Consider the following 72089-nt stretch of genomic DNA (forward strand, 5'->3'; position numbering starts at 1 on the left):
TTTCCGTGATGGAAAACATCACTTCAAATTTGCACTTGGAACCTGAGATGAATTTGGGTATCTGGCTTCAGAACCTTGGTGGGTGGTCCTTAATAACATAAAATATGTTTTTGAAGCTACATTGTAACTTGGTAAGTTATAAAATATTTTGAGTATACTAAAAATACTATAATCTCAAAAATGTTGATGTGTTCACTATCTGTATTTTGTGCTCTTGCCGTATTTTCTCCGTACCTCTCTGTGAAGAAGTAACGGTTACAGAAAGAGCTAAAGCAATCACATCCCCACTCCTTTCTCCTCCTCCCTCTGTTCTCAGAGATAATCCCTGTATCTAAAGAACTTGAGGACTCCTAGAAGGCACCATTATATGGTTGCTCAAGTGTTTGTTCCTTGGCTGCTTTCTTTAGGGTCTGGATGCAGGGTACAATAAATGCTTTCAGAAAATTGAATTAATGAAAGTCATTTATAGACCATTCTAAATAGTCTCTTGAGGGATCTTTAACTTTGAACATGGGTTATTTGGGAGAAGTCATCACCTCTGCTCAGTAGAATTAAGGTCACCTAACGGAGTGAGTAAACTTAGGTAATTAGATAACTTACTAGACTTTCTTTTTTAAAAGCTACTTCTTCACATTGACAAATGTATATAGATCGTCCTATAGGAAACTTCTCAGAGTCATGGTTATATAGTTTTATTATCAAAATAATAGTATTGGGGAGATGCCCATGTTGCATGTACAGCAGCAATAGCTTCATTCCCCTCTCTCTGATAGGTGTGGATTAGAACATATCCCCAGGGGGCTCTTCTTGCCCCAACCTTGAAGGTAAGGGAGAGGTGGGTTTTACAAACACCTTCACGTTTTTGACACTGGACAAGCTCATCAACACTAGAAATACCCAAAGCAAATATTTGCTCCATTGCTTCTGAGGATGTATTTGGTAGGGTTACAGAAGAAAAGGAAGAGCTTGACGTTACAGTGAGAAACACATAACAATAGAGTGCCTCCTTCACCCTGAGCGAGCTGCTTAGTCATCTTTGTTTCCTCATCTGTAAAATGGAGATGCAAATTGGACTCTGTCAAGTGGTGTGAGCAGTAAATGAGATAGCATATGTGAAGGACTTGGTGGATGGTAGGTGCTAAAACATATGCTTGTGTCCTCTAAGCACTTGTTAAGGTTGCTAGGTTCTGTGAACAGACTTATAGTTGACCACTGTCAGCTGGGTAATCAGCATGTATCATGTGGTAGATTAAAGCCGTGGCTGCAGTGGTGCCTGGGTGTCTTAGTAGGTTAAGCGTCTGCCTTCGACTCACGTCATGATCCCAGAGTCCTGGGATCGAATACAGCATCCCACTCCCTGCATAGTGTGAAGTCTGCTTCTCCCTCTTGGAGAAGTAGTGTAGTTAGATGTAACTCTTCCCCACTCATGCACCCATTCTCTCTCTCTTTATCTGATGAAGAAATAAATAAAGCGGTGGCTCTTTCCTTTAGGGATGAAATATCTTTCTGTATTTGTTTTAATGTGGACTACTTCAGGAAAAATTTTTTGTTAGGGCTTTTCTTTTTGGAGTTTTATTTTCTGATTCCTCAAGTAATGAATGCCTACTAGAAATAATTTAGCAGAAACAGAAAATTTGAAAGAAGAAAATAGAAATCACTTTTGATTCTAACATTCTTTTAAGTTTTCTTAAAGCCTTTTTCTGTACGACTAGTATTAAAACTGTGGAGAAGGCTTGTATATCTGTTTTTCAGGTCAAGTATGAAGGACACTTCTGTTTTATTTGGGAATCTATGTAAATGTGTGAAGGATTCTAGTATCTCTTAGGATAAGACTCTGATTATAAATAATCTTGGACTTAATATCTGTACGTATTTCAGTTCGCTGTTTCTAGAACAGGATATTGGCATGTGATGCTTTTAAGACTTCCCACTATTCCCCAGATAGCCCTTGAAGAACAGATACAATAGATAGATTTCAAGAGTATTCTGGAGCTTTTCCTCAGAACAAGTGATTTCTTGGTAGTTATAATTCTGAATAATCTTATATTATTGCATCAAAATTTATAAAAGATCTTGGCATTATGTATAGAATAAGATAATAGCTATTGGACAGCATATTTTAGGATTGACTTTGTAAGGTGGTGTGATGTTTCATAGGTCAAATTAAAAAGAAATTTATAGTTGAATGGCTCACTCAACAGTAATTTTTCATCCTTCTGGATCTCTATACTCCTAGGATTTTTGTAGTAGTATATATCTAGCCACAGTTTAAAATACTTGCTTTAGGGGCATCTAGGTGGCCCAGCTGGTTGCGTGTCTGCCTTTGGCTAAGGTCATGATCTCAGGGTCCTGGGATCAAGCACCACATTGTGTTCCCTGCTCTATGTGGAGCCTGCTTCTCTTTCCCTCTGCCCCTCCCCTTCTGCTCATGCTGTCTCTCTCTCTCTCTCTCTCTCTCACTTTCTCTCTCTCAAATAAATAAATAAAATCTTAAGAAAAATAAGATACTGCTTTATTTTTGAAGCTATATTTTTATGCATATTTTCAAACGTTATCACTATAAAAGAGATATCCTAGAAAATGAAAATTCTCGTGATTTTACTAGACTCTTTCAGATACTTCTCCATCTTCAAATCAAATCCAATAAGCTTCTGAAATACCTTTAAATATCTCAGAAAGGGTATGTTGAAAGAAAAATTTGTTGCCTTTAGTTGTGGATATTGGATTCTTAACATTGAAATGAAGCTGCCCTGCAAAATCCTGCAGGAAACTTGTCTTCATTATTTGAGGGAAAGGTAGCATTTCTAGACAGAGTTGTGGGTGTGTGGTTCAGGCAGTGTCAGAGCTGGCTAGAGTGGGGGAAGTGACTATCTGTTCAAATGAGATGACCTAAGAGGATCATCAAGACCCCATTTGGCCCCCAAATAACCTCATTAGCTGTCAGGGTTCCTTCTGTTTTTTCTCTGTGCCTGAAATTTTCTTTGAGCAATTCATATAGGTTAGCTAGCAAAAACAGGTGAATACATGGGATGTTATTCTAGATGTGAAGAATCTACTCCCATATTCCAGACTGGAAAACCAGTCTTGCTATGTTATAGCAACACTGTTTGAGATAGGAAAAATTCAGGGAGCCATTTCTGTGCTGTTGGCTAATTACCATTTGGGGAGATAAGGGCTTGGGACTGAGGAAAGGCTCAGAGCCTGTCCTGGGATCTCAATGTGGGGGTAATTTAAAGGAGGGAGTTAAAGGGAGGTGCTCTTACAGTCAGAGGCTCTTGGGTGGGCAGGGCTGGGTAGGAACTCTTTGCAGTCCCTGGTCCACTTGTAGGAGGTCATATGGTATTACTGCACTGGGAAGGACTAAAGCAGACATGTCTTTTTGTTTTAGTTCAGTTTAGCTCAGGCAAGTGGCACTCCTAACCAGCTTGCTGTTGACTTTCAGTCGGCCAGAGATACAGCAAAAGTTTTTCTGGTGTAAGAAATCTTGGATACAAGGGATTTTAAATGAGAATATTTACATACTTACTTTCCTGGTCCTTCCCTTTAAAAAAAATTCCTTGGAATTTTTGAACATTTCTAATCTCTAATTTAAAGTGCTCAATTTAGAGACATAGTTCTTTATGGTTGACACACACGACTTTTGAACTTTGGATCACACACAACATTTCTTAGAGGTCAGTGTTATCTGCTAGAGGTAGAATATGGGAGTGTCTTGTGGAACTATCTATGGATTGAATGATATACATCCAGCAAGATAACTTCACTCAGGTAATTCTGGTTGAGTTAGCTCTCGAATTCCCAACATGGATATAAATTTAAATAACACAGGAAAAGATAATTTAACTAAATTACATCTGTTTTTTTCTGTTGTGATCAGTACTGCTTGAGAATTCATGGGAGGTTTTTTTTTTTTTTTCATTTAAGTGTCTGTGTATCTATTTAAATGTACTAAATTTTGTCAATTTGTTTGACAAAGTGTAGCAGCTGCACTGCTACCATCTAGTGGACAATTAATGCAATTAATCATTCTTTGGCTTGACAGCTTCTGAACTACTGTGGCTTCAAAGGATTCTTCTTTTGTTGTTGTTGTTGTTGTGTTTCATTTCATTTTATTTTTTCTTCACAAAGTATTCTTCTTTTGAATAGGACACAATCATAGATATTTTAACATGTTTTGCTCGATATGGAATCCTGTTTTCCTTGGATCCACATAGAAAACAACGAGTTCGTATTTTAAAGTAAATAGAATAGTAAAGTAGATTTTAAGTTAAGAGATGCTCCTGAACTGCAACTAAATACCTATTATTATATTTTAAAATTTGAACTTTGCATAATACTCTCTGACATTAGCATGTTCAATTCTAATTCTGGGAAACTTCAAGTCATGGAGTAATTTTTGCCTCTTTTGTTTAAGACCAAACACCCTCTTGTTTTACCTCCCATCTGCTTCGTATCACTCTCCTTAACAAATCTCCTTGTTAACACCCTTCTGACACCCTCTTGTTTTACTTCAGTCTGCTTTCCACCTTAGCTGGTTGACGTTTTAAAAACTCTGATCATGTCATTTGCAACTGAATGTTTTCCCTGGCTTCCCATTATTCTTAGACCAATGTTCCAAACCCTTAAGCTCTAAGCTCTATTTAATAATCCCTCCTTCCCTCCTCAGCCCCAGTACATGCCCTTCTTCCCTCTGGCTTTCTTCCTAAGGTTTCTGCATCTTCACAGGGCTTGGAAGGGGCACTCTCTTCATCCAGATCATTGTGATTCTTTCTTCAGGTTCCAGCATTCTCTGAGAGAGCCTTCTCTTCCACATCAGGGAGGTAGACTGAGTATATGTTCTTTTTACGTAATTTGTCTAGCACTTACTTGCTTAATGTAAATTAAATCAAGAATTACTAAATAATTTGTGAAATATCTAATTATTTATTTCATGTCTGTCTTCCCAAATGTTCATTGAAGGCAAGAATGGTCTTTCTTTTTCATTGTTCTGTCTCTCATTGCTTAACAAAGTGTTTGACGTGTAGTCGACAGTTCATAAAATAAATGAGCTGAGAAGAGAGCTAAAGCAAGATGGGAAGATGCGGTCTTTCCCCCTGAATTTCCCTGTATATATCTTCTTCCTCATAAGCCCCCATTATAACCGTACATCTCTAGACTCTGCCAGTGTTGGCAAATACCCTGAGGACTTTAACTCCTATATAGTTGATCCGCATCATTACCTGTGGATGGTTTGCTTAGTCACTGGTTCACATCATTTTTTTCCCCCAAAGAAGTAGACAGTCTGTCAGGTTTCTAATTATAATGAATCCTTTTTTATTATGATCAGTATTAAAAGATCCGAGTAGTTTAATAGACTAGAGGCTTAAAAGAAAGATTGGGATCTAGAAAATATCCAGGCAGACAAAAATAAGAATTCAGGATAGGAAAGAGACAAAGAGTGAGCACTTTGAGATAAGGCTGTCAGCATTCTCTGCTAGTACAGATGTCCCAGGACATATCTGGCAAGATACTTGATGGCCAGCATCGTCTCCTCACAGGTTGGCCGAATCTGGGATTCAGGGAGGGCAAAGCCGTATCTGCCTTTGTCCCGGAGTTCAAAGGTAAAGGAATATTTGATACCTTGGTCATAAGCCCAGTCATCAGAGCCCCCAGCAGCAGGATCTGAAATATGCAAAGAGCAGAAAAAAACAAACAAACCCCCCAAAACTTTAAATCCAGGAAGGAAACTTAAAAAAAAAAAAAAAAAGAAGAAGAAAACCAGCTTTCTTTTATAGTTACAACTGTTTCACTGGGCAAAATATTATAGGTAGGCCAATTTTCTGGAAAACTGGATTATAAAAGATACGGGGGCTGTTTTAAAAAATCAGTCCAATCTTAACCTCTAAGCCTCATTAGTGGGAATGATGTATTTCATACCCAGGAAGTATGTAATTTATAATAAAATATAAACTGCTCACTGTGCTTGTATGCTGTGGTAAACTATATCATATGTAATTTGTTTACAAAATAGAGATAATTTCTTAGGAAAGAATGTTTGTTTCCTAGGAAAATATGGAGAGCCACATGATGGCTGATGATAGGAGAGAGCTCCAAACCCCAAGGAAACACTGCTGACTGATGAAATCAGAGCATCTTGAGGGCAAGGCTGGGCCTTTGTTTGTGTTTCCTCAGGGCCTAGCAGATGGTCTGGCCGAGGTTAGGCATTTGTTCAGTTCTTCATTTGGTAGCAGTTACCAAGTCACTGCCTTGTAGATTTTGTATCTCTTCAGTCACTAGGTCATTTGTTTGTTCATTCATTAATTCATTCTTTCATCTCTTTGTTCAGCCAACAGCCGTACAGCCCTCACTGAGCAGTAGGCCATGGGCTCTCCTCTGGAGATGCCAGAATAAAGGAAAGATGTGACTTAATGCCCTTCAAGGGTTTACAGTATGAGAAAAGAACCCTCACTGAACTACTCTGCATAAAACATATAAGAAGTTCACAGTATATGAATAGATGGGCTACTTCTGTTAGAACCCCCTTTGGAAAACACTGTACCCCGTATGACTCAGAGCAGGTTAAAAAAGGATAAGACTATAGAAAACTGTATTTTACATAAAACAAAACAAAACAGAACTCAGGACTGGAGCCTCTCCAGCTGCATGGAGGGCCCTGTGATGACAGGACTGGGTCTTTTCCCTTGTATTTCTAGTCCTTTCAGATCTGGGGCAAAAAGAAATCATGCAAAGGCAAAGGAAAATATAAGTAGGAATTTAAAATGGGGCCTGCAGGATGTGCCTTCCCAGTGAAATTTAAACTCCGCAGCATCTAAGTGAAATCTGGGGTCTAGCCCCTATCTAACTCTCTTGCCACTTGCTCCAGCACACTGGCTGACATCTACCACAGAAAGTGGCTTGAGCCTGAATCAGCCCTTGCTTGCGTCTGCAATCTGTTTAGTTAGGAAAACACTCCTTCTTATACTTTCTTCCGCGATTGTCCTTCCAGGTAAAGCGGCTATGTCATTATCCTGGGCAGCCATCCCTGATGCTGTGGGATGGGCTGTGTTGGTGCTGGAGTATGTTCTTTTCTTGTGCATCTTTTGTCATAACATCCAGCACCCTATATTTAGTTTTCCTCTGCCCTTTGTGAAGACTGTACTAGTTCCCCAACGTCCCTTTCTCCTTTTCTCTTGCCTTCCCTCCATCCTCCTTTCCTTTCTTTCCTAGCACCTACTGAGGACCTGGAACATAGCAGTGGCTGCTCAATGGATATTTACCAGGCGTAAGTGTTTTCTTGGTTTGGAGGGGATACTTTTTCTGAACAGAAAACTGATGACATATATAAAAAATTCACTGTGGCAAAAATTCATGTGGCAAAAGCCACATGCTTTAAATGATCTGAAAGGAAAGGGTCTGGGAACCATTTGTTGCCTTTTTAGGCATGTGGTCTCTTTGCACAGTTCTGAAGCCAAGACTCACAGATTGTTGTAGCTCCTGGGCCATATGTGTACTTGGTGCCATGCAGGGTGGCAAGTTCTTTTATGGTGGCTTTAGCCAGGGCATTCTGCAAAAGAACCAGCAACAGTTCGTGAGTAAATAAATAAAAGCACACACGGACAAACAGACAAACAACTGTACATTATTTTTAAGACATTGAAGAGGTATAAGACACAATTTGAGTTAGTTTTACTCCTGCTCAGTGTCCATCCAATTTTTCTTGCTAACCTGATTATATGATCCAAGTAATTCTTGTGAAAATATGTCTTCCCTAATGCCCTCTCCAGGCACTCACTCTGAGCTTCCCTCTGAATGTGTGTCATATTGTGGCAATACCATTTACTGGCCTCTGAGTTTTCAGTGACTTTTTCTGTCTTTTATCTCCATGTCTTCAGGGCCCTGGTCAAGGCTTACCACTTGGTGGTTGTCCAGGAACTATTTGTTGGAACTCTGAAGATCATTAGCATATTACCCTCTTATTTGAGCATTAGGTCTTTAAATTCATTGTAAATAATTGTTGCAGTAAAGTATGGGTCCTAGCAGTAACTTCTGTTTTAGTCAGAGGACAGTCTTTTACTTTCTTTCTTTTTTTTTTTTTTTAAGATTTTATTTATTTATTTGACAGACATCCCAAGCAGGCAGAGAGGCAGGCAGAGAGAGAGGAAGGGAAGCAGGCTCCCTGCTGAGCCAAGAGCCCAGTGCGGGGGGGGGGGGGGGGGAGTGGGGGGCGGGGGCTGGATCCCAGAACCCTGGCATTATGACCTGAGCTGAAGGCAGAGGCTTTAACCCACTGAGCCACCCGGGTGCCCCGACTTTCTTTTCTTTTTTATTTACATAGAACTTAGTGTGTCTTTTTTTCCCAGGTATTCTTCCTTAGGCTTGTTAAACATTTTTTTTTTTTTAAACCTTAGTTTAGGCTAGAGAAATGAGACTATAGCAATCTGTAATTGTCCCAGATATCACATTCATTGATTTAGTAAAATGTCAGTGTTTATTAAGAATTAGTTTATGTGTAAGGATTAGTTTGGCAAATCTATATTGTCTCTGGAGCTTGTAAGAGAAAAGCAGGAGACAAGAAGGTCTTTGTGTTTGTACAAAGAGGTTGTCTACCTAATACAGGTAAACAAAAATCAAACGCATACAAAGTAAACCCCAACAAAACAAAACATAAACTACCTGGAAATGTGGCAAATTATAAAGCCAGGACAGGATAGAATTATATGAGCTGGGGCAAGAGCATTAAAAATTACACATATGAATGATGGGATACTTAATACAGTGTTCACTGCCAACATAGAAATACTTAGGAATTGGCAGTTCCAGGAATCAGGGTGGTTCCATCTTGGAAGATTTTTAGACTGAAGAATTAGACAACATTTACTCTTTTCAAAATGAAGAACATTTGAATTCCAGAATTTAAAAAAAAAAGCAGCAAGTATTAGCTTATGAGTATATATATATTTTTTTTAAAGAAGTGGCTTCATTTTCTCAAAAGACCCATTGCTTTTTTGCCTCAATGCCCCCCAACTCTTCAAGGGCAAGGGCTCTGTGGCCCCAGCCTCCCTATGCTGTAAACTTCCCAGCATCCACTGACATATTGCATATTTAAATGAAATCACTCAAAAAGTAAGGCCTGACTTGGCTGTCTTGGGAATACAGATTTGAAAATCTGATTGTTTACTACAGGAGAATTAGCCATAATTCATTCTGGTTATGAAACTAGCTATATTTCATATTTTGGCATCATAATTATGTCTTGTACATATGCTTGGAAAGCAGTGAGATTGGTGATGAAATCAAAATACTCCTTGTTTTACAAAGTAGCAGCTTCCCTTAGTCCTTGTTATAATATGAAAACCAGTTTAGTAGTGTCCTATGTCAGATTGACAAGGGCATGTCTATAAAATTTCAGAGTTCCACCTCCCTAATTGTTAGTGCTGCACCAACTGAGTGATAAATTAGAAAATTTAAAAAGAATTATAAAACATAATTCATGATTTTCTGGTCTGGTCCGCTGAAGTGGTATAATCTGTTTCTTGCAACTAATTTATTCTCAGAGCTGTGAAACACTAACTTGAAAATTTTAGGGTTTTACTTCCCTTTTTTCCAATCTGGTAAACTAATACATGCTTTCTATTACTGCATAGGATCTTTACTATTGTGATCTAAATGTATAGTTCCTGTTGTTTAATCTTGTTCTAACTAACACACTAGAGCTAAGTCTTTCTTTACCCTTTAGTATAGGGCCTATTGCAGATTGAAATGAGAATAATTAACAGTTGCACAGTGCTCAGAATAGATATAAAATCATCATGTGGAAATGTGAAATGTGGTGAGGTGCTAATATTTTTGGTAAGTAAATAGTACGTTTTCTACTGTTCTACAATTTATTTAACTTGCCATTCATCTGAGGACACCTGTAGTTATTTTTCTGTAAGGCAGAACCTCTAATTCTAAAGAACTCTGATTCCTTTGCTAGTTACCATTCTGAGGCTTTTCCTCTGTTCTGGTTTCCCCCCTCCCCATTTAAGTCTTGAATTATTACTTCTAGTTAGAAATACAATTCTATTAAGTTCTGGGGACCTAAGGTAAAGCGTTATGACTATGATTAGCAGTACTGTACTATATACTTAAAGGTTGCTTTGAGAGTAGAGCTTTAATGTTGTCACCATTACAAAACAACAAAATAGCAACAACAACAAAATGATAGTTATGTGAGATAAAGGACATGTTACTAATGTGGTGAACATTTCCCTTTATCTATGTGCATCAAATCATCACATTGTACCTCTTAAACTCACACAGTGTTATAAGTCAATTATAGCTCAATAAAGCTGAGAAAAAAGTAGTGTGATTCTGGATTAGTTCTAAATATGAAGTAACGAAGACTAGAGAAGACTTAAAATAAGAAGATCATTGAAGTTATCCATTAACTTCAAGTTTCAACTTCAAAAACTTCAAGTCTCTTAATATGTTTATTGATATGATGTAATATATGCGTTATCTGACAAAACTGAAGGGGTCTACTTGTGATCTGTTACCTCATTTGACTTACCAATTTATCATTTTAGTCATAACTACTGTTAGGACCACACAAAAATGTTCAGTTTGCCTTTCCTCAAAGTGAGAATTACGTGTTTTCTAAGACTTCCTTAGGCATCTTCTGAAGAAGTTGTTCTGCCTTTGGTGCTGACCAAAATATTTAAGATTGATATCAGTTTAAAAAGGATGTTAACATGTTGCTGTCATGGTGCACATTGCAGGAACATTTAGTTTGTGTCTGCCTTTGCTTTCCTTGTTCTCAGTTGCTCTGTCCTCTTGATGTCTACCTCATCACTCATCTTCTGAGTGTCATTTCATCACCACATCTTTCAGTGGCTTTCTCACCTTCTCTTGAAGTCCCAACTTCCTTCCTTAGCCTAAAGGGTGTGAGGTAGCCCCTTCTTTCTCTTTCAGTCTGCGTCACTTGCTGTGCACTCCGTGTTCCTTTGGAGCTAGGTTTCCCTGAACTTCTTCCCCATACACCTCTTCCTGACTCTCCTTACCTCCTCACTTTGGATATCCTTCTCCCTTTGTTGGAATCCTCTTCTCATCTTTGTTCACTTGGAGAACTACTGTTGTTTGTCCACATTCAGCTTTAGTGTCATCTTGTTAGTGAAGCTGCCCCTGAATCTCTTAGGGAGCAACGATTCCCCCTCCTTTTTGAAGGCTAATACCACTATCAGAGTTCCTGTCACTGTGTTGTATAATGAGTTGTTTTTGCATCTGTTTTGCATCACCTCCCAGGTAAGCTCCTTATGGGAAGGGGTTCTTGGCTATTTATTTTATATTCTCAACAGACTGTATAGCATCTAGCACATGGTTGGGTGATTGAGTCTTATCCTAGGGCTGGGGCATTACAGATGAGCCCGGTTTGGGTGTGTGTGTGTGCAGGACATCGGGCCCTGTAAAGGCTGTGACATAATGTGAGTGGAGATAGGGGATGTTTGTGGGGAGGGCATAGTACCATGTAGTGATGGTTGATGGGTTGCCACATTTACACAAAAACTTCTGCTATGCATTTTGCTTATTTCCATTAATTTTTTAAAAAAACGAAGTCTGTGGACCCTTTCTCTCTGCCCCTCTGGGGCCAAGAGACAAAAAAAAAAAAAAAAAAAATCAGAACAGACATTAATTGACCAAAATATATTTTAAATTCCAATGATCTTAACAAAAATCTCTGGAATCAGTGTGGGTCTTTTCTTTTGAAGAGTTCAAATACTTTCACAAATGTTACTCATTTATCTTTCTAACACTATCTGTCCACATTTCATCAGCATAGAATTTTCTTGCAGAATGGAATGCCACGTGGGGCAGCATGCTCAGTGGGAATGTTCCAACCAAGCTGGGTGACTGACCCCAGCCAGGAATGGTAAAAGAGAGATAATTCCTGTATTTGCTAAAACGTTAGAGTGGTAACTCCTTTCCCTTGTGCATTTCTGTAAAAAGGGACTAAGACAGCTGACGAAAGATCCGCAGAAGCAATAGCACATCAGAAAGTGTGATCCACATCTTGAAACTCCAATTAAAGACACTTTCTTTCCAACCTGTCATTTGAGGGACATCTTACATCCTTGCTCAATGGGTTCAAAATAAGAACTAACATTTACATAAAACCTTAGACTTTACAAAGAGCTCTTGATAAGAGCTAGATATTTTTATCCCCATTTTACGGATAAAAGAACTGAAACTCAGAGAGGATAAAAGAACTTTCCCAAGGGCATGCAGCCCCATAAGTGGCTGACTTGAGCTAGGTTCTTCTTGCTTTAAATTCTGTGCTCTTTTTCACTTCTCCTTGTGGCCTTGGAATACTTCAAAAGAAGTGTTGCTGGAGCTGGTTTTACCAATTGTAAAGAACAGAAGGAAGCTAAATATAAATCAGCCTCAGAGAAAACTTTGCTTTCAGTCAAGGCCAAACATGGCCAGCCTTTATTAATCCTTAGATATGAGTTTCCTACCATGTCTTATGCATGTTCTCTTTTGTCACCTGTTTTCTTAAAAAGAGGCCTTGGTCATAGAGCAAAAGACAGAGAGAGTCTAAAATGTCACATCTAACTCAAAGCCCAAGAGACAAAAGACCAACTAGTGTAATGTTTCCCAGGCTCTGAGCTCCAGGAGGCTGGTAAGATGAATAAGGCGAAGGTGTTCTTTTCCACTGACCTGCCTTCCCAGGTAACATGTGATCAGGAAGCCCCTGTCTCATGGCTGTGCTCATGGGCCTCATTGCAAGCCAGTGTCATGGGAGGTGGGGGCTGCCTCTTCTAATCTTCCACTGGTCCGTTATTACAGTACAAGAAAACAAAAGTTCCAAACTGACTATGGGTATAAACCAGTTTGAAGGAAATTTTCCCCAGAACTTTGTTTCTAACTTGAAGTTCTGAGTTTAATTATTCCTCTGGGCGAATACATGTGAAGATGAAAGCATCAAAATAATCTTTAACTGCGGTTTCCTTCCTTCTGTCCTATGATAATGGGTAACGTATACCAAGGGACCAATGAGGAATTTAACTTTTATAATTTTGATGCTAGAGGAGAAACCCGCAAGGCCTACAAGGAAGCGCTGAGGAGAAAGCCTTCGGGATTTGAAAAAACAAATATGTTTCTGAGAAAAACAGGAGGGTAAACAAGCGCAGGCTCTGGTTGCAAAGCCTGAGATTAGAGAAAGGCAAGGAGTTAGCGAAAGGTTTGGCTTGGGAGAGCAGGGCCTGCCCATCTTGGCAGAGCCCCTGGCGGGTGTGGGAATGCTTTCACTGATGTAAAGCAATTTTTTTCTTTGGCTGATCTGCCTGCATATTTTTAAGCTCTTTAAAATTCAAGGAAAATGTGAAACGTGAGTCAGCTGAAGTTGCAAAGTCTAGAGCATGTTTGTGTGTGTGTGTGTGTGTGTGTAGGTGAGCTGTGTAGGTGAGCACCGACCACTGTAAGTGGTACTTCTTCCAAATAAATATTAAAAAGTACATGTTGTATAATGGGAATGTACTGGGTCTCTGGCACCTCAGATTTGCAGAACACTGTAAGCTGTTTGCGAGGAGGGTGAAAGCCAGGGGACTTTAGCCAGGAATGTGACTCTGTTCTTATCTTAGCATAAAGCAGGGTTTCTCAACCTCGGCGTTCCTGACATGTGTGCTGGAGAATTCTTTGTTGTGGGGGCTGTCCTGTGCATTGTAGAATGTTTATCAGCATCCTCTGGCTTCTACCCACTAGATGCCTATAGTACTCCCACAGTTACAACCACCAAAAATGTCTCCCCAACATTGCCAAATATCTCCTAGGAGGTAGGGGAGGGGACAGAATTAGCTTGAAAGAAATCAGATAAAAGACATAATTCTGGTAAACATGAATGTATTTTGGAGAAAGAATTAAAAAGAAAGACAACTTGTTTTGAAGGTGCTCTGAATGCCTGTCTTTTTTGCTGATGATAGTACAAGTGTCTCTTAAATACTGCTGCTAGGGGACGCCTGGGTGGCTCAGTTGGTTAAGCAGCTGCCTTCGGCTCAGGTCATGATCCCAGCGTCCTGGGATCGAGTCCTGCATCGGGCTCCTTGCTCGACAGGGAGCCTGCTTCTCCCTCTGCCTCTGCCTGCCATTCTGTCTGCCTGTGCTTGCTCTCTCACCCTCTCTCTCTGATAAATAAATAAAATCTTAAAAAAAAAAAATAAATACTGCTGCTAGCTCAGTGCTGCTAAAATATCCCTCTACTAGCAGGGTTGCCAATCTTTGTCAAAAATACAGCATACCCAGTTAATGTAAATTTCAGATCGACAGTGAATACTTTTTCAGTATAAATCTGTAATATTTGGACAATACTTACACTATTATTATATTGTTTATCTGAAATTCCCATCTAACTGGGAGCCCTGTATTTGACTCGGCAATCCTATTGACCAAGTTACTGGCTCTAGGGCCTGTAGACACAGGACTCATTACGACATTTAAGTCTCCTGGGTAATGTCATTATCTCACTTTCCTCTTCCTTCACAAGAACACTGGAAACAGGTTGATCTTTCTTCTCTCCCCATTTTTCAAACGTATTGCTGGCCATTTGTTGGCTCTTTTCTCTGCCTAAAATGCACTCTTCTGTCCTTTGTTGCCCAAATCCTGCCCATCCTTCAAGGCCCAGAATAAATGGGGTTTTTCTCCTCTCCATAACCTTCACTGACCAGCCTCATTACATATTACCATTTTCCTGCCCTAAATTCCTATTACCGTGCTTAGTTTGAAACTCCAAATTTTGTACGTCTCTTGTATGGTTTTTGATATATGAGTCTTACAATTTCAGTAAGATCCTACATTCTTAATAGCAAAAACCATGTTTTATGCTGAATACTTAATAGGTACTCAGTGAAATTTCTGATAGTTGTCTGATGAACTCTGTTCGGACCAGGCCTCTGTAGGAATATCTTAATAAGCCAAGAAGTCTTTTAAAATGTATAGTGATAAATCAACAACAGTTTCTCTAATTAAATAAATTCTGCAGTTGTCATTTGATTTTTTTTAATATTATAAGTGAAATTTAAAAATTCTGAGAAGATAACAGATGTGGATATTTTGTGCCTCAGGTCCTGTCTTCCTTAGGTTCTGGTAGCTTGCTTGACGGAGGGGTTATGGACTTATTGTTATTAGGCAGGGCCAAGGGGACAGCTGTGATAGGGTGTGCACATGGCCCTGCAATTATCCACCTTCTAATCACAACATTTGTTCTCTCTGATTTTTATGTTTATCTCTAATCATAGTCTTGCTTTATGCTCAGTACTTGGGTGGAACAGTAGATTTCTATCTTGGTGGCTCATTAACTCACATTTTAATTAAGAGGGAGGTGCCACTGTACTGGAAGGTGTTAGAGTTTAGAAGTGGATTCTTATATTTTGGTCAAGTTTAATAATTTTTCAGAACGATTGTCATTTTTCTCCTGGTTAGTGAATATATGGCCTTGAAAGCATAGGACCAAAATCATAAAGACTGGGTCCTGGGAATTTAGGTGTCCCAGCTGACCACTGCAAATCCTTAGCAATGTCCAGGGACAGAGGTAATAAGGTATTTGTGGGATGAAAGACTATTTGATGGATGTTCTGTAAAACAGCTACATGGGGTACCCATGGCCATACAAATATGTGTGGGTATCTTTGGAAATTGGGTCAGTCTAGGAAATTCCTCAGGATCCAAAAAGTCTAGGCCCAAGGATGCCTATTTTACTGTATTGGCTTTGCCAAGCCTTCATTGCTTCAGCTGGAAAATGAGAAAGCAGAACCAGAGAAATTCAAAGATTTCCAGCTGTAAAGTTCTGTGCTTTTAATGAAGAAATGTGGTGTCAGCTGTATGCCCTGGATCAGCACCTTTGTGGAGTGCATATCAACTTCCAGTTTGGTCAGTCTGGGGAATGGGTCAAGATACTTGGTTGACCAGTTATTATTTTACATTCCTGCTTTTGGACTTAGAAATGGTATTATGATAAATAGTAATAATAAGTAACAGTGACACATGTGCCTTTTTGGGGTGGGTAGGCAGACCAAAGATTTGGAGCTTCTTCTATGCTCAATAAATGCAAAGATATGGATAAGTTTGGGAACATTTTCAGTTAAGTCTTCTTAATAAAAAGAGAACTACTCTCACAATAAAGAGGTCATACAATTCAATATTTCATTATCCTTCAGAATTTTGAAAATGTAAAGTATATTATTCTCGTGGATCTTAAAGCTTCCTTTAAAGATAGTGATAGCTTCCTATTGAAGAAGTTAACACTGAGGAACTGGAAGGTGTATGAAGCCATTGGAAACTCAGAGTATACTTTGTATTTTTTCTTTAAATAATATAGTATGTGTAAAAGCAGTTAGCAAACTGAAAAGCATTATATATGTAAGGTATTTTTATGATCTCTCATTCTTTTTACTGATCTGCTGTAAAGATATTTTTGGTAGCTTGCTTTTTTTTTTTTTTTTTAAAGATTTTATTTATTTATTTGACAGAGAGAAATCACAAGTAGATGGAGAGGCAGGCAGAGAGAGAGAGAGAGAGAGGGAAGCAGGCTCCCTGCTGAGCAGAGAGCCCAATGTGGGACTCGATCCCAGGACCCCGAGATCATGACCTGAGCCGAAGGCAGTGGCTTAACCCACTGAGCCACCCAGGCGCCCGGTAGCTTTCTTTGTAATTCATGCTGTCACTTCTATTCTTTTACCTCATTGGTCTTTTGCATTCTCATCTCTGCCTTTCTTCCCTCTGAAGGTTGTCTCATGATGTGAATAATCAGGCAATCTACATATAAGATCTTTCAGAAATGAAGCCACATACATTTTTATCATGATTCAGATATCAGAGATTTCTGTGTATATCCTAAATTTGGGCTGAGAATGTTACTAGAAGTAAAGAATTATTTCCTTTTGTTGGGAGTCATAGTCTCCTTGAAGCATTTTTTTTTTTTTTGCTACAGATATAATCTTACAAATTTTGTAAGTGTAAAGATAAATAAGAATCATATCTATATCTATACACTGAATTCTAGGTAAGACAATACCTTAAGAAATTCTAAGTTATCCATAATGTGATGTGCCAAGAAGGCATCTTATAAATCTTTTCCTACTTTTAGTTTTCTACAGCAGGGTCACATTTTTTTAGCTGAAAATTCATATAGAAGCATTAGATTTGGATGGAACATTTATCATGCCTAGATCAAGACTTTTACCTTTTTTCTTAATATTCTCATTGCAAATAAAAACCATGAAAAAGCCAATATTTTTCCTTATGAGAGATTCAGATTCTCATTTGGCTATATATATATATTATATACATATAATATATATATATACACATACACATATATTTATACTCATTAACACTACAGTTATGAGTTCTGCCATATGTGCTTAGGAAGTAAGTGAATTGGAATTATGCAAAATAAGAAAAAGATTGAAAGGATCTCTAGTTTTTCAAAAGATTTAAGTTGCTTTGGGGGTGCTGAACTAAATTCAGATTCCCAATGAATTTACTAATCAAATTAACATTCATTTAAATATTTCTTCTAAGATGCTAGGCAAAAGATTAATCATAGAAAAAAATTATTAGAAATTAAAATAACTTTGGAGGGGGAGGAGTCAAGATGGCGGAGAAGTAGCAGGCTGAGACTACTTCAGCTAGCTGGAGATCAGCTAGATAGCTTATCTAAAGATTGCAAACACCTGAAAATCCATCGGCAGATCGAAGAGAAGAAGAACAGCAATTCTGGAAACAGAAAAACAACCACTTTCTGAAAGGTAGGACCGGCGGAGAAGTGAATCCAAAGCGACGGGAAGATAGACCCCGGGGGGAGGGGCCGGCTCCCGGCAAGCGGCGGAGCAACGGTGCACAAAATCAGGACTTTTAAAAGTCTGTTCCGCTGAGGGACATCGCTCCAGAGGCTAAACCGGGGCGAAGCCCACGCGGGGTCAGCGTGGCCTCAGGTCCCGCAGGGTCACAGAAGGATCGGGAGTGTCTGAGTGTCGCAGAGCTTGCGGGTATTGGAACGGGAAAGCCGGCTACAGAGACAGAGCCGACAGTAAGCTCACAGCTCGGTGTTACCTTGAACCGGTCGCAGGCTCGGTGAGCTCGGAGCGCGGCCGGAGGACAGGCAGACGGGAGTAACTGGGCGCTGTTCTCTGAGGGTGCACTGAGGAGTGGGGCCCTGGGCTCTCGGCTCCTCCGGGCGGGAGACCAGGAGGCCGCCATTTGTATTCCTGTCCTCCAGAACTCTACAGAAAGCGCTCAGGGAACAAAAGCTCCTGAAAGCAAACCCGAACGGATTACTCACTCCGGCCCCTGATAAGGGCGGTGCAATTCCGCCCGGGGCAAAGACACTTGAGAGTCACTACAACAGGCCCCTCCCCCAGAAGATCAACAAGAAATCCAGCCGAGACCAAGTTCACCTACCAAGGAGTGCGGTTTCAATACCAAGGAGAGCAGCAGAATTCCAGAGGAGGAGAAAGCAAAGCACGGAACTCATGGCTTTTTCCCTGTGATTTTTTTTAGTCTTGCAGTTACTTAAAATTTTTTTTTTCCATTTTTTGTTTTTTTTCTCGCCTTCTGGTTAAATTTTTTTTTTAACTTTTACCTTTTTCTTTTTTAACGTTTTTTAACTAGTTTATCTAATATATATATTTTTTCTTTTTTATATTTTTCTTATTTGTTTTCTTTTTTTTTAAATTCTTTTCTTTTCTTTTTTCTTTTTTTTTCCTTTTTTTTTTTCTTTCTTCCTTTTTGAACCTCTTTTTATCCCCTTTCTCCCCCCTCACGATTTTGGAACTCTTCTAATTTGGTTAAAGCATTTTTTCCTGGGGTTGTTGCCACCCTTTTAGTATTTTACTTGCTCCTTCATATACTCTTATCAGGACAAAATGACAAGACGGAAAAATTCAACACAAAAAAAAGAACAAGAGGCAGTACCGAAGGCTAGGGACCTAATCAATACAGACATTGGTAATATGTCAGATCTAGAGTTCAGAATGACAATTCTCAAGGTTCTAGCCGGGCTCGAAAAAGGCATGGAAGATATTAGAGAAACCCTCTTGAGAGATATAAAAGCCCTTTCTGGAGAAATAAAAGAACTAAAATCTAACCAAATTGAAATAAAAAAAGCTATTAATGAGGTGCAATCAAAAATGGAGGCTCTCACTGCTAGGATAAATGAGGCAGAAGAAAGAATTAGTGATATAGAAGACCAAATGACAGAGAATAAAGAAGCTGAGCAAAAGAGGGACAAACAGCTACTGGACCACGAGGGGAGAATTCGAGAGATAAGTGACACCATAAGACGAAACAACATTAGAATAATTGGGATTCCAGAAGAAGAAGAAAGAGAGAGGGGAGCAGAAGGTATACTGGAGAGAATTATTAGGGAGAATTTCCCCAATATGGCAAAGGGAACGAGCATCAAAATTCAGGAGGTTCAGAGAACGCCCCTCAAAATCAATAAGAATAGGCCCACACCGCGTCACCTAATAGTAAAATTTACAAGTCTCAGTGACAAAGAGAAAATCCTGAAAGCAGCCCGGGAAAAGAAGTCTGTAACATACAATGGTAAAAATATTAGATTGGCAGCTGACTTATCCACAGAGACCTGGCAGGCCAGAAAGAGCTGGCATGATATTTTCAGAGCACTAAACGAGAAAAACAGCAGCCAAGAATACTATATCCAGCTAGGCTATCATTGAAAATAGAAGGAGAGATTAAAAGCTTCCAGGACAAACAAAAACTGAAAGAATTTGCAAACACCAAACCAGCTCTACAGGAAATATTGAAAGGGGTCCTCTAAGCAAAGAGAGAGCCTACAAGTGGTAGATCAGAAAGGAACAGAGACCATATACAGTAACAGTCACCTTACAGGCAATACAATGGCACTAAATTCATATCTCTCAATAGTTACCCTGAATGTTAATGGGCTAAATGCCCCTGTCAAAAGACACAGGGTATCAGAATGGATAAAAAAACAAAACCCATCTATATGTTGCCTCCAAGAAACTCATTTTAAGCTCGAAGACACCTCCAGATTTAAAGTGAGGGGGTGGAAAAGAATTTACCATGCTAATGGACATCAGAAGAAAGCAGGAGTGGCAATCGTTATATCAGATCAATTAGATTTTAAGCCAAAGACTATAATAAGAGATGAGGAAGGACACTATATCATACTCAAAGGGTCTGTCCAACAAGAAGATTTAACAATTTTAAATATCTATGCCCCCAACGTGGGAGCAGCCAACTATATAAACCAATTAATAACAAAATCAAAGAAACACATAAACAATAATACAATAATAGTAGGGGACTTTAACACTCCCCTCACTGAAATGGACAGATCATCCAAGCAAAAGATCAGCAAGGAAATAAAGGCCTTAAACGACACACTAGACCAGATGGACATCACAGATATATTCAGAACTTTTCATCCCAAAGCAATAGAATACACATTCTTCTCTAGTGCACATGGAACATTCTCCAGAATAGATCATATCCTCGGTCCTAAATCAGGACTCAACCGGTATCAAAAGATTGGGATCATTCCCTGCATATTTTCAGACCACAATGCTCTAAAGCTAGAACTCAACCACAAAAGGAAGTTTGGAAAGAACCCAAATACATGGAGACTAAACAGCATCCTTCTAAAGAATGAATGGGTCAACCGGGAAATTAAAGAAGAATTGAAAAAAATCATGGAAACAAATGATAATGAAAATACAATGGTTCAAAATCTGTGGGACACAACAAAGGCAGTCCTGAGAGGAAAATATATAGCGGTACAAGCCTTTCTCAAGAAACAAGAAAGGTCTCAGGTACACAACCTAACCCTACACCTAAAGGAGCTGGAGAAAGAACAAGAAAGAAACCCTAAGCCCAGCAGGAGAAGAGAAATCATAAAGATCAGAGCAGAAATCAATGAAATAGAAACCAAAAAAACAATAGAACAAATCAACGAAACTAGGAGCTGGTTCTTTGAAAGAATTAATAAAATTGATAAATCCCTGGCCCGACTTATCAAAAAGAAAAGAGAAAGGACCCAAATAAATAAAATCATGAATGAAAGAGGAGAGATCACAACTAACACCAAAGAAATACAAACTATTATAAGAACATACTATGAGCAACTCTACGCCAATAAATTTGACAATCTGGAAGAAATGGATGCATTCCTAGAAACATATAAACTACCACAACTGAACCAGGAAGAAATAGAAAGCCTGAACAGACCCATAACCAGTAAGGAGATTGAAACAGTCATTAAAAATCTCCAAACAAACAAAAGCCCATGGCCAGACGGCTTCCCGGGGGAATTCTACCAAACATTTAAAGAAGAACTAATTCCTATTCTCCTGAAACGGTTCCAAAAAATAGAAATGGAAGGAAAACTTCCAAACTCATTTTATGAGGCCAGCATCACCTTGATCCCAAAACCAGACAAGGATCCCATCAAAAAAGAGAGCTATAGACCAATATCCTTGATGAACACAGATGCGAAAATACTCAACAAAATACTAGCCAATAGGATTCAATAGTACATTAAAAGGATTATTCACCACGACCAAGTGGGATTTACTCCAGGGCTGCAAGGTTGGTTCAACATCCCCAAATCAGTCAATGTGACACAACACATCAATAAAAGAAAGAACAAGAACCATATGATACTCTCAATAGATGCTGAAAAAGCATTTGACAAAGTACAGCATCCCTTCCTGATCAAAACTCTTCAAAGTGTAGGGATAGAGGGCACATACCTCAATATCATCAAAGCCATCTATGAAAAACCCACCGCAAATATCATTCTCAATGGAGAAAAACTGAAAGCTATTCCGCTAAGGTCAGGAACACGGCAGGGATGTCCATTATCACCACTGCTATTCAACATAGTACTAGAGGTCCTAGCCTCAGCAATCAGACAACAAAAGGAAATTAAAGGCATCCAAATCGGCAAAGAAGAAGTCAAATCATCACTCTTTGCAGATGATATGATACTATATGTGGAAAACCCAAAAGACTCCACTCCAAAACTGCTAGAACTTATACAGGAATTCAGTGAAGTGTCAGGATATAAAATCAATGCACAGAAATCAGTTGCATTTCTCTACATCAACAGCAAGACAGAAGAAAGAGAAATTAAGGAGTCAATCCCATTTACAATTGCACCCCAAACCATAAGATACCTAGGAATAAACCTAACCAAAGAGGCACAGAATCTATACTCAGAAAACTATAAAGTACTCATGAAAGAAATTGAGGAAGACACAAAGAAATGGACAAATGTTCCATGCTCCTGGATTGTAAGAATAAATATTGTGAAAATGTCTATGCTACCTAAAGCAATCTACACATTTAATGCAATTCCTATCAAAGTACCATCCATCTTTTTCAAAGAAATGGAACAAATAATTCTAAAATTTATATGGAACCAGAAAAGACCTCGAATAGCCAAAGGGATATTGAAAAAGAAAGCCAACGTTGGTGGCATCACAATTCCGGACTTCAAGCTCTATTACAAAGCTGTCATCATCAAGACAGCATGGTACTGGCACAAAAACAGACACATAGATCAATGGAACAGAATAGAGAGCCCAGAAATAGACCCTCAACTCTACAGTCAACTAATCTTCGACAAAGCAGGAAAGAATGTCCAATGGAAAAAAGACAGCCTCTTCAATAAATGGTGCTGGGAAATTGGACAGCCACATGCAGAAAAATGAAATTGGACCATTTCCTTACACCACACTCAAAAATAGACTCAAAATGGATGAAGGACCTCAATGTGTGAAAGGAATCCATCAAAATCCTTGAGGAGAACACAGGCAGCAACCTCTTCGACCTCAGCCACAGCAACATCTTCCTAGGAACAACGCCAAAGGCAAGGGAAGCAAGGGCAAAAATGAACTATTGGGATTTCATCAAGATCAAAAGCTTTTGCACATCAAAGGAAACAGTTAACAAAATCAAAAGACAACCGACAGAATGGGAGAAGATATTTGCAAATGACATATCAGATAAAGGACTAGTGTCCAGAATCTATAAAGAACTTAGCAAACTCAACACCCAAAGAACAAATAATCCAATCAAGAAATGGGCAGAGGACATGAACAGACATTTCTGCAAAGAAGACATCCAGATGGCCAACAGACACATGAAAAAGTGCTCCATATCACTTGGCATAAGGGAAATACAAATCAAAACCAGAATGAGATATCACCTCACACCAGTCAGAATGGCTAAAATAAACAAGTCAGGAAATGACAGATGCTGGCGAGGATGCAGAGAAAGGGGAACCCTCCTACACTGTTGGTGGGAATGCAAGCTGGTGCAGCCACTCTGGAAAACAGCATGGAGGTTCCTCAAAATGTTGAAAATAGAACTGCCCTATGACCCAGCAATTGCACTATTGGGTATCTACCCTAAAGATACAAACGTAGTGATCCAAAGGGGCACGTGCACCCGAATGTTTATAGCAGCAATGTCCACAATAGAACCTAAATGTCCATCAACAGATGAATGGATCAAGAAGATGTGGTATATATACACAATGGAATACTATGCAGCCATCAAAAGAAATGAAATCTTGCCATTTGTGACAACATGGATGGAACTAGAGCGCATCATGCTTAGCAAAATAAGTCAAGCGGAGAAAGACAACTATCATATGATCTCCCTGATATGAGGAAGTGGTGATGCAACATGGGGGCTTAAGTGGGTAGGAGAAGAATAAATGAAACAAGATGGGATTGGGAGGGAGACAAACCATAAGTGACTCTTAATCTCACAAAACAAACTGAGGGTTACTGGGGGGAGGGGGTTTGGGAGAAGGGGGTGGGATTATGGACATTGGGGAGGGTATGTGCTTTGGTGAGTGCTGTGAAGTGTGTAAACCTGGTGATTCACAGACCTGTACCCCTGGGGATAAAAATATATGTTTATAAAAAATAAAAAATTTAAAAAAAAAGAAATTAAAATAACTTTAAAATCAATTAATGTGATATAAGTGCAATTAAATTTTATAGTTTAGCCACCTCTCTTATCATGCTTAGAAAGTATAAGAAGTAGCATATACTTCTTGAATTTATTAGTTTTGTGAATACATAATTAAACTTCCAAGATAAGATTATTTTATGGTTTGTGCTTTTGTTGAGAATAGATTATGAATATTTTATTGTGATATAATTCTGTTTATTCTACTTCTTTGTTAATTAGAATTAACTTATTCCCTAAATAGGAAAAGGTATTGAAACTTTGTGAAACAGCTCATTTCCAGAGAACACTTTGCTTTTCTGTAAGCATTTGTCTTTTAGAATTTGTGTTTAAAACTAGCTATATTAAGCAAAACTGGATATATTATTGTTACACTTAATATGGTTTATAATTTTAGTTTTAATATTTTACTTATTAACTCATTAGTGCTTAGTTATTATGGCTTTGTCTTTTTCTTTTCTGATGTGGTACAATTTAAATATTCACTTGAATAAAGCAAACAACATAGCTCCACCTTCTCTCCTCTGGGACTGAAATCTGGGATTGAAATGAGGAGCTGACCACACCCATCTCTGGGATAGCAGGACTGTGAGCACCCACTGGGAACATTTAACAGATGGAGCATAACTGGAAAACTGAAATAGTTAAAGGTTCCAACTAATGATGTTTTTCTTTTTTTTTTTTGGCTCTGGATAAGGAAAATGGGAAGCTTTATGAAAATAACATTATTATTATTATTGTCATTTTTAACCCAGTGAGCCACCCAGGTGCCCCTATTATTGTCATTTTTAATGAGGAGGACCTGGCCAACTATTAGCTATCAATTTTCTAAGAGGCTAAGTTATTTTTCTGTTTTACTCTTAACAAAATATTTATAGCATTACATGTTTTATTTGGTTTCTGAAGGACTAAAAGTACAAAACAACAGTTTCCAGTTGTTAAAGTTACTGAGTCTTCAAATTTATGCATTTAGGTAAGCCAAATATCTATGTCATTGTCTAAGTGGAGCACTTTCTTTCTTTTTTTTTTTTTTGGCATAACTCAAATGCTTTAAATCTTACACTTATTCTTTTAGATCACTGGTCCCAACTTCTGGCAGCCAGATGTTTTATAAGTTAGAAAAAAAATATTGTGCAAAGGGTTCAAAACTTCTGGTTTAAAAAAATTATGCACTGATATGTGATATTTGTTAATGTGAATGTTATAAAACTCTTATTTAACTTTTCATATGGTTATATCATGATTCTGTAACAAGATTGCTAGTTTTTTGAGTCATGGCTACTTAAATTTTTTTACATTGCTTCCTGTATCTAGTAAGGATCCAGTCATACCATTTGTTCATTGATTGCTTTATTTCTGTGTCTCGCCTAATCAAATAGTGAAATAATTTTAGGATCTTATCAACCAAATATGCCAGGTTCCTAATTACATCTGCTATGCTTCTGCCTATGTCAAATCCAGCTCAAGGCAACTTAACAAAATTGACTTTCTAATTGTGTGTGAGACAGAACTACTTTGTTGATTATCCCAGATGCATCTGAAATCATCATGTGAGTTAGTATTGTGGTGAAGCCAGGGTAAATGTACCTATTGTCATTTTGAAGACTAAACCAGTTTAACATGTTGGGAACTGTTTCCTGGATCAAAATCCTATCTCTTTTAGCTAATTTATCTAGCCAATTCTGGATTCCTTGTAAATCTGTAGTAATTTTTTTTTTTTTTTTTGCTCCTGCTATCAGTAATTAATAATGGAATCTTTAGAAATTGTTCTTAGAATTTTTTCTCAGGAATAAGATTTAAGAAAATCTTAACTGTGAAATACCATATTTACTACCATGACTACTTACCAACTCAGCGTTGTTTTCTGTGAGTTTATAATCGTAGGAGTAAGGGTAGAGCATCATTTGGGAGTATGAATGGATTGTCAGATATGCTTTGATGGAAGAGAGGTTGCTGCGGATGAAATTAGCCAGGGCCTTGGTCTCTTTTTCAGACTCTGCAGCAGGTCCACAGTAGGTTTCATCACAGGGGCTTCGAGAAGCTCCGATTTCTAGAAAAACAGGTTGTTAATGGAATGGTCATCTATGGAAGTTACCACAAGGCATGTTTCAAACTTTCAAATTAGAAAGTTAAAAATAAGCTATTTTTACATGGATCCTTATGATAATGTATGTATATATGTATATAATAAAGCATGCATGCATTACTCACAAGATTAGGGGTGGTATGTTTTTAAGCTTATGGGGTAAAAGTTGCATGTGAAATCACCAGTGTGTCCCTGTGTAATAATATACAATGAGATCAATATAGTGTAAAAAAATTAATAATTAGGGGACAAACTAATATCCATGAGAAATTTCCTTATTACTCTAATCATTCTCTGAGAGTTGAATCACAAAATTAGAATTATATCACAATTTTATTTAAATAATTATTTAATGACTGTGTCCTTTAGATTATATATCTCGAAGTAGTAGGATTACGTCTGGATTCTCAGTCTTGTGTTTACAGCATCTAACATAGCTGGGAATGCAGTAGAGCACACAATATGTTTTTTTGAATAAATAAATAAACCATTTATTGTCTGTGGCTTTCAGAAAGTTAGAATTCTAAAATATAAAATTTTATATTTTTTCTTGTTTTAGACACTGTTGTGTTTTCTTGTATTATGTTTCCTTCTGTGCTTTTTCAACAGATGCTTGCAAAATGGTGATCCCGATACTTACTGCACCAACCAGCATCAAAATTTCTGTTGGGGTCTGTGCCAATGCAGGTAGTTCCAGCCTGGGTGGAACGGGTCTTTCTCCACATTCGGTTCTGAAAGTGGATTATGTGGTTAGGCCAAGTATAATAGAAAGTGGGTTGGTTTTAATTTCATCATCCCCTTTCAGTATTGGCTCATATACCTTGGTCCAGGTGTAGACGTAGCCGTCGATATTGACCACAGGCAAGACATAAAAGTCTAACTTGTCGAGAAGTTCTGTCATGTGGATTTCTTGTCCATAGGTGCGGATAGCCTAAGTATCAATTAGGAAGAGAATTTCATGGAAAAATAGAATACGTGATGCTACTAAAATTTACATAGACTGGGTGAATATTGACTTTTGTAATCGAAGCCATGTCTCTTTGAGGTAGACATTATTAATATTTAAAAGGCAGTTAGTAAAATATTACCCATAATTTTGGTTAAAATAGTTGTTTTTAATTCTTCTCTGTTTCCAGGATATTCTTTTATATCCATATATAACTCACATAATTATTTCACTTTTTACTTTAAAGATGAACAAAAGATTTAATAACATTATAGACTTTTAAGAAACATACATGTGCTTACTTATTTTGCAATAATTTTTTTTCAGAGTGAGTAGGATGTGAGGGTAAGACCTATACTTAGTAAGTAAAGAATGTCTATGGATGGCTGTGCATGTGTCTAATATCATCTAGAAATTTATTTAAAGTTGTGAAACCTCCTGTAGATGGTTGCACTAGAGAGTGTGTCCAATAAGGAAGAAGAATGAAGAAGGCCTCCCATTATGGAGTGAGCTCACACTGATGGATTTTGGGTGGCTCTCACCAAGGCTCCAGGCTGAATAATGATGAAAGTATCCTTCTTACTCCTCTCCTTGCTAAGTGATGATTTCTAAGTGATCTCTCTATGAATGAAAGACTTCTTTATGAATGAAGGACTTCATGCTCATTTATTATGTTCTCTTAGTCATAGTTCCCCAGCCCCAGGATCATATTAAACTTAAATTCAACTCTTTCCTAGGCTTTCTTGAATAGACTTTAAAATATTTAAGGCTTCTGTGTATTAATAGTTATTATATATTTTTGTGACTCTATACATTGTATTTATTATAATAGCACATGATAAAATAAGTGATTTTTAGGCTGGAGGAGTTATAGAACCACATTCTTTTAGTGAACCACATTCTTTTAATCTTGGAGATAACCAAAGTAGTGATAAAATTTCTTCATTCTAGAGGGCAGATGGTGAGATATCCATTGAAGTTAAATGGTTCTAATTGGACACATAACATGTCTAGAAACCAAGACCGTGGCAAATAGATACAGAAATATTTCACACAAAAGACAGTATATTGTATATAGTAATATTCTTCTTCTTTTTTAAAAATTTTTTATTTTTATTTATTTATTTTTTTTAAATTAATTTTTTATTTTTTATAAACATATATTTATATCCCCAGGGGTACAGTTCTGTGAATCACCAGGTTTACACACTTCACAGTATAGTAATATTCTTAATTTTAAAAGTACTTCAATATTTTAAACTTCTAATTTTGAAGTAATTTTAGACTTAGAGAGGAGTCACAAATAGTTCCCATATACCCATCACTCAGCTTCCCCTAATGTTTTCATCTTACTTAACCATGGTACAATGATCAAAGTGAAGGAATTAACACTAATACAATAATAAAGTTAAACTATAGGTTTTATTTAGAGTTAACCAATTTTTTATTTTTTAATTATTTTTTTAGTATGTTCTTAGTCAACATATAGTAGTACGTCATTAGTTTTTGATGTTGTATTCCAAGATTCATTGTTTACATATAACACCAATTTTTCCACTCTTGCCCTTTTTCTTTTTCTTTTTTTAAATTTTATTTATTTATTTGACAGAGAGATAGCTAGTTACACAGGGAACACAAGCCAGGGGAGAGGGAGAAGAAGGAGAAGCAGGCTTCTCACCAAGCAGGGAGTCCGATGTGGGAGCTGAGCCAAAGACACATGCCCAACGACTGAGCCACCCAGGCATCCCTATTATCCGTTTTATGGTCTAGGATCCAATATACAAACAATCCTACATTGCACTGGTTATCATGTCTCCTCAGTTTCCTCTTATCTATGAGTTCTCAGTCTTTACTTGTCTATTATGTCTTTGACACAGTTGAAGAGTACTGGTCCGGTTACTTTGCAGAAGGTCCCTCAATTTAGGTTTGTCTTTCTTTCTCTCTCTCTCTCTATATATATATATTTATGATTAGAGGAAGGTTATGAATTTTGAGGAAGAATACCATACAGATGATGTGTCTTTTCAGTACATAATATCAGGGGGTACATGATACTGATTTTGTCTTAATGTTGGTGATATTACTGGTGATATTAACCTTGATCACTTGGTTAAGTAATTTCTGCTAAGTTTCTCTACTGTAAACTATGCCTTTGTAATGTAAAGGCATATTTTGGGGGGGATACTTTGAGATAGGAATTATCCTATTTGTCTTTAAACATTTACTCACTGGGGCGCCTGGGAGGCTCAGTGGGTTAAATTAAGCCGCTGCCTTCGGCTCAGGTCATGATCTCAGGGTCCTGGGATCGAGCCCCGCATCAGACTCTCTGCTCAGCAGGGAGCCTGCTTCCTCCTCTCTCGCTGCCTGCCTCTCTGCCTGCTTGTGATCTCTCTCTGTCAAATAAATAAATAAAATCTTTAAAAAAAAATTTGCTCACTAATTTACATATGTACATAGGTTTTTGTGAAATGATTATTACTGTGGTGTTCTAATGATAGTTTTCTATTTTGTTCATTCTTTGTGCATCCATTAGTTATAATTCTTCTTTAAGAAGGAGTTGTTCCGGGCACCTGGGTGGCTCAGTGGGTTAAGCTGCTGCCTTCGGCTCAGGTCATGATCTCAGGGTCTTGGGATCGAGTCCCGCATCCGGCTCTCTGCTCAGCAGGGAGCCTGCTTCCTTCTCTCTCTCTCTCTGCCTGCCTCTCTACCTACTCGTGATCTCTGTCTGTCAAATAAATAAATAAAATCTTTAAAAAAAAAAAAAAGAAGGAGTTGTTCCTTCTCTCCTCTTTATTTATTGAACAATTTATCTATATTAGAATGGGCTCATAGATGTTTAAAAACTTTAGTTAAAGGGTTTTCACATATATCTTATCACTAGAATTATGAGGAATGAAAAACAGTATCATTTATAGTGGGATTGCCATTGAAGTATATAATGATTATTGTTCAGGAGATAATAATAAACTTAGTGGCTTATCCACAATCTTTAATTTTTAAATGGCCTATGTATTATACTACTGGTTGGTCTCTCCACCAAAGGTGGGTGAGAAAGTTCAGATGAGTCAAATATAAATAAATACAACTTAACAGCTGTTTTAAAATCTTACCTTATAAAGATTTCTTGGTGAAAGCTAGAACTACTACCCAGAAATGGGAACTTGGAATTACAAAGTTTTTCTGTTACTATTCTCTCTTATTATAGGTAGATTATAAGAAATTGATTTAAATAAATGAAATACTTTCTACTTCCCTCCACCAAAAATGATTCTACATACTGACCTCTCTCACAAACCATTGGCAAAATGCGGGAGAAATCCATTCCCTGGCATGGAAACCACAGTCCATGAAAATGGCAGGCTTATTTGGTCCAGCTTTGCCAACCTATTGCAAACAAAAAAAGGGAAATTGTGATTCATCACAGTCAGGGGTTAACATTCACTACCTGTCTGGGCTTTGGATTCAACAGGTGAAACTTGACAGCAGCATGAGATATATCCCATGATTAAATTAAAACACAATACTAGCACAGTATGTTCTTGCCTCTAGATACAATGTTTGAGCTTACATGGCTGTTTATTATTTTTATTAAGCTTGACAAGCTCATATTTTCAGAAGATGCTGATTACCCTGCTTAATTGTACTCACGTGGAGGTTATTTTCAGCTGCTATTATTAGGTGACATGACCAAGACAACTGGATGAGTAATTAGAAGTAATGATGATTGTTGCTAATCTTGTAAGAGTTTTCCTTCTCTCCCACTTACTCCTTGTCTTTTTATTTTCTTCATTAGAATTACATGACAAAAATGGCATTACAGAATGACAGAAGCAAATCGTTGATATGCTCTGTAATGTTGTCTGATAGACGTGAAGTTTATGAATCTCTTTAACAAATGGATTTGCAAACAACATCTGGGAGAGAAGAATTTCATCAAGGTAGGTAATCATTTACATTGCTTACAGGAATGTGGTTAAATTTATAGGACTTCTTGTATTTTATTGCATTTTCCTTTTGAATAAATCAAAATAATGATTTAAAAATCCACATATGATAAAAGAAGCTGGGGAATCTGTTTGACTCCCTGGGGCATATAGGCAGGGAAAGAGTTATAGCAATGTTTGGGATGAGCATGTCTGTGAAACAGATGTTAATGTGTTAGAATTCATTGATTTAAAGCCCTCAGATATGGGAAGGTCAAGGGTAAAAATGATTACCTTGAGGAGGTACATAGTGCGTCCTTCAAATGTGGTTCCAATGGCTCTGCGAGAGATGAGGCCTGGATTCTCACTGGTGACTTGTTGAGTCCAAGCCTCTATCTACCAATGCAACCATTTGTAGATTAATGTGCCATTCTTAGTTCAGTTCCCATAACAATGTCTGTCTAAATCATGTGCACATCATACCGTTTCCCATTTGTTGTACTTCTCATAACTGTGTCCAGTTGAACGGACCTGGCTGTCAAATTGACCTTCCAGCACAGATCTCAGGTTGCTTATCAATACCCTGCAATAAACCAAAGGATGTGCTCCTGTGAACATAAGAGTATTTCCCAGTGAACATGCAAAAAAGCAGAGTTGCTGCCTTAGTAAATTGTGCAGTACATTCTCCATGGAGTTACTTGTGTCCTCTGAGTGTTCCTGATACCCTTCAACCTGAGCTGCTCATCACAAAAAGTGAATATATCACTGAAGACTGCAAGCAAGGCAGACCCATTCTCAGCCCAAACTTGACATATTTAAGTGTCCTTGGACCGTGAATTCAGAAAATGGTTTCTTCTGGAACCTGGAGCATTCTGGAACAGCCTTGGGCTGCCACCCAAAAATATGCAATTGAGTCCTAGCTGTGGACTTTTTTCCTTGGGGCTTTCCTAGTTTTAGCACTAAAAGTCCAATGTCCCAGGAACAAGTACATCCCAGGTAAACTGGGACAGTTGGTCACTTGAGGGCCTTTCTCTAGGTTTTTGTTTGTTTGTTTGTTTGTTTGTTTTTAAAGATTTTATCTATTTATTTGACAGAGAGAGATCACAAGTAGGCAGAGAGGCAGGCAGAGAGAGAGGAGGAAGCAGGCTCCCTGCTGAGCAGAGAGCCCTGTGCAGGACTCGATCCCAAGATCCTGAGATCACGACCCGAGCCGAAGGCAGCGGCTCAACCCACTGAGCCATCCAGGCGCCCCCTTTCTCTAGGTTTTGAGAAAAATATCTGGAAAGGTAGAAATTTAGAAATATTAATAAGCTAAATATTTATTAGGCAAAAAATGCTGGGTTAAAGAACTAGTTTTTGCTTGTTTGTCTTTTGGCTGGTTTAAAGTAACCAAAGAATGGTTCTAAAGCAAGGTATTATGAAAATTGGTGACAGAACTTTGAGGCCTGTGTATTTCTATAAGGGATTGTTTAGGTGAAAGTTTCTATTAAAAAAGGCAGGCTGGAATGTGTGGATGTGTGTGACTTCATTTGTCTTTGCTACTGCTGAAAGTATGTTCTAAAAGGACAAAATTTTTTGACCATTAATGTTCTTGATCACAACATTGTGAATATTATGGACAGAAGCTAGTTTGCAGAAGCTTCTATTATCCACAGTCAAGCCTTGAAATGTTTTTATCTGACACAGAGAGAATTGCAACCACACATCAAAAAGTGTACTTCTCCTGTGGCTGCCCCAAGGGCATTCTGATGAAGTATGTCAGGGACGTCCTCTGAACCTTCCTCCTGGTCTCTTCTTCATTTGGTTAACTTGGGAATGAACTTGTGTCTGTTTGTGGAAAATGCAGTAAATTAATCCTAAATGATATTTTCTTCCTAGCAAGTGGCAAATACTGTCTTAAGGTCTTAACTATCTTAAGGTGGTATTAACTAAAAAAAAAAAAAAAAAAAAAAAAAAAAAAAAAAAAAGGGAAAAGGAGTGGATTTTAAGATTTAGCTTGTGGAAAGAAAATTTCTCCTTGAGCAGCCATTAATACTCTGTTAGTGTATTAGTTTTTATGGCTGCTATAAATTATGGCTGCTATAAAATACGGTGATGTAAAACAACATGAATTTATGATTTTGCAGTTCTGTAGGTTAGAAGTCCAACACAGATCTCAGTGGGCTAAAATCAAAGTGTCACAGTGGTGTGCTTTTACCTAAAAGTTCTAGGGAAGAATCTGATTCCCTGCCCTTTCCAGCTTCTAGAAGCTGCCCACATTCCTTGGTTCTTTGCCCTTCTCTTTTAACTTTGAACCCAGCAATGACAGCTCAAGTCTTTTGGATGTCACATCACTCTGACCCCATCTTCTGCCTCCCTCTACCACTTGTAAGAACCCTGTGATCATGTTGGACCTTTCTGGACAATGTAGAATAATCTGCCTATTTTAAGTTCACCTGCTCAACAACCTTAGTTCCATCTACAAACCTAACTCCTCTTCGGCATGGAACGTGACACATTCAGGTGTTCTGGGGATTAGGATATAGACATTTGGGGCAGGACCACCATTCTGCCTGCTTCAGTTAGGCATTGTTACTATAACAATGATTATAGTAAGTGCTATAATTATATTCAATACCCAAGTTGGATTGTTAGGGGATAGAACAGAAGTAGAAGGAATCCAGAATTAGAATAAAAAGGTCAGGGGTCATGGTTTTGCCTAACTTATAAATTGGCTTCAGAAAAATCATTTAATCTCTGGGCCTTACTTTTCTAATTTTTAGAATGGGGCATTTGATTGGCTGACGTTAAATGTCCTTTTCATTTCTAAAATGCAGTGACTTGACTCAAATCTGTAGGCCTTGGTCATAGTTGTCTTTCAAGGTTTATGAAAAAAAATTTAAACTGAAATTTCTGGTTACCATAAACTTCAAAAACTCCAGGAAACACCTAAAATAGATAGTTTAGGAAAATGATTTTCAAATACAACATTTATAAAAACTAAAAACAAAAAAACAAAACCAAAGCAAAACAAGCAAAACAAAAACCTTTGAAACAAAAAAATCGACTGGCCAAAATCTTAAAGAAAACAACTATATACCGAAATCATCAGTTTGAAAGAACAAATGCAGTATAACAAGGTTGAACTTTTCTGGCTGAATGGCAAAACTAAAACTCCAAGAGGCAATGGTAAATGACATCTACTTGAACAATCACTTGAACAAGATTTTTCATTGTCAATGAGTGAGTACAATATCATCTAGGACATTTTGATTGTTAGTGGTGCCCAGAGAAAAGAAATAATCACTTAAATGCTCCCAGGCATTCCACAGCCTCAACTGGATCTAAGACCATAACCATAGGAAGCTTTGCTCTATCAGGAACCGGCTGAGTAGAGGGGGCAATAGACCTTTCACAAAATATTGCTATCCTTTCTCTGCACCTAATCCTCAAATTCACATTATTTAGGAGAATCAATGACTATGTAGGGATTAGTGTTTTGTTTGGTAGTTAGATGAGGCATTCTGTTAGAGTCATTACTATGTAAACTATTAAATCCTTACATTAATAATTAGGGAAAAGAAGCATTAAAAAAAAACAGGCAAACTTCCTGTTAAATTTAAGATGACACCCAGGAGTATAACTACCCTCTAGTAAGTTGCAAAAGAGCATCAAAATGAGGTAGAAGTGTGGTGCTTACTTTTGCCTGAAGGCAGGGGATTGACCTCAAATGATCCTTTCCAGCCTTGTGATTATTTGATTTTATTAGATTTAAGACATAGCACTACTTAAGCTATATTACAAATATTATTATTAAATAATGAGCTTCTATTCTAGGAGATTAAAACAATGCCTCTTAATGTAATAGAGACTGCATTACAGCTCCAAAATAGAGGCATGTACACTGTTTATACTTTCATATGTTCCTTTTATAGTGCTATCCAACTTCTTTTCTATAAACATGCAGGCGAATTAGATAACAGGGACTCCCAAAAAAACAAGGAACAGAATATCTGAAAAAAGGAGGCATGACTCACTTTTTTCCCCCTTATACATTCTTGAAAAATGAGTATTTGGTTAGTTCCTCTACTACATGCCCATTGCTAGTGAAGAACATTGTTATGTACCCATTGCTATCCAAGGACATGTTCCTGTCTTAATCTGAAATACACAGAAAAATAATGTTATAGGAAGTTATATTAGTAACAGTCTCTCCCGGGATTGGATGGGGGCAAAGACAACATTCCTGTAATTTGTAGGAAGGTATTCTATGAAAGCCTGCCCACCAAAAAGTCTGTTAACGGCTTCAAAACAGTAAGTTGGAGATTTGCACCATCCATTTCCTAGTCTTTCTGTATCTAAGGGTGCAGCATAAACATAAAAATACAATTATTATTCTTGGTGCACACTTTCTGAATTTTTTCCCATGGCAACTCAGAAATTGGTTAAAGCTTCCAAAGTGGTAACAAGTCTTGGTGAAGAGGGATGCAACCATGGAAAAATCTGCAAAGCTATTTTGGTGGAACTTGTGCAGTAAGTAGTAGATGGTTCCTGTTGGATATAAACATGATTACAAACTCTTGCCAGCAAGAACCTGTCTAAATACAAATTAGTTACCATATGAGATAATAATGGGATGCACAGGGACTGCTTACAGTCCCAACTAGGATATTGCTGGTGTGCTCCTCCAGCAATAAAGTCTCTAGGGACTTATAATTATTTAATATTTAGAAAATTGTATGCTACATGTGTGCTAAGCAGTGAACAGAGAAGCAAAAATTAACAAGAGTTTAGCCCTTGGGGAATTTCCAATGTTCTACATGAGATAACATTCATATCCAATTCCCAAGAAGTTTATCCACTAAAAAAGGATATAAATTTTCCATCTGATAAAGGGAGATTGATATGCAATTAGAAGCCATATTGCTACTTTGTGATATAGGTAGAATTAGGATGTCATTTAGGTAGCTAGGGTTAGCTTATGGTGTCTGATCTTCCTTTTCTTTTTCTCAAAGAATTATAAAGAAACTATCATTAAAAAAATATTTTTAAAAAATTACCAAAGGCTCCTAAAGGCTAGGATTTTAAAAGTTCTTCCTAGTGTAATAAGAAGAGCAAAAAGTCACAGACATGAGTCTTAATCAAATTTTGGAACTTAACTGTGTTATATCTTTGTTTTAAAAAGACAGTCCATTCTTGTGGTCACATTTTGACACTTCCCTTAGGTAGAAGCAGGTAGCTAAGCTATATGAAGCCTGATAATGGGGTTAAGCAAAACAGTTTCTCTTGACCTTTAAGAAATATTTCATTTCTCTCTTAGTATAATAATAAACCATAACAATAGTAATGCCAGTAGCAATTTATTTACATATTGTTTTAGTTCATCTTCACAGTCCTTTGAAAGAGGTATTATATCTTCATATTATGGATAAGGAAATTGAAGTTCAGAAAAATTAAGTAAATTATCTAAGGTTACACATTCAGGAAGTTGCAGAGTTAGGACTTGAATTTGGTTTTTTGTTTTGTTTTGTTTTTTCCTAGAGCATTTACTTGTTATGTTATATTGTACCACTTCTCCTGATGAGATACAGACTTTATAGGTAATAATTCTGACATCTTCATTAGCATAAATACTATTTGATATTTTTAAGATGTGAAAAACAAGAGAAAATTTCCGTTAAAAAATTTTAAGTTACATTTACTCAAAATTAATGAAGACTTGAGCTTGTGGTGGGGTATTGTTGGATAAACATTTGAGTGTTCAGGACTGGAGCTTGATACTGCCTCTTTGCTTCTTACTGATCCACTCCCTGGAGGAAGAACTGTTTTGAACAAAAGAGCTCATTTCTTTCTTCTCTCTAGTGCAGATACCTCCAGGTTAGCATGATCTCTCCCAGTTCTAAGCTTACCATATTGTCAGTTCTCTGCCTAGAGTATAATTTTTTCCTTTTCTTTGGCTAACTTTGGCTCATCTCAGTTCTCAGGTGAAGACTCATTTCCTCTGGTGGCCTTTGATTCCCAGAGCTGCTCAATTCCCCTATATCTCTAGCACTTCATTCTTCTTAACATCTGTTACACAATTCTGAAATTCCTTGTTTAAAGTTAAATTCTCTGTTTTCCTCTGAAGGGGTTGGGGCCATATCTATCCTTTATGGTGCTTGGTACAGGTAGGCACTTACTGTCTGTTTGTTGATCAACAATGGACAACTGCTTCTACTTAGGAAGACACTTTCATCTAAAAAGGCTTACATGGCCCAGTGTGGTATTTGGGGAGAGGAGACATGTGATGATCAGCTTAGCTAACTCTGTTCTAGGCCTCTGGGGAATCACTTTCTTTTTTTTTTTCATACTTTTCTCTTTGACTTCTATCATTAGAAATAGTGGTGGGAGCTGTGGAGGATAAAAGGACAGAGAACCATTCAGTCTGACCCTAATCTTGTCCTTAATCTAAAGGAGTATGAGGAAGAAAAACAAAACTGGAGGTATCACATTTCCGGACTTCAAGTTATATTACAAAGCAGTAGTAATTAAAACAGTATAGTACTGGCATAAAAATAGACACATAGATCAATGGATTATAACAGAAAACCTAGAAATAAACCCACAATTATATGGTCAGTAATATTTACAAAAGAGGAATGGATATACAATGGGGAAAAGTCTGTTCAACACTGGACAGCTAATGCAAAAGAATGAAACTGGCTCACTTTCTTCCACCATCCACAAGAATAAACTCAAAGTGGATTAAAGATCTAGTGTGACAATCAAAAGCATAAAAACTCTAGAAGAGAGAGTATAGGCAGTAGTCTCTCTGACATCAGATGTAGCAACATTTTTCTAGCTATGTCTCCTGAGGCAGGGGAAATAAAGACAAAAATAAACTATTGGGACTATATCAAAATCAAAAGTTTCTGCACAGTGAAGGAAATAATTAACAAAACTAAAAGGCAGCCTATAAAATCAGAGAAAATATTTGAGAATAACGTATCTGATAAATGGTTAGTATCCAAAATATATAAAGAGCTCTGATACAACCGAATATTGAAAAAAGCAAATAATCCAATTTTAGATGAGCAAAAGAAATGAACAGACATTTCTCCAAAGAAAATATGTAGATGGACAACAGACATATGAAAAAATGCTCAACATCACTCATCAGGGAAATGCAATCAAAACTACAATGAGATATCACATCACATCTATGAGAATGGTGAAAATCAAAAACATAAGAAACAATAAGTGTTGGTGAGGATGTGGAGAAAAAGGAACCCACTTGCACCATTGGTAGGAATGCAAATTGGTGCAGCCATTGTGGAAAATGTATAGAGGTTCCTCAAAAAATTAAAAATAGAACTACTCTGTGATCCAGGAAGTATATTTACCCGCCAAATGCAAAAACACTAGTTCAAAGGGATACATGTACGTCTACTTTTATTGTGACATTATTTAAAGTAGTCAGATTATGGAAGCACCCCAAGTGTCCTTCAATAGGTGAATGGATATAGAAGATGTGGCATATATACACAATGGAATATTAGTCTTAAAAAAGAATGGAATTTTGCCATTTCCAACAACATGGATAGAGCTTGAGAATATAATGCTAAGCGAAGTAAGTCAGAGAAAGACAAATACTATATGTGGAATTTAAGAAACAAAATAAACAAAGGAAAAAAAAAAGAGTAGATAGACAAACCAAAAAATACACTCTTAATTATAGAGAACAAACTGATGGTTACCAGAGGGAGGATAGGTCAGGGAGTGGAGGAAATAGAAGATGGAGATTAAAGAGTATACTTATTATGATGAACAAACAATCAAATGATAAGAAAATATATGAATGGTTAAGTTGAAATAAATATTGATTGAGTCTGGTATGCATACACAAAAAATAAGAAGCCTGAGGAGTCCTTAAAGCTCCTAATAGGTCTGGTTGCTCAGTTGGAAGGAAGATTTGATATTATTTGGGACTAAAACTGTGTCTAGCTGATAACAGTGTTCATTGGTTTGGCCTATAGTCTATCTATAACCATTTAGCAGGTCAGATATCTTGCTGAATTGGGGTTCAGGAGTCAAAACCATTTTTTTTAATTGGAATAAGAACTAAACAAAATATCTACCAGGCTTAAAGTCTTACAATTTGGAATCTAGGACCAGTTTTTCCATCAGCTATTTGTGGGGCCTCAAGGAAGCCATGGTCTTGGTCTTACTTTTACTTTCCCAGGGTTATTCAGAGGCTCAGATGAAAGCATACATAGGAGAGAATTTTAATAGCTATAAAACATAAACTTACTCATATTGTAGTTCATTCTGCTCCAGAAAATCTTCCACAGTGAAAATATCTTCTGCTTTTACACGGAAGTCAACTGTACTGTGAGGTTTGATTTGTGTGACAGAATCTGGTTTCCAGAAGTCAATCTGAATAAGGAGAAAAATATATTATGTTTGACACCTATAATTCAATGATAGTGAATTCAATGATAGTGAATTATCATCAGCAAGCACACTCTTACTTTACTTCACTGAGTTATTTTCAAACTCAAATTATCCATGAAATCTCTTAAAAATATCTCCTTGAGTGAACAAGAGTTGGGACCAAGCAGTATGTCAATAAAAATGTTTATATATATATACATATATATACTGATTATCATCAAGCATGAAGAACATATAATTATTTCCCATAATGCTAGTTAATTTCCCATAATACCAGTATTTTATAATGGCTCTTATTCTATTTATTGATTTTCTGGAGCAATTGCTTATTGTGATAGTAGTGTTTGTGATAATGGATAAATGTTCTGAATGAATGATGATGAATTAACTACAGGCACAAAATTTAATAGAAAGAAATTGAGCTTTCCTGTTTACTTTTTAAATGATTTATTTTATTAATTTGTACTTGGAACTCAGCACTCACAGTAATGTGCAGAACCAGGATCTACATCTCTAACCTGTGGAGGATATATTGGAAAGGAAAGTACATCTTTCTCCAGTGGTCATCTTGCCGTCATGGCCAGAAACAAAATGCTCTCAAAGATCCAGACATTTTCATTTGTTCAGTTATTCATCAGCTTTTACTAAGGACCTACTATGTGCTAGGCTTTGTGCCTGAGACTAGGAGTACATTAGTGAGCAAATCAAACATAGCTTCTGTTCTTATGGGGGAGATTTTGGAGAAAATTATGCACAAAAATAACAGAATAACATATTTGATAATTCTAATGCTTTTCTTTGTGGATGTGTGGTTTCAAATCTCCTTTTTTCATGGAAAAACATTAACCAAGGGTGTGTTGTCTCTCTCAGGTTTCTGTTTTCTTGTTTCTTCTTTGAGCAGAGGAAAGTGAGCTTGAGATGAGCCTGACAATGGGTCTTTCTCTGCCTCTGATTCTCACCCAATCCTTGTAGGTATTTATGAGCTGGTCTTAGTCTGGAGGTGTGACAGGTGATATTTAGGACCATTGCTTGGAAATTTAGAAGCAAGTTTTGGCAATACTTAGAGTTCATTTAATAGAAACTAATAGGTAAGATATTAAGATGACTCAATTTCAGATACACTTGCCTGTGGAGAATCCAATAATCTATGTCTTGTCCTGGTAATCCTCAGACCACTGTAGATGTCTAGTGGGTTCTGAGTCATGAGTCAGGGCTGTAGAGTGTATAAGGGCAGTATGAGGCAGGGACATTGGGACAATATCAGAAGGGATTCCAGAAGAAAAATATGAGCGTGGTTGTCACTAAGGTGTTGAAAGGTGACAGTATTGATGATTTGATAAGGATTGGCTACACAATGTGATCTAGTGGGTCAAAGATGAGAGGATAAAGATGAAAGGTTAAGAGACAGTAGGGGAAATACAAAGACATGCCATGATAAGAACAGAAAAAGCTAGGGGCTGGTGATGAATTCTAGTTAGCCAACATTGTAAAGAGAAGGACACTGAAGACAAGCATATTATGGAAGAAAGCATATTTTTAAAAGTTAACTGAATTTGTGTTTCTAATAAATGCTTATCATTCCAAGATGGGATGGGACAGGGATGTATATCTTTATTATAGACACAGAGGTTTAGAATTGGTAGAGCACATAAAGCTCTCCAGGCATCTGTAGGCAACTTGACTGAGCTGCACCCATACATAATGCGGGGACCTTTCAGCATACTCAGGGAACTCCCCACTGCCAAGATCTGCATCTCTGTGTTTGAAAGCTCTTTCCCCTAGAACTGGAAAAAACCAAACTAACAGCTCGCAGCAAGCAGGGGATGGCAAAAAACCCCCAAACAAACAAAACTCTTTCCAGAGATGTGCTCAACCAGTGACCCTGGAAAATAGATGTCTAAATACTCCAATTCCCTTGTTTTTCAGGTGGAATAAATAATTCTAAGGTGTATGATTTGCACACCCATTCCTTGAGTTCTCTGTTGGATTAAGCTCTAGTGCTAACTGTCTTAATAATATCCCTTTTGTTAGCTGCCTTCCCTTCTCTACATCACTTCTCACTCCTCTACCAGTATTCCCTATATTTCCCACACAAAATCTTTGGCCTGAAATCTTTGTCTAAGATTCTGCTTTGAAGAATCTATATTAAGATACTACCTTTTCATATACAGCAGCATATACCTGCATACCGTCTTGGTGATGGTTTTAATACAATCTTGAGTACATTTAGTATCACTTCAGAATAGCCTAATTGCTTTATGAATGGGTTTTCTTTGCTATATTAAGTTGAAAGTTACCTTTCCTAACATCTTATTTCTTGCTCATTGGTCTTGGTTCTCCTAATTATTGGGAGATTGATCTCTTTCTTTCTATATATTTATCTGCATATCTACATATACATATCTCTATATATGTACAGAGAGAGAGGAGAGGGAGAAAGAAGAGAGAGATACACACAGAGAGAAAGACTTTTTTAAGATTCTGTAGGGAGAATGATGGATTCTTTAAAATGGGGTAGATAAATCTCATGAAAATGTTCGACAGAAAACTTGCAGACCTAACCTGAGGTACCTTAAGATTTCATTTTGACATGGAGAAGATTGATCAACATATATACCAAAATCCAGCAGTATGAAGTTTTCCAAGTGTGATGCAGACTTACTATACTGAAGTTAATTCCCAGTCCTTCTTAGGAGAAATGGAGCCAAAAATCAGAAGCAACTCTATGGCCTCATAGATGTTCACCAATACATGAAGTATGGATACAAATAATAAACTCAAAATGTTATCACAAGGAAGTAAATATACATTTCAGTAATTATCAAGACCTTGTGAATGAGATCTATATCTGAAATATGGAAATAGAGCAAAAGATGATATGAGATATGGAGAATTGAATTATGTGTTAATAATTTATAAAATGGAGGTTATAAAATTATAATTCTAGGAAGCTGAGTTATAAAAAATCATAAAGAACATTTTTGGAAGGTAATGGGGTATCTTTATGTGATAATACTGTGGGAATGTCAACTTAATCAGCCAGCTGGCTAATAACTGAAGAGCCTTTTTTAATATATTAAGAGACCAGCACAAAAGCAAGATAAAGTAGTGTATCCACTATACATTCTTTTAGGGCTTAGAAGAAAATAAATATTGGTATCAGGAGTCTTTGATTCTTTATAAATTTATATAAATTTGTTTATTCACATTGCATTTGACTCTAAGTTGAACATCTGATGGACTTTTCATTTATATAATGGAATTTTCTTTTCCTCTTGGAAGAAAAAGTGACTTCTAATTGAGGCTCAGTTCCAGAGAGCAGGGAAGAACTTAGTAGAAAAATATAGTGGGGGTAATGGGAACCCTGGAAGACTGTAATGATGTTATTTTGGCCATAGATTAACTTGCACCTTATCATAGAGAAACAAGGTTCAAGAAAGCATAGAGAAAAGAGAATAGGTTTTGTGGTTAATGTCTCCAATAGAGGAACAAATGCAACTCTGATTGCAAGGAGATGAAATAAAACACTTACTGTATAATTACAGATGAAAAGGGGAGGCTACCAGTGTCCCATGTGGTCACAGCTCTCCTGTACATTCAGCTTATAAAAGGATATGTTCAAAAGCTGGGAGGAAGGACACATGGCCAAGGATGAATACAAAGACTAGATGCCCTTGTAATGATCTTATCAGGAAGGCTACAGTCCAGACTATGCTGCACTTGCAAGATTGCTGAGGAGAATAAAAATCTTTTCATTCATGTTGGAAATAAAATGAATAAAGAACAAACATGCAGTCCCATTGCTTGGAGCTAAAGCTTGATGTTTGCAGCTGGGAGAGAGAAAGTCACTCTATTTAACTATTGTTTGACTTTTGTCTTTTCTCAGGGGGTATACTATTTCTTGTTTCTTCTATTTCTGGAGAGATAAAATTACCATAAGTAAAAAAATTTTCACATGTTAGGATTTTTAGCAGAAACACCTTCTTTGGAAAGAGAATATTGAGGCCCAAGATAGATGAGGAGAGAAAGGATTATACTGGTCATGTAAATTGCATTCAAGATTCCAGTTCTAAAGATGGTAATAATAACAAATACTTCTATAGATATCATTATATAAGTTCTTTCTAAGTGATTTAAAGATTTAGAGGACTTAATGTAAGTCCTTTAAATCTCACAACAATCCTATAAGGTAAATACTAGTATTCTCATCTGACAAAATAGAAAGTTGAGACCCAGAGAGGTGTCCAAGGTCCAGCTAGCAAGTGGTAGAGCCAGGAATTGAATCCAGGAGTCTGAGTCCAGGTTCTCTGCTCTCGACTATTTTAAAATGCTGAATCTTAGGTAACTAAAAAAATAACTGCATGTGTGATTGCAGAAATTTCTCAGCACCCTTGGAGGAATCAGAGCTTGAAGGAATCACGAAAGAGTGGAGAAGGTAAATCTTGGATTTCAGAAATAGGAAAACAGGTGAATTCCAGAAGCAGGAGCTCCTTGGGGGCTGGTGTGGATTCTGGCAAAGCTGCAGAGTAAACTGGAAGTAGATGGATTATGAATGTTCAGAAAAGGAAGCTATGATCCCTGGGAGCCAACATGGTTTAAAGCAAGAGTGAGTCAGGCCTAATGAACTTCATCTTATTATTGAAAAAGACCACTATCCTGATGGAATGCTGAATCTAGATCTTAGCAAAACATTTGACCAAGTCTCTGCATTTATATTCTTTATAAGCTGGAAAATACAATGTTAGCTACAGCTAACAGTAATGTGGATACTTGAGCAAACTTACCTGAGGATGGTTGGTTAATGCATCACTTTCAGTACTTAACACATTGGAAACTCATGATAAGTATGTATTGAATGAATAAGCTATGAAGGAGGCCTCTAATTCTGTGGTGACCCCTCATTGACCTAATATTTTTATCAGTGACAAAGATAAAAGTTGGAAAGTCATGCTTGTCAAACTTCTGGTAATATAAAGTTAGGGGGAAGAATTATTTCCCTGGGTGACTGAATTAATTATAAAAATGATCTCAACATGCTGAAAACAGGCTATAAAGACACATTTAACAGGGTAAATCCAAAATCCTGCATTTAGGTTAAAAAATAAATTAGGCAAGAAGAAGTAATATCTTGTTTGAAGGTGATTCATGTGAAAAAAGAATAACCTAATGGTTTCTTTCTTTCTTTCTTTTTTTTTTTTTATAAACATATATTTTTATCCCCAGGGGTACAGGTCTGTGAATCACCAGGTTTACACACTTCACAGCACTCACCAAAGCACATACCCTCCCCAATGTCCATAATCCCACCCCCTTCTCCCAAACCCCCTCCCCCCCCCAATGGTTTCAATTGGCCAATATATTTGTTATAACCTAAGATTATTCTGTAAACTGTTCAAGATGTTGAAAAGAATCTCAGGCCTCCTTAATCAGTGTCCATTTTACAGATGAAGACAGGCAATGGTCCTGCAGTATGTATTAATCAGAGCATAGCTAGGGGTCCATTGTCAATTCTGAAAGCTACATTTTAAAAAAGAAATATAGACAGAAAGATTGAGCTATATCCAGAGGTGACCAGAATGATCAGGTGTCTGTAAACCCATGCTAAGAGAAATTATAAAAGGCCTAGAATAAATAAATTTTAGAGGGTGAAGGGCCATCTGTACCCCAATGTTTATAGCAGCAATGGCCACGGTCGCCAAACTGTGGAAAGAACCAAGATGCCCCTCAACGGATGAATGGATAAGGAAGATGTGGTCCATATACACTATGGAGTATTATGCCTCCATCAGAAAGGATGAATACCCAACTTTTGTAGCAACATGGACGGGACTGGAAGACATTATGCTGAGTGAAATAAGTGAAGCAGAGAGAGTCAGTTATCATATGGTTTCACTTATTTGTGGAGCATAACACATAACATGGAGGACATGGGGAGATGGAGAGGAGAAGGGAGTTGAGGGAAATTGGAAGGGGAGATGAACCATGAGAGACTATGGGCTCTGAAAAACACTCTGAGGGTTTTGAAGGGGCGGGGGGTGGGAGGTTGGAGGAGCCAGGTGGTGGGTATTATGGAGGGCATGTATTGCAGGGTGCACTGGGTGTGGTGCATAAACAATGAATTCTGTTACGCTGAAAAGAAGTAAATTAAAAATAAAATAAAGTAAAAATAAAATAAAATAAAATAAATTTTAGAGGGTGAGACACAATATTTGGCTCAGCTAGGTCCAATGGGCTAGAGTTGGAGAAGGTAGATTTTAGCTTCATATAACAATTGGAATGACTTGTAAGGCAAATGGGCTACTTTGAAAGCAGTATTCCTGCTATCCCTGGAGGTGCTCAAGCAGGTGTTATTGGAACTAGAAACCAGGCATGATATTTCTATGGAGGAAATTCCGGGTTTGAGTTGGAATAAATGACTTTATTTTCTTTAAATTCTAAACTTTTGAATCTGTTTCAGATCATGATACTGTATCTTCTTTTTTCTCCCCATACCTTAAAAGCTAAAAGAAAAAACCTATAAAAAGGTAGATAGATAGATAGATAGATAGATATAGATATAGATATAGATATAGATTTAAATAGGAGATGGATATTTAGGGGCTAGCAAATTATTTTGGTTTATATTTCATGAGGAAACAGGTTTGGCCCAAGTGAACCATTTGTGGTCAGCAATAGCTTCCTGTTAAATGCATATGTAATTAAAAATATCAGTTCTCACCCCATATACAGTGGATTTTTAAAAAATTAGCATAGAGATTTTGGTTTATTGAAAGTAAAAACAAATATGGAAATCATTCATGGCTTTTACCTCCTTTGCCCACCCCAGCGCTTCATGTCATATCATTAAGAGGGCCTGAATCAAGGTCATGAAAACTCAAGCTGTTTGATTTGGAATGAAAGAAAATCAAAGGGAACAGATGATACATGGGATGTGGAAATGAATTTCAAGTTGGACAGAAGCCCAGTTTTTCAGTAATATCCAAGTTGATCATTTTTCACTTTTGCCTTAGAAGGCAAGTGACTGTACATTAGATGTACTGTGACCTTTGTGGCAGTTCCATCTCATCCAGTTGTCATGTCCTGTCAGCTCCTTAAAATGTTTTCATGGATTTATAATACTGTAGGGCCATGGCAATCTAATTGAGGCAGAAAAGAAGGTATCGTGGCATTAAATGTTTTTTTTTCAAGTTATTTCTTGCTGTGGTTAATATTTTAGTCATTCTTCCTTTGATGGAATCACAGTATATTCTAAGATTTTAAAGTAAGTGTAAAGCAAACCTGTACTACAGGATCATTACTTACTTGGGTGGTGCTGGCCAACTTATGGAGTAAGTTGATGTGATTTTCATCTTCAACATTGACCCGGAACACCTTCTCACTGAATGGTGAGATAGCAGAAGACAAAATTTAAAATTGGGTAGTGCATTCACATTTTTTGGGATAGCAAGGAAGAGGACTTAATCTTTTAAGGAGTGCTTACTTACCCTTCAAAGTGCTCACCAGAATGGTGAGAAGATGCTAGGGCCAGAGTCACAAGAAGCAAGAATGTCAGCATTGTGACTGACTAGATCCTTTGGGTGTGTTTTACTTGCTTTTATAGTCCAAGGTGTTCTTTGTTTTCTTCTTCTGATTGCAGATAGGCACTATCAAATTTTGATTAATGGTTTTGCTAGCATTATTGCCTTGGTAGCTGTGTAAAGTCAGAGAGGATATCTCTCTCAACACCTGTGGATACAGAGCAAATAATCTCAAGTTCAACCCATCTAGTTTAGATGTCAGACCTTGAATAGTTGGGAGCTAAATGAGTTTTAAATAAAATACATTTTTTAGTCATTTTTTTGTAGTATTTTTTTTCATTTTGAATTGAGAATAACATACAATGATTTAAGTGTAATAGTTGATGACTTTTGACAAATGCATACATTCATGTAACAAAGATCCCAGTGAAGGTATAGAACATTTTCATCACCTTAAGAAGTTCTTTTGAGCATCATTCCAGTCTCTTTCTGTATTCCCCAGGAAATCAATATTTGGATCTCTAGCTTCATATATTAGTTTTGCCTGTACTTCAGGCAAAACTTCATGTAAATAAGGTCATACCATAAATATTCCTTTGTGTATGGATTCTTTCATTCAAGGTACTGTTTTTATGATATATTAGTATTTTTGTTTGCATTATTAACTTGTTCTTTAATATTAAGTAATGTTTTATTGTATGAATATACCACAATTTGTTTATCCATTTTCCTGTTGATGGATATTTGTGCTGTTTCCAATTTGGTGTTACTATGAATAGAGCTGCAGTAAACATTTTTGTACAGACCTTTTTGTTGGCATGTTTTCACTTTGGGGGAGTAAATATCTTTAGAGTGGAATTGCTAAATATTAATGTAGGTGAGGGTTTAACATTATAAGAATCTGTCATACATTTTCCCATAGTAGTTGTTCCATTTTAGGCTTCTATCAGTGTCCAGTAGTTATTCCATTTTAAGCTTCTACCAGTGTCCAGTAGCTCTCCATTTTCTCCAGTATTTTGGTATTTTTAGTCTTTAATTTTGACAATTCTGGAGAGTATGCTGTGTTATCTAATTGTGCTTTTAATTTGTATTTCCCTGGTACTAATGATGTTGAATATTTTTTCATATATATAAGACCATTTGTAAATCTTTTTTTGTGAAGGATCTGTTGAAGTTATTTGCCTTTTTTAAAGAAATTTGTTATTTGGCTTTATTATTGCATTGTAGCAGTTCTTTATATATTCTGGATACAAGTCCTTTATTAGAAATGTATATCACGAATATTTCTTCTCAGTATGTAACTTTTATTTTCATTTTCTCAATTTTATCTTTTGATGACCAGAAGTTTTAAATTTTGATGAAGTTTCAGGTTATCCATGTTTTTTCTTTATAGTTCATGCCTTTTACATTCTTTCCAAGCAATCTTTCCTATCCCAAGTTCTCAAACGTATTTGCTTACATTTTCTTATAAAGAGCTTTGTCATTTGGGTCTTATGTATGGTATAAGGTAGGGATCAACAAAATTTAATTAATTAATTTATTTAGATTTTATTTGTTTATTTGACAGAGAGAGAGCATGCAAGTAGTCAGAGTGGCAGACAGAAGGAGAGGGAGAAGCAGGCTCTCAGCTGAGCAGAGAGCCTGATACAGGGCTCCATCCCAGGACCCCAGGGTCATTACCTGAGCTGAAGGCAGCCGCTTAACTGACAGAGCCACCCAGGTACCCTAATCAACAAAACTTTTAATATATGGATATCCAGTAGATCCAGTACTATATATAGAGCAGACTTCTTTACCCATTTAATTAACTTGGGTTTCTATGTCAAAAGTTATTTGGCTATATATATGTGGTGTAATTTTGGACTTTCTATTATGTCCCATTGAGCTATTTGTTTAGTTTTATACAATTATTACAGTGTCTTGATTATTTTACTTTATAATAAGACTTAAGGTCAAATAATATGTAAATCCCACAACTTCATTCTTTTCCAAGTTTGATTCCAAATACTTTACCTTTCTATTTATATTTTAGTATTAACTTATCAATTTCAATGAAAAATCTTGCTGGAATTTTGATTGCGATTGCACTGAATCTATAGATCAATTTAGGGAGAACTGATATAATTACAATATTTAGTCTTCAGCTCTTACATATGTCATCTCTATATATTAATCTGGGTCTTTGTCAAAAAGTGGAAGGGTCTGGGTTTTTATCCTACTTACAAGATACAAAGTTATCCTGTTCCAGTTTCATAGAGCTGGCAGAAGATGTGAAACTTCTGGGTCAGAAGCAAAGGGCTTTATTATGTATGGTCTAGCAGACAGCATAGACTTTGTGTGTCAGTCCTTTAATTTCCCTGTCCTATGGGGGATGATGTAAAGGCATTCCAGCTAGATACTGGGTGCAGAGGTTTGTGTCACAGTTGAGGTATACTGAGTTTAGGAAACTCTCAATCTCACGAGGCAGCTGCTAGCAAATCTGCTCAACTTTTGTCTTACAGGAGACATTAGCTTTATTGTCCTATAGGGCAAACAGAACTTCCCTTTGCCCCAAAGGGAGATGTTTTCTAAACTCTTTGCTATATAAACATTTTTTGAAAAGATAGTCCAGAATAAAATCTGCCATAGGATGTACTGAAAGAGAGGGATCCATGGAGAATTTTCTCAACAATACCTACCCTTTTTTATATGCTCTTCACTTCTGGTGAATTTTCTTGTGAGTATGTTGCTCTGTTGGTCACTCTGATTAATCTTACTGACCGGGGCTAGGACCAAATTCATTCATTTTTATCTAGTGTTGTATTTAGTTAAGGTTAGTATCAATAGGACTCTAAGAAGCATGATGAAACTAATCTGTAACATTGACCTCAGCCATTCCTCTCTAGGGTACCATACCCAACTAGCTGAAGATTCCATAAACTATCAATATCTGCTTTAGAGAGACAGGTAGCTTTCTTCTTCAATTTCGGTATTGACGGTTTCACTTTCCCTGAGACAATAATACAGTTACAGCAGGATCTATTAGCTACTGTACAAACTCTACCATGGTCTTCAAGGAGAGAGTCTATGGCAGTTCTATCATGCATAACAACGCTGGTCTAAACTAGCTGAATGAAAGAGAAAACTCATTATTCATGCAGCTGGAGTGCTCAGCAATGGTGCTGGCTTCACAAGTTCAGTTGATAATGTTTATATTTTTACAAAGATATACACACATATACATATATATACACATATTTATATATGCATACATACATATATACATATAATATATATATATGTATGTGTGTGTGTATATATCTATTGGAAAACTAATTTCTTCTCAAAAATTTAACCCAGATCTTCAGTTAAATCCTAGTGGACTGACTTCTCTATCCTTGAGGCAATTCTATAGTCAGGATGGTGAGATGTGTTGATTGGCCAAGCCTAAGTCATTTGACCACCCCCTGGAACCTTAGTATACACCTCATGCAAAGTATCTAATATAGCTATTACTGTTGATACTGTTACCCTTCCCAGGATGATCTTAAGCAGTCAGTCAAGGTCAAGATCTTAGGTCAGTGCCCTAGCTTCTAGAGAGGCTGGAAAAGTAGGATTTCAAATTTTAACTTAAATAATGGGAGCCTTGTATTGCTCTATATCTAAAACATTCTCCAAACTTAGAGCAGGGATTCAGATCTGGCCAGTTAAAAAGAATGACAAATATACACTAAAGGGGATAAATCATTTGTGGATGATGTGTGATCTTGGGACTTAAACATAGTAAACAGTTTATTTTAGTTGATGCTTTGTGAATGTAAGAGGAGGACAATTAGGATTTTCAGTTAGTAATTAAAATTTGTTTTTGTTAGTTGTAATAATTTTTCCATAGATATTGAAATTTCTGCTTCCCATCACATGTTTATATATTTAAATTCTTCTTTTTTACGTACAGCTTGGTGATTTATAAGCCCAGAGGCATCTTTGTGTCTGTTTGTGTTTCATGTAAAAGCGTGAGATTGTGGAGAGTCTGTAAACTGCCCCATGGTGTTATAATTCATCCTATATGATGTCTCAGTTTTTGGAAAAACATTTCTCCAAACATCTTCCATGGTGTTAAATAAGAAAGGGTTCTGAAGTCAAATGTGTTTGCTTTACACTAAAACAAACAAGCTCCTTTAGGGGGGCTTTTTAGAGTCTAAAGACTCTTAAAATATGTATGGTAAATCATCAAAAAGGGACCCTGACAGCATTTCCCAAGTATATCTCATAGTAGAGTGCCAGGTTGGTTAAGTCTAGGTAAAATTAGAAGACTTAGGACCATTGCTACATTCAGTATTTTTGGCTGTGAAACATATTTCTTCAAAAGCATCAATTAGGACTGGTGATTTTGGGAACACATTTTGGGAAACTCTAGACTGAGTTCATAAATGGAGTCACATTAACTTAAAATTTGGTTCTGTACATTCTTGGTCTGTTTTGTTCAAGGCTGAGGAGTTTATTATGACTTCAATGTTAAGGTCACTGGGTTAAGTGCTGTGGAGTACTCAGAGATGAAAAGAGCTTGATTTCTGCTCTTCAGGCCCTGCTGTGCCAGGCATGGAAGTGGTTAGGTACAAATATTAAAGGAATAGTTTTCTTGACATCTTCCTTTTTTATTTTGAAGTGTGGATTTAATAATTGGGTCAATTGGTGATTCTGAGTAAACCATTCTCTCAACTTGCAAGCTATATTGAATGAGTGGGTGAGGGCTCTTCTTCACTGTTAAAGGACTGAATGATCTATGGGAAGAGAGATGAATTAGGGAATGTATAATTTCTCTTATGTCAGAGAAAACAGTTTTAACTGATTTTTTAAGGTCTTAAAAGTACTTTATACATGTATTTGCATTTGTTGATATTAAACAGGAGAAATTTTATATAAAAACTATCTTTTTCAGAAATCTTGTATTATCATCATCATCATAGTCATCATTATCATCATATTCTATCATCATTGCTAGACCATGAAAGTTCTATGAAAGGAGAACTTTGGTGCTTTGATTCTGATGTTACAAACACAGCTCCTAAATGGGGAATTATTTCCAGGAAGAGTTAGCTTTTGTTTTTGTGTGCATCTAATTAAGACAACTAATTAGTTTAGTCAATTCAGGGAAAATTCTGCTAAAATCCTTATCTTAACTGAACTGTCTGGTTGTTTGTGAGGCAGCCAGAATTTCCCTGTAACTTGATGGGTATAACTGATTGATGACCCTATCTGTTGGTATTGCTCCAAGGAGGGCAAAAACAACCAAAAATGTTATCCAGGTGCACCAATGGCCTGTTAGCTTTGTGTAATTATATTTAATATTCCAATAAACTTTTTTTTTATGGATATGAAGAGGGAGGCTAGTAAACATTTTCTTGGCAGGCTTTTCTCTCTGAGATCTACTGATGTATATATATATATATATATATATATATATATATATATGCATCATCATTAATGGGAATAGTCTGCATATCTCTGGGGGGAATGTTGTTTATTGTTGAATTGCAGACCAGAATTTTTGAAAACTGGAAGATAAACTGGGCTACTTCATCCCATAAATCTTACCACCTGACTCATCAATTTGAAGTTCCTTATTGAAATAAGGAAAACATCTTTAATCAAGCAAATATTTGGAAACTGCAAACATATCTCTATTTGGAATTTGGGAGATAATTAAAATGGACAGGTTATGATTGATTAACTCTTGAAGAATGGGTTAGTTCAAAGGCAGTTGGTTTTCTGTCTATCCTTATATCAACACTCCATCAACAGGAATTAAGGAAACAGCATAACTAGGCTCCAGCTCCTTGCTGAGGGCAATTAATCAGGACAGAAGAGGGGGGAGGTAAATTGGAATGGTGCCAAATAAATCAACCTGCTTTTGCACCTACATTTATCTTTGTTAATTCTTATAGGCCATCTTAATATTTTGATATTTGTGTATTAGGTTATGGATTTTAAGAAGAAATTCCAAGGTATTTCTAATTATTAAATGAATAAATTAAATGTTATATTTGCATATTAATGTCTTTATTTTATTGAAAACAAACTTGTGGGAAGATGTACATTTCTACCTTTAATTCAAATACACGAAATATTTGTTTTATGCTGTTTGTAAGATAGTGGGGAATTATCTTTATTCTTAATATGCTGTGACATAACATGAAAGTCCCTTAAAGCCTTTTGAGGGAAGGGCAGGGTTTTAATAAATAAAATGTTAATAATATGAAATGCTGTATGGGTAGAGAAATAAAAGCATACAATCAGTTCAAAAAAGAAAATGTCAGTATTTTCTGACAACCTGTTTAATATTTACCTGATATGAATCTTTGAAAAGGTCTGTGTTCTACTTTGCATGGCTCCAGTTCAATTTCAATTTATTCTTAAAATTAGTTTGGAAGGGCAACCTCCAGGCACACAGATAATGCAGCTGATGCTATCATTTGGCAGTCTGGTTCTAACTACTAGATTGTTTTTTCTGTTCCCAGACTCTAACTCATTGAGACTCTTACGTTGCTATTATATTACTTGAGGTCATTTGATAGGCTAACCCTAGGATGATTAGTCTGGTTGATATTTGAGGGTAACAGGTTGACAACAGATTCTCCTGGAGTTATTAGAAAAAGTTGACATTTAAGTGCTGTAAGATAATCAGTACAATGGATATTTGTACTTGAGTTTTCCCCTGTTAGGAGGGATATATGTTTTATGCTGGAATGTTCTACAGTCCCTTAGAAGAACTAAATACCTTATCACTGTACTTTTAAAATAATAAAATCCTTCCAAAGAATTTTGAGAATTAAATACCTAAATTGATAACTTAATTGAGATTAAAAAAAAAAAGATTCAGACTCTTTGATTGCTGTTTCCTTTTACCTCAAAAGTTTTTGTCTCCAAATACAAGGAGGGTTGAGGTTGCTTCACAATTAATGACCTAATTTTGTAACACTGCATGCTGTTTCCCAACATTGATCTGACTTGGAGGCAAGTCTGTTAAACATGATGTCAGCAGGAGTTATTTTGACAGCTGCCAGAAGCAGTAACATAAGGCTTAAGAAGTTCTCATTTTAGAATGTGGTAGCCTAGAATATTGGTCTGTATGCATACTAATAGGCAATCAAAGATGGTAGCGCAGTGTTCAAGAGAAGAACCCACAAGGAAAAGTGATCACATTAATAAAAAAAAAAAAAACCCAAAAAACAAAACATCAGTTTTCTCAGGAAACATTGGAAAGTAAAGATGAAACACAAGAAATGCTCCTGCTAATTTCAAATTAGTCCAGCAGAATCAAAAGCACATTCTTTTGATGACGTCTGGTATTGCTCTATTGCCATGAGTAGTGGTTCCAAACTACATGAAATGGCATCCCTGACACATGGAATATTGGCTGTTGACAGGTTCCCCTTAATCTGAGGAGAGCGCCTCTGTGGATAGGATATAGTTTTCATTTTTGAGGATTGATGATCCAGCATCAGATTATATGATAAACTTCCTCAAACCATGGTCTTATGTTTTCTAACAGTGTTAGAAAACACTCAGTGTCTGCATTTCAGAATGGTAACACAAGGATAAATCAAATAGCAAATTAAATTTAGGTATGCCATCTGCTGCCTTTGTTTTATGAATTCCAGCCCATAGGACATTGACTGGGCATGAATGTATAAGCCATTGTCTTTTATTGTTGGACTTACTACAAATATTGGACAAATGTTCATTCATGCTGTCAGTCTTCTCGGAAAGAGTAAAATTCAGCAAAAGTGAATTTTTTTTTTTTTAGTTGTTGTGAGTTTTTTGTTTTAATAAAAATGAACCACAGCAGAAGAAAAAACAGCATGTATTCGTTCTCTGAGTGCAACATCTCAGCAGGCTTTAGGAACTCATCCACAAGGGGTAAATTGTCTAGTGCATAATTGTAAGCAGAACTGTAAAAAGCCATATTAGGCTTCCATGATTTTATTCTCTTCTTCTGGTAAAAGGTCATTACTTCTCCCTGGGCCCCTAATGGTTAAGCCCTTTACAACCTTTTCATTTCCAAGAAAGTTCTTGATTTCTTTTGATGCCATGTCTTATGCCATGTCTTTACTTCATAGTGGTTTCTGTAAGACATTATATCTTTCCAATGTTTCTGAGGAACTTTTCTTAATATTCCTTTAAAACTTTAATTTTAAAAATTCTCTGCTTTTGGAGGCACAGTAGATAGATTTTCCTCGAAGAGTTTATTGTAGAGTATGAATTTATAGACATGGAATTACATTTTGGTGCTATCATTTAGAAGCATTTTATACTTTTGATATCTATTGCTAGTCTTGTTCTTTAGCAGTATTTGCTGAGTTGCAGTGGTTACCAGGACCAGGAAGAGCTGCTTTTCAAGGACTTTCATAGATTTTTAGCTAACTGTAAAATGAGTTCTCTATTTCTGAGGATAATAAAAGTCTTAATGATATGTGCATCCAACAGATGGGACAGAGGGCTATTTTGGCAGTGGGCAGTTGAAATCTGCCCTCAGTTCTTTGTATAAGGCTCTCACTAAAGTCAATAAAAGGTAATTTTCACACACAATTTAATTCAGAGTATAAAATGTGGGGAAGAGTAGCTGGTTTAAGTCCAATGGGCATAAGGGTAGCATTTGGTAAAAGTTTTGTTTGATGGCAAATTTTAACTGATAGACAAGTTGATCAAGAGATATACAGGACCAGGTCACAAATTGTGGACGATGGCAGGGCTTCAGAGGCAGAGCGAGGACACAGCTGAAGTAATTTATCCCCAACATCTCTGGCATAAGCCTTAATGATGAAAAAAAAAAAATAAAAGAAGAAGAAACAAAAACCTCTTTCTCTCTGTTCCTGGTTTTCTTCCCTTTTCACTCTCTCAGTTATACATGTTTTTTAAACCATGTATCTGCTCATGGTTCTTAGTATATTACCCAACAAACAAAATGTTTACATGAATCAGTACAACAGTGTGGGCGCATCATGATGTACATTAGGCAGATCCAGAATATACACTCCAGCTATGTAGGGTCAGCTGTGTGGCACAGACCACCTGATATGAAAGAAGGACTCCATAAATATTCTTCCTGGTTATGGTGAGGGGATTTCATGTTAAATGCAGGTAAAGTTTAAATGAGGCCAACAAATAATCTGGAGACAGAGTCATAAATGAAAATTATGCATAGAAACCATTAGTAACTCCTTTTTCTTATACTTACTAAATGATTTTTTATTATTTATTCATATTAATAACTTACATGTATTTTGGGAATAATATTTAAAAAGTCAACAATGCTTTTAACGTGCATTATTTTATCTGATGGCTGGTGATCTCTGTGGTATAAATGTATGCATGACAGATATGCAGAACAGGCTTATATTCTTTCTCATTTATTGTTTAGTCTTTGAAGGCAGGTTCTGTAATTCTATACACCAAGAATACATGTCAAATCAAAATGACTTTATAGTCTTGGAATTAGAATATTTTGTTAGACTACTGCAGGTTTTCTCAGTCTTATCACTTTTGACATTTTGGACTGGATAATTCTCTGTTGTGCAGGCTGTTATGTGCATTGTAGGATGTTTAGTACTGTTTCCTGATAGTACCGTTTAGATGCCAGCAGTAATTTCCCTTACTCCCTCTGAGTTGTGAAACCAAAAATGTCTTTAGACATTGCCTAATGTCTCCTCAGGGATAAGCTTCTCCTATTGAGAACCCTGGCCTACTGATAGGATTAGCTTGTTTCCAAATATAGCTAAGGCTTCCTTGAACTTTAATAAGATTGTAGACACAGATGGAGAGACAAATCAGGAAAAAAAGTTGTATGTGTAGGATATTTAGATTAGACATTAATCATGGCTTTTTGATGGCTCCATTGGCATAATAAGACCCTATTAAAGCATTAATTAACAAGACAGTATCAGCAACAATGAGGTACTTACATGCTAGCATGAAAACTATCCTTGCTCCAATAGATTATTCTTTGGAACTGTGCAGAACAGTGAGAGAAGTTGGCAGCCTTGTAGATGGCTTCAGTTTTGTGAGATGAAGAAGAACTTTACCCAGGGTAAAAGAAATCCGTAAGCATGGCTTAAAGAATGGAAGCTGAGATGTGACAAGTTGCCTGCAAAGAAGGCAGCAGATACTGAGTGGGAGGCTTTAGTTGAATGGAAATATTTTGATTTAATATTCCATACTTCATACCTTCTGAACATCTACAAGTGCTTCCAGTCCCTCAAGGAAATTGAATTCTTTGCATAGTCCAGCTGAGCCTAGAGGCTGTGACCATAGTAAATAGACTGGATACTTCTTACTATTCCTTATTTTTCTTGGGCTTAATTCCTTCTACCCTTTAAGTGAAGATGAGCAGGGACAGGAACAACTAGGATCTGTGTACTTATGTATACTTCCTTTCTATTGTTTAGTTATGATACTATCTCCCAAAATTGAGGTGAGGAGGATGGACCCATTTCTTGCAATTCTTGTTAATTTATGATTCAAGTAAATATTTTTCTGTTGTCCTTGACATTTTCCCATAGACTGTAGAACATTCTTGACTTTGGCTTGCTTAATACTATTAGTTAAAATCTGTATGAGCACCAGAAATTCTTCCTTATTTATTTGCTTTTTTCCCATCCTTAACATACATTTTTAAAAGAAAACTATTTAGAATTTTAAAGAGCAAAAGTAATTTGCTAATTTCTGAGTTATAGGATTCTTTTTTTCGAGGGTTTTTCCTCTTAACTTTTTATTTAAATTCTAGTTAGTTAACATACAGTATAATATTAGTCTCAGGTATACTTAGTGATTCAACAGATCCATACAACTCCTGGTGCTCATCCCAGGTGCACTCCTTAATCTCCATCACCTATTTAACCCATCCTTCCACCTACCTCCCTTTTGGTAACCATAAGTTTGTTCTCTAGAGATTTGCCTCTTGATTTGCCTCTCTCTTTCTTTCCCCTATGATTGTTTATTTTGTTTCTTAAGTTCCACATATGAGTGAAATCAAGTGGTATTTGTCTTTCTCTGACTTATTTCACTTAGCATAATGCTCTCTAGCTCCATTCATGTCATTGCAAATGGCGAGATTTCATTCTTTTATATGGCTGAGCAATATTCCATTGCATATATATATATACCACGTCTTTATTCATTTATCAGTTGATGGACATTTGGGCTCTTCCCATAATTTAGCTATTGTTGATATTGCTGCTATAAACATCAGGGTGCATGTATGCCTTCAAATCAGTATTTTTGTATCCTTTGACTGAATACCTAGTAGTGAAATTACTCCATCACAGCATAGTTCTACTTTTAACGTTTTGAGGAACCTAAATACAGTTCTCCAGAGTGGATGTACCAGTTTGCATTCCACCAACAGTGAAAGAGGGTTCTCTTTCTCCCCATCCTCACCAACACCGGTTGTTTCTTGTGTTGTTAAATTTAGTCATTCTGACTGGTGTGAGGTGAGTATAGTTTTGATTTGTATTTTCCTGATGGTGAATGATATTGAGCATCTTTTCCTGTGTCTGTTGGCCATCTGTATGTAGAAGCAAAGATTTGAGAGTCAAAGAGTCTTGAAGATGGAAGAAGGAGTCACAAGTCAAGAAACACAAGTGGTCACTAGAAGCTAGAAAAAAGAGGGAACCAGATTCTTGCCTAGATCCTCCAAAAGGAAGAGAGCCTTGCTAACACTTTGATTTTTATCCCAGAAGGAGTAATTGTGGACTTGACACTCAGAAGTATAAGATAATAAATTTATATTTTTTTAAGGTACTCAAAACTACTCATTTATTAGCATAAAGTATATTATTTGCCCCAGGGATACAAGTCTGTGAATCATCAGGCTTACACATTTCACAGCATTCACCATAGCACATACCCTCCCTAAAGTCCATCACCAAGCCACTCTATCTCTAATCCCCCACCCCCCAGCAACCCTCAGTTTGTTTCATGAGGTTAAGAGTCTATTATGATTTGTCTCCCTCCCTATGCCATCTTGTTTTATTTTTTCCCTCCCTACCTCCCATGACCCCCGACTGGCCGCTCAAATTCGTCATATCAGAAAGATCATATGATAATTGTCTTTCTCTGATTGACTTATTTCACTTAGCATAATACCCTGTAGTTCCATCCACATCATTGCAAATGGCAAGATTTAGGGGTTTTAATGACTGCATAATATTCTGTTGTATATATATACAACATGTTCTTTATCCATTCATCTGTTGATGGACATCTAGGCTCTTTCCATAGTTTGGCTGTTATGGACATTGCTCCTATAAACATTAGGGTGCATGTGCCTCTGCGGATCACTACAATTGTATGTTTAGGGTAAAAATCCAGTAGTGCAATTGCTGGGTTGTAGGGTAACTCTCTTTTCAACTTTCTGAGGGACCTCCATACATTTTTCCAGAGTGGCTGCACCAGCTTGCATTCCCAACAAAAGTGTAGGAGGGTTCCCCTTTCTCTGCATCCTCGCCAGCATCTGTCATTTCCTGACTGGTTAATTTTAGCCATTCTGACTGGTGTGAGGTGGTATCTCATTGTGGTTTTGATTTGTATTTCCCTGATACCAACTGATGTAGAGTACATTTTCATATGTCTGTTGGCCATCTGGATGTCTTCTTTGCAGAAATATCTGTTCATGTCGTCTGCTCATTTCTTGGTCAGATTATTAGTTCCTTGGGTGTTGAGTTTAATAAGTTCTTTATAGATTTTGGATACTAGCTCTTTAACTTATACGTCATTTGCAAATATCTTCTCCCATTCTGTCAGTTGTCTTTTGGTTTTGTTGACTGTTTCCTTTGCTGTGAAAAGCTTTTGATCTTAACAAAGACCCAAGAGTTCATTTTTGCCCCCGCTTCCCTTCCTTTTGGTGATATTTCCAGGAAGAAGTTGCTGCGGCTGAGGTCGAAGAGGTTGCTGCCCGTGTTCTCCTCAAGGATTTTGATGGACTCCTTTCTCACATTGAGGTCCTTCATCCATGTTGAGTCTGTTTTCATGTGTGGTGTAAGGAAAAGGTCCAGCTTCATTCTTCCTCATGTGGCTGTACAGTTTTCCCAAACCATTTGTTGAAGAGACTGTCTTTTTTCCACTGGACGTTCTTTCCTGCTTTGTCGAAGATTAGTTGACTGTAGAGTTGAGGGTCCATTTCCAGGCTCTCTATTCTGTTCCATTGATCTATGTGTCTGTATTTGAGCCAGTACCATACTATCTTGATGATGACAGCTTTGTAACAGAGCTTGAAGTCTGGAATTGTGATGCTGCCAGCCTTGGTTTTCTTTTTCAACATTCCTCTGGGTATTTGGGGTCTCTTCTGGCTCCATATAGATTTTAGGATTATCTGTTCCATTTCTTTGAAAAAAAGGGATGGGGTTTTGATAGGGATTGCATTAAATGTGTAGATTGCTTTAGGTAGCATAGACATTTTCACAATATTTGTTCTTCCAATCCATGAGCATGGAATGTTTTTCCATTTCTTTGTGTCTTCCTCAATTTCTTTCACGAGTACTTTATAGTTTTCTGAGTACGGATTCTTTGCCTCTTTGGTTAGGTTTATTCCTAAGTATCTTATGGTTTTGGGTGCAATTGTAAATGGGATTGACTCCTTAATTTCTCTTTCTTCTGTCTTGCTGTTGGTGTATAGAAAGAAATGCAACTGGTTTTTCTGCATTGATTTTGTATTCTGACACTTTACTGAATTCCTGTACAAGTTCTAGCACTTTTGGAGTGGAGTCGTTGGGGTTTTCCACATAAAGTATCATATCATCTGCAAAGAATGAGAGTTAGACTTCTTCTTTGCCAGTTCGGACGCCTTTTATTTCTTTTTGTTGTCTGATTGCTGATGCTAGAATTCTAGACTGTGTTGAATAGCAGTGGTGATAGTGGACATCCCTGCTGTGTTCCTGACCTTAGGGGAAAGCTCTCAGATTTTCCCCATTGGTTTCCCCATGATATTTTTGGTAGGTTTTTCACAGACGGCTTTGATGATGTTGAGGTATGTACCCCCTATCCCTACACTGTGAAGAGTTTTGATCAAGAAAGGATGCTGTACTTTGTCAAATGCTTTTTCAGCATCTATTGAGAATATCATATGGTTCTTGTTCTTTCTTTTATTAATGTATTGTATCACATTGATTGATTTGTGGTTGTTGAACCAACCCTGCAGCCCTGGAATGAATCCCACGTGGTCATGGTGAGTAATCCTTTTAATGTACCTTTGGATCCTACTGGCTAGTATTTTAGCGAGAATTTTTGCATCCATGTTCATCAGGAATATTGGTCTGTAATTCTCCTTTTTGATGGGGTCTTTGGTTCTGGGATGAAGGTAACACTGGCCTCATAAAATGAGTTTGGACGTTTTCCTTCCATTTCTATTTTTTGGAACACTTTCAGAAGAATAGGTATTAATTCTTCTTTAAATGTTTGGTAGCATTCCCCTGGGAAGCCGTCTGGCCCTGGGCTCTTGTTTTTGGGAGATTTTTGATGACTGCTTCTATTTCCTTGCTGTTTATGGGTCTGTTCAGGTTTTCTATTTCTTCCTGGTTCAGTTGTGGTAGTTTATATGCCTCTAGGAATGCATCCATTTTTATCCAGATTGTCGGATTTGCTAGGTGTATAGTTGCTCATAATATGTGCTTATAATTGTTTGTATTTCTTTGGTGTTGGTTGTGATCTCTCCTCTTTCATTCATGGTTTTATCCTTTCTCTTTTCTTTTTGGTAAGTCTGGCCAGGGGTTTATCAATATTACTAATTCTTTCAAAGAACCAGCTCCTAGTTCCGATGATGTGTTCTGCTGTTCTTTTGGTTTCTATTTCATTGATTTCTGCTCTGATCTTTATTACTTCTCTTCTCCCACTGGGTTTAGGCTCTCTTTGCTGTTCTTTCTCCAGCTCCTTTAGGTGTACAGTTAGGTTGTGTATTTGAGACCGCTCTTGTTTCTTGAGACAGGCTTGTATAGCTAGTATATATATTGAAAGTATACTGCTGTATACTTTCCTCTGAGGACCATCTTTGCTGTGTTCCAACAACAGTTGTGCTTCCATTTTCATTTGTTTCCATGAATTTTTGTAAAATTCTTCCTTAATTTCCTGGTTGACCCATTCATTCTTTAGTAGGATGCTCTTTAGCCACCCTGCATTTGAGTTCTTTCCAACTTTCCTCTTGTGATTGAGTTCTAGTTTCAAAGCAGTGTGGTCCAAAAATATGCAGGGAATGATCCTAATCTTTTGGTACCAGTTGGTACCTGATTTGGGACCCAGGATGTGATCTATTCTGGAGAACGTTCCATGTGCACTGGAGAAGAATGTGTATTCTATTGCTTTGGGATGGAATGTTCTGAATATACCTGTGAAGTCCATCTGGTCCAGTGTGTCATTTAAGACCCTTTGTTTCCTTGTTGATATTTTGCTTAGATGACCTGTCCATTTCAGTGAGGGGGGTGTTAAAGTCCCCTCCTATTACTGTATTATTGTTGATGTATTCTTTGAGTTTGTTATTAATTGGCTTCTATAATTGGCTGCTCCCATGTGAGGGGCACAGACATTTAAAATTGCTAGATCTTTTCACTGGATAGGCCCTTTAAGTATGATATAGGTCCTTCCTCATCTCTTATTATGGTCTTTGGTTTAAAATCTAATTTACCCAATATAAGGATTGCCACCCCAGCTTTCTTTTGATGTCCATTAGCATGGTAAATGGTTTTCCACCTCCTCACTTTAAATCTGGAGGTGTCTTTCGGTCTAAAATGAGTTTCTTATAGACAGCATATCTATGGGTCTTGTTTTTTTATCCATTCTGATTCCCTCTGTCTTTTGATTGGGGCATTTAGCCCATTTACATTCAGGGTAACTATTGAGAGATATGAATTTAGTGCCATTGTATTGCCTGTAAAGTGCCTGTTACTGTATATTGTCTCTGTTCCTTTCTGGTCTGTTACTTTTAGGCTCTCCTTTGCTTAGAGGACCCCTTTCTATGTTTCCTGTAGGGCTGGTTTAGTGTTTGCAAATTCTTTTAGTTTTGTTTGTCCTGGAAGCTTTTCATTCTCCTTCTATTTTCAATGACAGCCTAGATGGATATAGTATTCTTGGCTGCATATTTTTCTCGTTTTGTGCCCTGAATATAGCATGCCAGTCCTTTCTGGCCTGCCAGGTCTCTGTGGATAGGTCTGCCTCCAGTCAAATGTTTCTACTGTTGTATGTTACAGATCTCTTATCCCGAGCTGCTTTCAGTATTTTTGTTTTGTCACTGGGACTTGTAAGTTTTACTATTAGATGATGGGGTCCGGACCTATTTTTACTGATTTTGAGGTGAGTTCTCTGTGCCTCCTGGGTTTTGATGCCTGTTTCCTTTCCCAAATTAGGGAGGTTCTCTGCTATAATTTGCTCCAGTACACTTTCTGACCCTCACCCTCTTTCTTCTTTGTCTTGATCCCAGTTATTCTAATATTGTTTCATCTTGTGGTGTCACTTATCTCTCAAATTCTCCTGTCCTGATCCAGTAGTTGTCAGTCTCTCTCTTGCTCAGCTTCTTTATTCTCCATCATTTGGTCTTCTATATCACTAATTCTCTCTTCTGCCTCATTTATCATAGCAGTTAGAGCCTCCATTTTTTACTGCATCTCTTTTATAGCTTTTTTAATTTCAACTTCGTTAGATTTTATTTCTCCAGAAAGGCATTCTCTAGTATGTTATATGCTTTTTTTCAAGCCCAGCTAGTATCTTTTTAATCATCATTCTGAATTCTAGTTCTGACATCTTACTGATGTCCATATTTTTTTTTGTTTTTTATTTTCTGCATAACATTATTCTTTATTTTTGCACCACACCCTGTGCTCCATGCAATCCGTGCCCTCTATAATACCCACCACCTGCTACCCCGACCTCCTACCCCCCCGCCCCTTCAAAACCCCCAGATTGTTTTTCAGAGTCCATAGTCGCTCATGGTTCACCTCCCCTTCCAATTTCTCCCAACTCCCTTCCCTCTCTAACTCCCCATGTCCTCCATTCTATTTGTTATGCTCCACAAATAAGTGAAACCATATGATAACTGACTCTCTCTGCTTCACTTATTTCACTCAGCATAATCTCTTCCAGTCCCGTCCATGTTGCTACAAAAGTTGGGTATTCGTCCTTTCTGATGGAGGCATAATACTCCATAGTGTATATGGACCACATCTTCCTTATCCATTCGTCCATTGAAGGGCATCTTAGTTCTTTCCTCAGTTTGCGACCATGGCCATTGCTGATATAAACATTGGGGGTACAGATGGCCCTTCTTTTCACTACCTCTGTATCTTTGGAGTAAATACCCTGGAGTGCAATTATAGGGTCATAGGGAAGTTCTATTTTTAATTTCTTGTGGAATCTCCACACTGTTCTCCAAAGAGGCTGCACCAACTTGCATTCCCACCAACAGTGTAAGAGGGTTCCCCTTTTTCCACATCCTCTCCAACACATGTTGTTTCCTGTCTTGCTAATTTTGGCCATTCTAACTGGTGTAAGGTGATATCTCAATGTGGTTTTAATTTGAATCTCCCTGATGGCTAGTGATGACGAACATTTTTTCATGTGTCTGATAGCCATTTGTATGTCTTCATTGGAGAAGTGTCTGTCCATATCTTCTGCCCATTTTTTGATAAACTCATAATGGATAAAAGACCTCAATGTGAGACAGGAATCCATCAGAGTCCTAGAGGAGAATGTAGGCAGTAATCTCTTCGATATCAGCCACAGCAACTTCTTTCAAGATACGTCTCCAAAGGCAAAGGAAACAAAAGCAAAGATGAACTTTTGGGACTTCATCAAAATCACAAGCTTCTGCACAGCCAAGGAAACAGTCAAGAAAACAAAGAGGCAACCCACGGAATGGGAGAAGATATTTGCAAATGACAGTACAGACAAAAGGTTGATATCCAGGATCTATAATGAACTCCTCAAACTCAACACACACAAAAAAGACAATCATATCAAAAAATGGGCAGACGATATGGACAGACACTTTTCCAATGAAGACATACAAATGGCTATCAGAAACATGAAAAAATGTTTGTCATCACTACTGATGTCCATATTGATTAGGTCCCTGCCGTTTGTACTGCCCCTTGTTCTTTTATTTGAGGTTTTTCCATTTTATCACTTTGTGTAAAGAATAAATGAATGAGAAAACAAAATGCTAAAAGAGTAACAACAAACCTAGAAAAATATACAGTAAACCAATCAGAAGTGACCTGAAATGTTGAAAGAATGGGGAAGTAGGGTAAAAATAAAATGATCAGGTTGGTGAACAGAACAGAGTCACACACTAGATTTTGGGTGTATGTTGGTCTATTAGAATAAACTGTCTCCCAAACTTGTTAAGAAAGAAAAACATACATATTCAAAAAATAAGGGTAAATATGATAAAGGGATGGACTATGACTGTAAACATGAAAATAATAAAAGATTTTTAAAAAGGAATTCATAAGATAAAAAGTTGGTTGAAAAAAAAGAAAGACTAAAATTTAAAAAGAAAAAGGAGAGAATGTGATCAGCGGGAGAATCCAACACAGCCTTACACTAGATATAGGGTATATTTTGGTCTTTTGAAGAACTGCATCCCCAAATTTTATAAAAATAAAAACTTTGTGTGTTGAGTGTGTGTGTGTGTGTGTGTGTTTGTGTGTATTAAGATTAAATACAATGAAGGGGTAGAATATGACTGTAAAAATAAAAATTTAAAAAGATTTTTAGGGGCGCCTGAGTGACTCAGTGGGTTAAAGCCTTCGGCTCAGGTCATGATCCCAGAGTCCTGGGATCGAGCCCCACATCAGGCTCTTTGCTCAGTAGGGAGCCTGCTTCTCTTCCTCTCTCTCTGCCTGCCTTTCTTACTACTTGTGATCTCTGTCAAATAAATAAATAAAATATTAAAAAAAAAAAGATTTTTAAAAAGAATTGAGAAGATGGTTAAAATAGGAAAGAAGAGGGTTGCCTGGGTGGCTCCATGGGCTAAAGTCTGCCTTCAGCTCAGTCATGATCTCAGGGTGCTGGGATCAAGTCCCGTGTCAGGCTCTCTGCTCCGCAGTGAGCCTGCTTCCCTCCCCACCACGCCTGCCACACTGCCTACTTGTGATCTCACTCTCTCTCTGTTAAATAAATAAATAAAATCTTTTAAAAAACAATAAAATAAAAAAATTTAAAAAATAAAATAAGAAAGAAGAAGAATTAAAAAAAAACAAAAAATAAAGAAAATTTTAAAAATTTACTTTGAAGGACTTAAAGAATTATGGGGAAAAAGCCATGAATTCTACAGGCTGTACTCCCTGTCACTGGTGTTTTGCCATTCTCATTGATCGGTAAACTTGGTCTTAGCTGGGTGTTCTTGCTGATCTTCTGGCAGAAGGACCTACTGCCAGGATTCTCAATTCTCTCTGCCTCAGGCAGAATTGCACTGCCCATGCCAGGGGCCAGGCTAAATAATTTGCTCTGGTTTGTTCCCACAAGATTTTGTTCCCGGAAAGCTTTCTGTACAGCTTTGGAGGATGAGAATGAAGATGATAGCTCCAACACAGAATAGCGGAGAGCTCGGGCCCCTCTCCTCAGTGTGCCCTCAGAGAAAAGCAGTCCAATCACTCCTGTCTCCCTGGTCTCCGGCCATGCTCTGTGCTCACCTGGCCTGTGACAGCGTGTTTCTATCTCTGGCACACAGCCCCATTTGGAATTTCCAAATCCAGCAGATCCCTGTAGTGTGCTTCTGCCACTCCTCCCAGTGGAGGAAGGGGGTGGAGTCTCCCCAGATCTGTCACTTGTGGGGTCCCTGCTCAAAGAGTAGTAGCCCAGTTGTGCCTTGGATCACAGTTTATGATGACTCGGAGCTGAGAGCCCACTCCTTGGCTCCGTCTCTGAAGCCAGCATCCCTGCTCTGATATGTGGGAGCTCTACCACACTCAGGTACCCCCCAAAGGCCCTGATATCACACTGTTCCAGCAAGGGTTCCACCCCCGCTTAGCCATTGGAGTAATGTCCCTCCACGGAACCGACTTTTAAAAGTTCTGATTTTGTGATCCACTGCTCTACCACTTGCCAGTAGCCAGCTGACAGAGGCTCCCTCTCCCCCTGCCGTCCCCCACAGTCTATCTTAACAAATATCACCTCAGATTTACTTCTCCACACATCCTACCTTCTGGAGAGTGGTTGCTTTTCCCTTCATAGAATTGCTGCTATTCTTTTCTTTGATCTCCTGTTGAGTTTGTAGGTGTTCAGAATGGTTTGATAACTCTCTAGCAGAATTCCTGGGACCAGTTGAAATTTAGGTCCCCTACTCCACCATCTTGCTGAGCTCCCTCTCACCTTATTCAAATCACAATTTTAATTGCTTAGTTTTCCCTAGTCCTCAACAAAGTATTTTATTTCAACCAATATCCAGATAATTAGCCCCCACTGAAGTCATAAAGTACCATTGGTATTGTTATTAATTTTTGACGAATTCTATGGAATTTTTAGGAATGTTTGTCAAAGTTGCTATTCTGCTACCTCTACAGAAAATAAAGTTAATTCAATAATGATCCCACAAACCAGAAGGTTCACTCTTCACATTCTAGTATGTTCTTATATTTTTCTTACATGTCATTTTTATTGTTTTATATAATTAACATCCCATAATTTCATATCATGCTTCTTAACCTAATATTATAAGCATTTCCTATCTTCTTAGATTTCAACTATATTATTTATAATAGTTAAAAATTATTCCACCTTACATTATAATTTATTTCAGCACTCTACTTTAGCCACTTATAATTTTTCATTAACAGAAACAATACAGTCTTCCCTGGTCAAAATATTTAAATATACACCAATATGTAACAAAAAATCAAAATGAAACCATTTTAATATATAACCAACTGTACAAGATAGGGGAATTCCTGGGGACCAGAATCAAAGAGAAAACTAAAAGTCATAAGGACAAAAAGGAGATGAAATCACTCACCGGGGTACAAGAATCAGATACAGGCCACAGGGGCTAGAGGCTGGAATTTAACATGTCAGGAGGTAGGAAAAAAGAAGTCATACCCACAAGAGTCAGAACTAAACTTTGTGTAAAACGAGGAGCCCTAAATGCTGTGCTTTCTATTCTTCAAGTTTTGCTTGCCCGCCTCAGAAATCTACAAGGAAGCCAGCCATGCATGTAGATTAAAGTTGAAAAAGAATCACTTTCAGGAAAATGTAAAGGTAAGACTAGTGCAATAAATAAGTATATTGGTGATAATGAGAGTCAGTTTCTTCACTATTGGAGAGAGTAATGGCAAACATGGAAAGAGAAAAAAACAAAATGTATTGGAAATGAAGGTACCAGTGAAACTCAATGTCAATATAGACAGTTTGGGAAGTAAATATTGAAGTATGTTTATATATTTATGTATATGGAGAGAGATATAGAAAGAGAGAGAATGTGAGAGAACTTCAAAATAATGGCAATGATTACACTTAACACTGAGATCTTAGTTTCTACATAACCACTCTCCACTGAAAGGAACCGGGTTCCTTAGAAAATGTCTGCTTTCTGGGCTGCAGCAAAGAAAGTATAAGATGATCCTAGAATATCTTTAGGATAGTAAGTAAGAAAATGCTCAAAGAATCATGGGGAAGTATCAAAGACACAGACACCAGTGTGCAGATACTCCTAGCCAAATTTTGGATAATTTGAGCATCAAAATAAATAATTATTGTAGGGGATTATAATATATTGAATAAAAGAATTTATGAGTCCATGTTGACACAAATAAGAGAATAGCTAACTGTGGAAAAAAAGAAAACTTTTCACTACAGTAGACTTCCAATGAATAAACAGAAGTAGAATAAACGAATCAGCAAATCACAGTTTCATAGCCATTAGAGTAACAATTAACTCAGCCAAGAAACATCAGCGGCTAAAGCTACTTGGTGAAAGTTTAATGAACACTGGGATACTTACATAGCTTCAAAGTATTTCTCCACAAACCCTTTACTAATTACAAATTAATTAGAAAGCCAGGAGAACAGAGGTCCCCAAGGGCCGGAGGAGGCTGCACATGCCCACCAAGGCCTCATTGTCCAAACTGGCGTGTAGGAAGGTGGAGGCTGAAAGCTATAGCTGGGGTGAAAACATGGAGATCCTCCCAAGTTTTACTCCCAACAAGCTGTCACTCTATTTATTTCCCTCTAACCTATTTATCAATAAAGCCTTTTTTTCCTTCACAAAAAAAAAAAATTTAAAAAATAAAAATGAGAACAAGAAGAATATGGTATGATTTCTGTGATATTCCTATCAAAATATATTATGTGAGTCTAGCCATGATAAAAACTGAAGGACATCACACAAAATAACTGGGCTATAATCTTCAAAAATTTCAACATGAAAGTCATGGAAGACTGAGGAACTGTTCCAGACTCAAGAAGACTAAAGAGATCTGAAAACTATATGCAGTGCATGATTCCCGGCTTGATCCTTTGCTACAAAAGGCATTACTGAGATAACTGACAAAACTAGAATGGAATCTGATTAGATGGTACTTATGTATCTATGTTAATTTCCTGATTTTGATGGTTCCTTTGGATTTTGAAGCAGAATTTCCTTGTTTGTAAGAATTACAAACTGAAATAATCCTAAGTGACAGGGCATCACTTACTCTTAAATGTATCATGAAAAAAAGTTCTTTATCCTATTCTTATGAGTTTTCTCTAGGTTAAAATTATTTATTTAAAAAGTTGAAATGTTAGGGGAACCTGGGTGGCACAGTTGGTTAAGCATCTGACTCCTGATTTTGGCTCATATAGTGATCTCAGAGTCCTGATATCGAGCTCCATGTTGGACTCCACACTCAGCAGGGAGTCCACTTGGGATTCTCTCTCCCTCTCCTTCTGCTGTTCCCTCCCACGCTTGTTCTCTCTCTCAAGTAAATAAATCAACCTTTAAAAAAAAAAAAAGAAATGTTAAGCAGTAGAACAGGTGCAGCTAATAGTGAATTAATCATTTGGAACCTAGAATAGAAATGATTTTAAAATAAGGGGACTAAAATATAGGACAAAACAAAGAAAATGGGGGAAATTTTTAGAGTTAAGGATTTGATATTGGCTCAGAAGAGGATGTCCATTTTGGAATTTAAAAAGGGACATAAATATTAAAAGGTAACAAAGTAGAAAAAGAATGAAAAACTTTCAAATTAGTAGAGGAAAAAAATGACTAACAGAAAACATGATCAATCTTATAGAAAGAATAAAGCCATAGAAACTGAGTTTTATTTTTCATTCATTTTTTATTTAAAAAATAAAAGTTAGCTATGCCATCATAAGCATCCTTGGGTATAAAATACTATATATGTGTTTGCATGTGTATACATATGTGTGTATGTATATATATAAAATCATGCCCTTAGAATCTTTAGAAATGGAATAACTGCGCTAAAATTTATATAGACAATTTCATTATAGACACAGTAACTTTTAATTCATGAACAAGTGAACTAAGGTTTTACGTTACAAACTATTTTTTTAAAATGTTTAAATGTGCATGTCTTAAATTCCACTTTGTCATGCTCCATCCTGTTCATGATGGCCCAGCCATACTATTAGACCAGCTCCCAGAACATGCCAATCTCTTTCTTATCTGAGGCCTTTGTATATGCTGTTCCCTCTGTCTACACTGGTCTCCTACTTTTTCCTACACCCCATTATAAACATACTCCTTTTGGCCTTCCCACAATCACCACCTTCCCAGAGGAATCCTCTCTTAATTTTTCTTTAGGTAGCTTCTTCCAGAAGATCACTTCTGATCAGCAACACTCTGCAGAAAACTTTCCACAACTTTCTCTCCTAAAACTTAGGAGTACAGCGTCACCTTCTTATGATAATTTTTATGACAAAGTAATCTGCTAAGTGCTAATAAAACATGTAATAAAAAGGTAAATGGCCTCTGTACTAATCTTAAGTACTGCCACTTGTTATACGATTTTTAAAACTGTATTCTCAAATTACATAAACCGTGTGGGGCTGATTGGCAATGTCTTCCATACATAAGAAAACCTTATTGTGGCTGTCACATAGCTTAGCAAAATCTGTTTTCTTCTCTTTAAAAAAAAAAAGAAAAAAGAAAAAAAAGGAAGAAAAAAACTTGTTACAAAGAGACTTCTGTGAAATTAGTGCAGGTGAAAGAAGCCACATTAACAGTCTTTGGGACCTCATTGTGAGCCGAGGAAAAACACTTTCTTATAGTGCTGATATACCTCACAGGAACTTCAGAATATCCATAGTTTCCCTGTTAACAATTATCTAATACTAGTGAAAACTTTTGTCATTCATGTTTTTGCCATTTCCAGTCAGAAATGACCTGGACTTCTGCTAAGCAATTGGATTTAAGGGTATGGTGATGACTGCCTGGTGTGAGCCGGTGAATTCTTAACATTACTGGACTGTAGCACTTTGGATTTTCAGTGTTTTACAGTCTCTTAGTCATACCAACTAAATTTGTGAAAGAGGCAGCTTCTGTCATTTTGGGGTTGTAGTTTGGATGCTTATCCATGGAAAGGTTAAATAGCATTTCCAGGGTCACCACAAGTTTTCCTGACAGAGCCTACTAAAGTGTGCATTCCTCTGACATTGGGCTCTGGGAAGAAGGCAAGAGATGAGATGAGGAGAAGCCCTGGACACCGGCAAGAACGCAACACCAGAAGCACATCACCAGGAATGGCCCTTCTCATAAACTGCTAAAGACAACCATAAAATGGCCATTTAATTATGTCCCATTCTTGATAATATTAAATAATATCTCCAAGATTCCCAAAGAACAGCAAAACTATAAAGTGAAATGGAACAGGAAAGGTTATGAAAGGAAGTAAACTGACTTTTTAAGTATATGCCAAAATATACTACTTATTTTCTATTTATAATATGTTGGTACCAACATATATAGTTTATATTTACAAACACTAATGTAGACCTGTTATATGTGCTTGGAAGCTTCTGGCATTGCTTGATTTTTCTAAGGGTCACTATAGGATCTTATTGTCAAAGGAACCCTCTCACTTTTCAGAGTAGTGCACTGGGTTCAGAAATGTTAAGTGCCTTGTCCAACATCACACAGCTACCCACTGCACCTTGCCCCCAGCTCAATGCCCTGTCCCCAAGCCATGCTATCTCCCCTCTGGCCTTCCTCTAGTGGGCACTACTGATGACCTTAAATATGTGGAAAATAAGATCCACGAGGACAT

The 72089-nt window shown here is 37.1% G+C and overlaps 1 protein-coding gene across 1 annotated transcript; it reads right to left on the bottom strand.

Moving 5' to 3' along the window:
• Window positions 1-5284: 5284 nt before the first annotated feature.
• On the bottom strand, window positions 5285-46941 carry CPB1 (carboxypeptidase B1). The gene is made up of 11 exons (XM_032346209.1): window positions 46831-46941; window positions 46649-46724; window positions 39204-39328; window positions 31418-31517; window positions 31229-31330; window positions 30294-30395; window positions 26886-26996; window positions 26706-26796; window positions 25827-26029; window positions 7459-7543; window positions 5285-5661 (listed from the first exon to the last, which is right to left on the bottom strand). The coding sequence occupies exons 1-11, from the start codon at window positions 46899-46901 to the stop codon at window positions 5474-5476; spliced, it is 1254 nt and encodes a 417-aa protein (XP_032202100.1). The 5' UTR covers window positions 46902-46941; the 3' UTR covers window positions 5285-5473.
• Window positions 46942-72089: the final 25148 nt, after the last annotated feature.

This window comes from Mustela erminea, chromosome 1 (assembly GCF_009829155.1).
Source record: "Mustela erminea isolate mMusErm1 chromosome 1, mMusErm1.Pri, whole genome shotgun sequence".
In the NCBI taxonomy this organism is placed as follows: Eukaryota; Metazoa; Chordata; class Mammalia; order Carnivora; family Mustelidae; genus Mustela; species Mustela erminea.

Coding starts and splice junctions, on each gene's coding strand:
- CPB1 (XM_032346209.1), bottom strand. CDS start 46,901: ATGCTGACATTCTTGCTTCTTGTGACTCTGGCCCTAGCATCTTCTCAC. Junction 26,797..26,885: donor ACGTCTACACCTGGACCAAG/GTATATGAGCCA, acceptor ATCCACTTTCAG/AACCGAATGTGGAGAAAGAC. Junction 5,662..7,458: donor CCCAGGAGCTACAACAATCT/GTGAGTCTTGGC, acceptor TGCATATTTCAG/ATCCTGCTGCTGGGGGCTCT.